The 72089-nt window shown below is 51.5% G+C and overlaps 2 protein-coding genes across 4 annotated transcripts; both read right to left on the bottom strand.

The window, feature by feature from the left end:
• Nucleotides 1-20070: 20070 nt before the first annotated feature.
• On the bottom strand, nt 20071-36133 carry LRRC32 (leucine rich repeat containing 32). 3 transcript variants are annotated; one of them, XM_061570294.1, is made up of 3 exons: nt 36001-36133; nt 29084-29362; nt 20071-25917 (listed from the first exon to the last, which is right to left on the bottom strand). In XM_061570294.1, exons 2-3 carry the CDS (start codon nt 29234-29236, stop codon nt 23689-23691), a joined length of 2382 nt encoding a protein of 793 aa, XP_061426278.1. In that variant the 5' UTR covers nt 29237-29362; nt 36001-36133; the 3' UTR covers nt 20071-23688. The 3 variants fall into 3 exon arrangements, with proteins under 3 accessions (XP_061426278.1, XP_061426279.1, XP_061426280.1); XM_061570295.1 differs by lacking the exon at nt 36001-36133 and adding an exon at nt 35850-35990; XM_061570296.1 differs by lacking the exon at nt 36001-36133 and adding an exon at nt 31483-31745.
• Nucleotides 36134-45698: 9565 nt separating this feature from the next.
• Nucleotides 45699-71874, bottom strand: LOC133353813 (retinal guanylyl cyclase 1-like; the record flags this gene model as incomplete). The annotated part of the gene is made up of 18 exons (XM_061570234.1): nt 45699-47055; nt 47806-47891; nt 49273-49367; nt 51343-51441; nt 51903-52077; nt 52641-52833; nt 53188-53351; nt 54176-54324; nt 54915-55064; nt 55646-55802; nt 57716-57892; nt 58403-58483; nt 60487-60624; nt 63861-63957; nt 65000-65084; nt 65910-66228; nt 67268-67575; nt 70524-71874. Coding segments are annotated over 18 exons (3885 nt in total), but the record flags the coding sequence as incomplete, so codon positions are not given.
• Nucleotides 71875-72089: the final 215 nt, after the last annotated feature.

The raw sequence follows: 72089 nt of genomic DNA, 5'->3' as shown, positions 1-72089 counted from the left end.
AAAAAAATGGCTCTGCTTGTCATTGGGTTGCCGACCCTTGACCATGGCAGTCCAGTTTACCATGGAAGTCCAGGTCACCATGGAAGTCCAGTTCACCATGGAAATCCAGTTGATCATGAAATTCCAGTTTACTATGGAAGTCCAGTTCACCATGAAAGTCCAGTTTACCACGGGAGTCCAGTTCACCATGGGGTCCAGTTTACCATGGGAGTCCAGTTCACCATGGGGGGTCGGCATGCGGCTCTTTAATGACTGCTCCGTGATGTTATTTATTGATAACCGTCTTGTATTTCGGCTTTTGAGGGCCTCTTCAAATCAGTTGCCATCCATCACGGAACACGAGATGGCTCAATCCAGCGCACTCCCTCTCAGAAGTGTCTCCCTCCTTTGACTGTCATTCTGTCTGTTGTATACACAACCCCCTGGGGAGCGACCCGAGTTCTATTCCCGCTCACGACCGACACCGCCAAGTGACGATTATCTGAACCGGTCATGGGGCCCTCCCGCGAGGCGACTCCGCTATGAATGAGTTAGAATCTTTATTGAGACTGCAGGAGGAATCCGATGAGCTATGAAGCTCTTCCCTCCCTCCTCCCCCACACAGATGTCCAATAGGGGCAGGTCAGCAAGTTACAACAATTCTAGATTTGAAGCTTTCGTGACTGCAAGGATTCATACTCTTAGTTCTTTCGGTAAAGTCACGTAGGTAGAAAATGAAATTATAATTAATAAAAAATTAAATAAAAACAATAAAATCACGACGTTTCGGAGGCAACACAAGCTTCTTGATACAGATATTTTGCTGTGACAGTTTCACCTGAAGACGGAAGCTTGTGTTGCCTCCGAAACGTCGTGATTTGATTGTTTTTATTTTATTTTTTATGAATTTTAATTTCATTTTTTACCTACGTGACTTTACCGAAAGAACTAAGAGTAAATTTCGATTTAAAGCTTTCGTGACTGCAGGGATTCATATTCTTGGTTCTTTCTTACCGAAAGAACCAAGAAGAACTAAGAGTAAGTTACAACAAACAATACAATTATTGACCTGTCCCTACTGAGCGTCTGTGATAAAAAAAAATAACTTTATAGCTCATCTGATTCCTCCAGTCTTTACATATTCTGATTCTGGGTATCTGGTGCGGTGCGTAAACATCGCCACTCGGGGAGACAAAGGCGGCCGGGCGTGGTGCTGGCCACCCGGACCCTCGTGTGCCATGACGGCCTTCATTGGTGCTCGTAATTAATGGTTTTGAGTTAGATCGCGTAAATATAAATGTGTCGTAACCCTCCACCACCCGACACGGCCAATCAGCAATTGATGTATCACGTAAAACAAAACGCCAAATAGTTTACTGCTTCAGAGTAAATCCACAACATTTACAATTCGAGTAGAGAGTAGTACGACGTTTCGCTGGCAATTACATCCAGCATCATCGGGCGATTTGCCAGAATAAGTGCTGCTCGCTAAAACAGCACTTGCCCCAACACTCTAGCGCGGCTATACGGAGACTCCTTGCCTTCGTACACACAGAGCGCTCGCTCGGCCGGCTGCCCGACCGGTAGCAATTGCATCGTCACCCTCCGATGCAGACAGCAAACTCCCCGTGGCTCCTCCGAGGCTCTGTCGGTCGTGTGATTCACTCGGAGTCCCGACTGAAGCACGTCCCACCCCCCCCCCCACCAGTGACTCACCAACCCCACCGTTCACTTTTGGGTGATCCATCCATCATCACTTTCGGGGCCTCTATGACTATCGCACCTCGAGCGTGCCACTGCGGTTGACGTGCAGTGAAAGTGGACTGTGAACGCACGTGCGTGCGTGTGTGTCTGTGTGTGTGTGTGTCTGTGTGTGTAGGGGGAGCGGTGGCGCGATGGTTAGCGCACTGCCGCGCTACGAATCCTGTGCGACTCGAGTTCCATGCCCGCTCACGGCCAACACCTGCTGACGATTATCTGAATCTGGTCCTGGGGCTCAAATGAGTACCTGGTGCGGTGTGCAAACGTCGCGGCCGGGCGTGGTTATGGTCACCCCATCCCCTCGTGTGCCGTGCCGGCCTTCATAGGTGCTCGCTAACAGCACTTGCCCCAACAATTTGTAAAGCCTATACGGGGAATTCTTGTCTCTTGTCTGTTTAATATCGCCACCAGGGAGACAAAGACGGCCGGGCGTGGTGTTGGCCACCCACCCCCTCGTGTGCCTTCGTAGGTGCTGCTCGTCAAACAGCAACTTGTCCCAACAGTCCGTCTATAAAGGCGACGTCACAGATGTGCTGACTCACTCGGCTGCCAGGAGATCTCGCTCAGCTCTGTGCGTCACTCCGCATTGGGGTGCAACTGACCTTGAAGAGAGAGAGTTCACCTGGCAAGGATGCGACACCAACGGGGAAGAGGGGAAATGCGTCGGCGAACAGCATCACGCATCACTTTATACTGGTAGGAACCTCCTGGTTACACCAGCTCACAGGGGATTATTGTGTCCGTCGTGCAGGGAGGGGCTGGGTTGGGAGGGAGGGGCTGGGTGGGGAGGGGAGGGTGGGGAGGGGCTGGGTGGGGAGGGTGGGGATGGGCTGGGTGGGAAGGGTGGGGCTGGGTGGGGGGTGGGAGGGGTGGGGCTGGGTGGGGAGGGGCTGGTCACCCCGTGGTGCCCTTATAAAACTCAACGTTTAACCTACTCACGCCGGCTTGTGCCGGCACTCACAGTCGGGCATATTTGCGGAATACACCACGCCGCCGTTGACCATGGCCATTGACCGAGCAACCCAACGTTCCCTCCCTCCACAGGAATGTGTTTTTTAAATGCAAATAAAGGCGCAGCCCTGCAATCGCCTACTCTCGCCACCGCCGGCGAATGTGCACACCGCCGGGTGGATGCAGGTGGAGGGGGAATCGAACCTGGTAACCTGTGGATTGCAAGTCGGGCGTGCTGACCATTACAAAATGGAAGAAAAAAAACTAAATAAACAGGAAGAGGAAATACGTTCTTTTAAACGCAATGACTCGAATTTATTTAACAAAATAAAAACACGTTTTGTTTTATTTATTTAATTGTATTTCCTTTTCTTAATTTTTTTTTACACTTTTTTTTGCCTGGACTTCGACCGCAGAGATGAACTCGGCTCGCGTGCTAGGCCCAGGTGGATTGTGGCATCAAAGCACCCGCGAGAGATGGCGACGGATAGGTGAGGCCTTCATCCAGCAGTGGATAGTTCATGGCTGATGATGATGACGACCGCCATTTCGTGCTCATTTCTCCAATCGTATTCCGATCGCAAGCTATCGGGCGTCAACTCACAGATGTTCTCAGAGTAAAGCAGAGCGCTACGCTGTGTTCATGAATGTCCAGCGGAAGATGACACCACAGAGCTACTACTGAATTCAATCACCCTGCACGGTATCCATGCCGCAGCCTGCGCCTCCCCCTGGAAAATGTCATAGAATGCTATTGCGGCAGATGTGTGTACGTACGTTGAACTTCTTTCGCACTGCACGTAGCCAGCCGTGCTCAGCGGAGACGAGGGGAGAGGACAACGAACTAAACAAAAGAATAAGTTCTAAAGAAATTAGTTTTCATTTTAGAATAGTGGTGTAGTGTATAGTAGTGTAAATCGTAGTGTGTGTAGTGTATAGCGTAGTGTGTGTAGTGTATAGCATTGTGTGTATAGTGTAGTGTATAGCGTAGTATATGTGGTAGCGTAGTGTGTGTAGTGTATAGTGTAGTGTGTATAGTGTAGTGTGTGTAGTGTATAGCGTAGTGTATAGCGTAGTATGTGTGTAGTGTATAGTGTAGTGTGTATAGTGTAGTGTGTGTAGTGTATAGCGTAGTGTATAGCGTAGTATGTGTGTAGTGTATAGTGTAGTGTGTATAGTGTAGTGTGTGTAGTGTATAGCGTAGTGTATAGCGTAGTATGTGTGTAGTGTATAGTGTAGTGTGTGTAGTGTATAGTGTAGTGTGTGTAGTGTATAGAATAGTGTGTGACGTGTATAGTGTAGTGTGTATAGTGTAGTGTGTGTAGTGTATAGTGTAGTAGAATGCTATTGCTGCAGATGTATGTATGTTGAAGTTACGCCATTGGAACCTCATTTGCCAGTAAAAAATATGATAATTGTTTTTTTTACCCTTCTATCTGGCAACAAAACTGACACCTTGTTTTACAAGGAGTCATGTTTGCATAGACCACAATACCTGCAGCCATAATGCAAACAAAAAACATAACTCTGATAATATATGCACTGTCCTTGAAGTTGATTGGTCCACACCCGAGACAGCTTTCCTTAGAGCCTAGTCTCACATGTACGTACGTTGAACTTCAACCCATGTGAGACTAGGCTCTAAGGAAAGCTGTCTCGGGTGTGGACCAATCAACTTCAAGGACAGTGCATACATTATCAGAGTTATGTTTTTTTGTCGGAGGAGCTCAAAAGGGCAATTGCTCTTCCGGAATATCACGTGGACATTCCGATCACAGACGGGCATCCAACTTCTCACTCAATTCAATACTCAAGTGAAAGCCACGGCCGCCTGCATCAAACAAAAATAGAGCGATTTTAAGCTTTCGTGACTGCAGGGATTCGTCGTGAGAATTATTTTATTATGTTTTTTATTTATTATTTTATTATTTCCATTCTACGTGACTTTACCGAAAGAACCAAGAAGAAAAATAGAGCGATTCTCTCTCTCTGTCCTCCTCCCTCCCCATCATCGCCACCCCCTTGTCCTCCTCACTCCACGCGTCTTCTCCAACCTCCCCCCCGTGCCACCCCACACATCCGGAACCATCTCGATGGCTCCGCTGCTTCTCGTCTCTTTCCCAATCCATCCTCCGCTCTCGAGTTTATTGCAGCTGGAAAGACAACGTCTGGGACGCATGGGTGCGCAAATCAAAGCCGCGTCTCAGCAATGAGTTCAACACGCAGTAGCAGTCGTAGGAGGAGGCTTTCGCGAACAACATTGTCCACAATGGAGGTTTTTGTTGGTTTAGCGTGAATATTAAATGTGTGTCGTGAAACCCGCCACCACCCGACGTAGCCAGTAAGGTTTGTCACGTAAAGAAAACGTAAACAAAACACGCACATTCGTTACTAGTGGAGAGTAACAAAAACAAAACATTGTGGCTGTCGCCTGATGATTCTCGTTGTAATTACTGGCGAAACGTCACGGTGCTTGAATTGTAAATATTTGTGGGTTTACTCTCCAACACACCGATGTTGCTGTGCCAGTAATGATTTGGCATGTTCTGTTTACGTGACAAACCGTATTAATTGGCTGTGTCGGGTGTTTAACGACGCACATTTATATTCAGGCGATCTCACCCAAAAAACCTCTGATGGGTCTCAGCAATGAGTGGAGCAGCAAGGAGCGTGGTTAGTGAGTGTCGAGGCCACGCTCCACTCTGCAGCATAGCCCCGCCCATTTTCTGGTTATACATCAAGGTGATAATTGTTTTTTTACCCTTCTATCTGGCAACAAAACTGACACTTTTTTTACAAGGAGTCATGTTTGCATAGACCACAATACCTGCAGCCATAATGCAAACAAAAAACATAACTTTGATAATATATGCACTGTCCTTGAAGTTGATTAGTCCACACCCGAGACAGCTTTCCTTAGAGCCTAGTCTCACATGGGTTGGACCAGATGACGCCAAAAGGTGCACAACTCAAAGACAATGAGGTTCCAATGGTATATATCAAGGGTTGTTAACAAGTGCTTTGAAGAAGGGCCATTGCCTGAAACGTCGCCTATTCTTTGGTTCTTTCGGTAAAGTCACGTAAATAGAAAAATTTAAGATAAAAAACTAAAACCACGACGTTTTGATCACAACACATGCGATCGTCTTCAGGAGGAAAGGGGCCGTCCATAAATGACGTCACGCGATTTTGGACGATTTTTGACCCCCCCCCCCTTCCCATCGTCACACGACGTCACAAAAAGTCAGACCCCCCCCCTCAAATATGACGTCACAAAGCTCTGCCCCCCCCCAAAATAAAACATGCTTCAAATCGCTTTAAACTATTGTCATTGTAGTGCGTATTTAATGTGGCGCTGCACTCTGATGTTGTAGGAGAAAACATTTATTAAAAAGTCTATTTAATTAAGTAGAACGCGTTGTCTATATTTATTTATAAAATTGCGCATTTTGATGTGACGTCACATTTATCACCCCCCCCCTCGTCACACATCGTCACAAATGTCTGACACCACCCCCCTCCAGGTGCATGACGTCATTTATGGACGGCCCCAAAGAGGTGGAAGGTCACCAAAGGCAACCTTTTATAAAGGTTTCAAAAATGGGCACAAGAGCTCAACGAAGTGGACGGGGCTCTAGGGTCAGAGAGCATCATCGTTCAGCGCCTATGACGTCATCTTTTTTAAATCCTTTATATTAAGTTTGCTTGCTTGCTTGCTTAGGACCGTGCAAATCTTTCGGTCGTTTTTTAACCCACAGACTCGTTGTGCGTGACAATGCATTTTCGTAAAAAAAAAATCCAAAATTTAACAGTTTAGGGAAAAGTAAATAAATATTTAATTACCAATTGCTTAATGCTGCCAGACAATCATCTGACCCATAGGTGGCAGCCATCTCAAGCCAGAGGACGAGAGGACTCTAGCCGCCACGCATATAAAGGATTTAGAGTGAAAAACTTTGTTTTTACGGGTTAAATTTTTTAGTTTTCTTTTTCACGTCCTACTCACGCCCACTCACTGCTCTTAGCATCTCCACCACCACCACCAACCACAAAACCAACGCCACGTGTATTTATACGCCTATATTATAGAGAAGTATGCGATCGGGTTATGAAAATACAAGCTATGAAATAAAGAGTGGATTTTGTTCCATGCCATTTATGTCACGTGTCCTATCACGGTGATATTTCCCATATTAGTAAAGGACTGGAGCTGTCCACATCTATATCTAAATTGAAAACTAATTTCTTTAGAACTGCTTTTTGTGTTTAGTCCCCCCACCCCGCACCTCCGATTGTTGGCTACATACGGTGCGAAATAAGTTCAATATATACACATACGTACGTACGTGGGAACGTAAACAACACGGTCACTAATATCGCCGCAGCCAAAGCTGACTAGATAACGATGCGTCTTGCCGGTGTGATATTTAATTCTATGGACAATTTCGCCGAAAAAGTAGGGCGCCCATGCGGTTTTGCAAACCACCACGTGCTGTGTTTCCTCGAGATAGAAATGTCTCAACACCCTCCCTTCTCTCTCGCTCTCTTGCCCTGGTGTAAGAAGAAGAAGCACATTGCACAGAAAGCACATGCTAATATGGGTTTTCCCCTTTTTTCTGGCAACAAAACTGACACCTTTTTCAAGGAATCATGCTTACATTAACCACAATACTTGCAGTCAAATGCAAACAATACTCTGATAATTTATGCATTGTCTTTGAAACTTTGAAACGGATTGGTCCACACAAGAGACAGCTTTCTTTGGAGCCTAGTCTCATATGGTGTTCGACCAGATGACGAACACCATATGAGACTAGGCTCCAAAGAAAGCTGTCTCTGGTGTGGACCAATCAGTTTCAAAGACAATGCATAAATTATCAGAGTATTGTTTTTTTTGCATTTGACTGCAAGTATTGTGGTTAATGTAAGCATGATTCCTTGCAAAAGGTGTCAGTTTTGTTGCCAGAAAAAAGGGTAAAAACCCCTATTAGTATATTTTGGTACTGGCAAAGGAGGTCCCATGATGAAGAAAGCACATGGTTTCTAGGGTGGTGCAGTGATAAGGCTCAGAAACAACCCTCCCGGGTTCGATTCCCGACTGCGGGCGGCTTTGTGGTGTGTACCCTTATTGTCGAGCGCTGTTCTGTACGCTGGTTTTCTTTTTTTCCTTCCACGTCCTTTAACTTTTACTCCCGTAGCTAAAAAGTGAAGGAAGAAAAACGCACGCACGCGCACACGCACACCTGTTTTGTTGCCAGTAAAAAGGGGAAAACCCTATTATCATATTTTGGTGCTGGCAAAGGAGGTCCCATGATGTAGAATGTAGATACTCACCCCGAGCTCTCATTACTCTGATAGTGCATTGTCTCTGGGCTGTGTACGCCTTTTAGCGTCCTCTGGTCTAACACCGTTTGAGATGAGGTTCAAATGGACCAATCAGTTTTAAAGACAATGCATATATTACACTGGTCAACACACTTTTTCTGGCATAAGGTATTCCAACGGTTTTAAGGTAATTTTGGGGGGCTGATTCCAATCCTGGCATCAGTTTTTGTCTATCACATCAGGTTTTTGAGATATCAAATATTGCATTTTCAATAAAAACTGCAGAAGAAAAATATTAAATAAATGTGGATATCTACATAAAATGATATTATAAACGCACTATCCTAAAAATACAGCACCATATTTTAACACTAAAGCAGTCACTGACTCGCAACAACTTGCAATCATAAGTGACAGAGTTAATTTCGGGTAAAATCAATGAAAATGGGGTATGCCGATAGCATAAAAATGAGATGTGATAGAGCAAATCTGAGATCAGATTTGGAATCAGCACCCTGAAATTAGTCTAGAACAGCTGCAAAAGTCCCGGCCAGAAAAAAATGTTTTTTTTCTGTTGACCAGTGTTATCAGAGGATGTTTTTGTTTGCATTCTGACCACAAGCATCGTGGTTAATGCAGACATGATTCCTTATAAAAAGGTTTCAGTTTGGTGTTTTAACATCTTAACACCTGTTTTGTTGCCAGAAAAAAGGTGAAAACCTATTATCAATGGTTAAGAGCTATTGGTCAAAAAGATCGGAATGCTAAAGATGTACGAGCAAATTAGTCACTAGGCATTGCACAGAACCATTGGCAGGACCCTCCCTGTAAACGAGTCTTGAGACTCGCTGAGGCTTTTCCGAGTGCACAAGTGGGAACCATGAAATTAGAATAATTATTATGACAATACACGTATCGATGTCTGGGCAAGCATCACGATGCCCTAGGGTCCTTGTCTTTACCCCAAACACTATGTTGGCATCGCGGTCATGGGAGCTCTGGGAAGGAGTTCACCCCCTCGTGCACGGCAGTGCATTACAGGACGACCTCTACCACCTTCTGTAGCCACACGGAGGTCATGAGTCTTGCCGTGCGTCTATGGCTGTAGGCGTGAGCATCAATGAGCATGCTGCCACATCTAAGTCATGGTTGGGAACAGTGGCGGCTCCTGCAAAATCTCTCAGGGGGGGCAAATGTCTGGATGATTGATAAGGATAAGGTCCACCCATGCAAAGGATAAATTAACAGCTTAAGCATGTAAAGGCAACTTCACTTCTTTAATATTAATGAAAAATAAAGTGACTCTTACAATACATCTTGTTTGTTTCTATACTCACTATTAATACAATCCACTCATGTTTCTTTTATTAAAGATTCCACTAGGTGGCGACAAATAATTTTGTTGGATGAAACGTGCTTACGTATGATGACGTAAGCACGTTAGTGCGAGCCCTCCCGGAAGCCATAGAGAATGCATTGCAGCGCCCCCCGTTCGAAAAAAAACATCTTTGAATGTAAGTCTATGGGACCACTCGGGGCGATTCTCAGCCGGAGGGAAATCGCCCAAAAAGAGGCGGTACTCCACAGAACGTAGCATGATGCTGATTGGACTATATCCAGAGGCACAGTGACGGCTAGCGTGACTCTGTGGTTGAATGACATTGGTGGTGCGTCGCCCAATCGCCCTAATGAAGAAACCGCCCCTGGTTGGGAATCGACAACCGGACACCGTCAGGAAGTGGTCGTTGATTCCAGTGGATATGTTGGTAGGACGAGGTGGTGAGCGCACCCACCACTTTACCCCACCCACTTTACCCCACCACTTTACCCCATCACTTTACCACACCACTTTACCACACCACTTTACCCCACCACTTTACCCCACCACTTTACCACACCACTTTACCACACCACTTTACCCCACCACTTTACCCCACCCACTTTACCCCACCCACTTTACCCCACCACTTTACCCCACCACTTTACCCCACCCACTTTACCCCACCACTTTACCCCACCACTTTACCACACCACTTTACCACACCACTTTACCCCACCACTTTACCCCACCCACTTTACCCCACCCACTTTACCCCACCACTTTACCCCACCACTTTACCCCACCCACTTTACCCCACCCACTTTACCCCACCACTTTACCCCACCACTTTACCCCACCCACTTTACCCCACCACTTTACCCCACCACTTTACCCCACCCACTTTACCCCACCCACTTTACCCCACCACTTTACCCCACCCACTTTACCCCACCCACTTTACCCCACCACTTTACCCCACCCACTTTACCCCACCCACTTTACCCCACCACTTTACCCCACCACTTTACCCCACCACTTTACCCCACCACTTTACCACACCACTTTACCCCACCCACTTTACCCCACCACTTTACCACACCACTTTACCCCACCACTTTACCCCACCACTTTACCCCACCACTTTACCCCATCACTTTACCCCACCACTTTACCACACCACTTTACCCCACCACTTTACCCACCACTACCACTTTTACCACACCACTTTACCCACCCACTTTACCCCACCCACTTTACCCCACCACTTTACCCCCACACTTTACCACACCACTTTACCACACCACTTACCCCACCACTTTACCCCACCACTTTACCCACACCACTTTACCCCACCACTTTACCCCACCACTTTACCACACCACTTTACCACACCACTTTACCCCACCCACTTTACCCCACCACTTTACCCCACCACTTTACCCCACCACTTTACCACACCACTTTACCACACCACTTTACCCCACCACTTTACCCCACCACTTACCACACCACTTTACCCCACCCACTTTACCCCACCCACTTTACCCCACCACTTTACCCCACCACTTTACCCCACCCACTTTACCCCACCACTTTACCCCACCACTTTACCCCACCACTTTACCACACCACTTTACCACACCACTTTACCCCACCCACTTTACCCCACCACTTTACCCCACCACTTTACCCCACCCACTTTACCCCACCACTTTACCCCACCACTTTACCACACCACTTTACCCCACCCACTTTACCCCACCCACTTTACCCCACCACTTTACCACACCACTTTACCCCACCCACTTTACCCCACCCACTTTACCCCACCACTTTACCCCATCACTTTACCCCACCACTTTACGTACCCTGTTGATTGACTTAAGTGTGGTGCAGCTATGCATGGTGCCGGGTGGACAGATGAGGGCAGGGTAGGGGTGGATGAGGTCGTGGGGAGGTGGGGGGGAAGGTGCGAGATTGAAGATAAACTTTCCCCAATAGTTTAAAGTGCCGTGCCGGGAGATCGTGTGACACCACACGAGTGAGTGCGTCTCTCGCGTGCTGCTGCTGCTTGCCGCTGCACGATTGCGACAACTACCTGTGTATTCGTCGCTCAGTAAAAAACAAAACAAGTCACGTTCAAAGCAACACGTTTATTTACGTGCAAAACACAAGGCGGCCGGGTTTTAAACAAAACCCTTCTTGCACGTGGAACTCAGACTGCCGGTCAACGTCTGAGATTTGTTTACCTGGCAGCCGGTTGTGTAGTAGCAGACTCAATAATTATTAGTAACTAGTTCATAAAGCCTGTCTTCGCTAGGCAAAGGTTTTCAATAAATATAATGATTAAGCTGATGTTATTTTTGTTGCAATATTTATCTACGATCAGACACTAACAACTATTTGGGTTAGATCGTGTAAATATGTAAATGTGCCGTTAAAACCCGACACAGCCAACTAGTAAGGGTTGTCACGTAAACAGAACGTGGCCATTTCGTCACTAGTACAGCACTAGTGTGTAGTGTATAGTAGTGTAGTATATAGTAGTGTAGTATATAGTGTAGTGTATTGTGTAGTGTATAGTGTAGTGTACTAGTACAGCACTAACCGGTGTATTGGAGAGCCAAGCCACAACATTTACAATCTGAGTACGACGTTTCGCCAGTAATTACAACCAGCTTCATCAGGCGACAGCCAGATTTGTGAAGAAGTCAACCTGTTTCGTTCCTTATATAGAGGCGTAGATGTGGTGACCACGCTTCTTGCACAAGGTGAGTGGGGGGGGATTATTGAGTCAACTTACATTCTGCATGTGCATTATGCGAGCCCTTTGAACTTGTCCTTCCTGTCTATTGTGAGTATTAAAATAGCCCTACCAACGGTAATCCCTATTGAAGTACGCTGCCCTTTGTAGGCATGCATTTAAATAATGTATTCTTTGATTATTCGCTTCCACGCAGCACTAGGGCGGTAGCTATCCGAACGGTTAAAATTATTTTTATTTCTTTCAATTTCGATAGATTCTCTAACTAGCGGGAAGTACCCGGTGTTGCCCGGGGGAAAAATATATATATATTAAAAAACTTCTCAAAACTTACATAACATATACAAATGAAAATAATACTTTGATTATTACCTCGTTAATAAAAATAAAACCCAACGCGCGGTGGAAATAAAAACTTACGCTCGCGCGCCAAGATTCGATTCTTTAAATCGCGCAAAGAAATAGAAGGTTGTAGATGTCTTAAGAATCGGACTATTCCCGTTTAATCGATACCACAAACGCTCACAAGATATCGATTCTCGACACCCCTGTATGCGGGTTGACGCCACACACGTCATTGTCATCCCCCCCCCCCCCCCCCCCAAAATGCAAAAGTCTATTTTTATACTTTCATCATTGTGTACAGTCTGGAAGCTACCCACATGCCAAATTTAAAGTGTGTTGCATGTCGGGAAGTATGTTAAACATTTCGAACAGACACACGTATTCACAAATGTATCTTTTATATATAGAGACTAGCTTTACTACCCGGCTTCGCCCGGGACTTGGATTCACCACGCCCGGCCGCCTTTGTCTCCCCAGTGGCGATGTTCACACACCACACCAGTTAATTGTTTGAGGCTGAGTCGACCTAGGGGAGGCCCAGGACCGGTTCAAATAATCTTCATTGGTGGTGGCCTTGAGCGGGAATCGAACTCGGGTCGCCGGGTTCGTAGCGCAGCGTAGCGCTACCTGCTACACTACAATGCGTTACGCTTCCACGTGCGCGGGTCACGTGGCAGATGTGACGTCACAGCTCACTTGCTGTGCAAAATAAATGCATTATTGAGCTCCCCCCCCCCCCCCCCCCCAAAAAAGTGTATTTTCATAATTTTTGCATGGTGTACAGTCTGGAAAGTACCCACATGGCAAATTTCAAGTTTGTTGCATGTCGGGAAGTACGCTAAACATTTTGAACAGACACACACAATCACAATTTTGCTTTTTATATAAATGGAGATAAGTCTTGGTCCAGTAGTAGCTAGTTTTGTATACAGAACTTCAACATTATCAAAATCAATTGAGTGTCCTTGTTGACACGCGTGTTCTGCTATATGCTCAGCATGAGACTAAAAGAACATCAGATAAATATTAAATTCTCCCAAATACAATTGTCAGCAGTAGCAAAACACGCGTGCCAACAAGGACACTCAAATGCAAAACTAGCGACTACTGGCCAAGCTCACACAAATAAAATCCAATCCCAAAACAAATGATTCAAGAAGCCGCACTCAAAGTCATGCATGTTCTGTAAAGTTTACACGGCTTAAGCATAGCGCCGTCTTGGACAACCCAGAGTCTCAGTGGTCCAACTAAAAACCCGGCATGGAACCCGTTGTCTCGGTGGTGCCGATTAAAACCCGGTGTCTCCCGGGTTCTCAGTGGTCCGACTAAAAACCCGGCATGGAACTCGGGGTTCTCAGCCGTGCCGGCTCAGCGCTCTTCGCTTTTTTGTTTCTTCCCACGGCTTCTAAAGTTCGTAAGCGGTGGACTTTTCGTAACAATGTGGAAGGAGGGCACGAGGAGGAAGCGACGCCGGGTGTGCAAGCGAGTTGGTTGCAGCTGCCTGCTTAGCCAGTGCGTAGGCCGGAAGGGACAAAGGGAACTCGAGGCTTGGATGGACAGCGCCACACACAAAGACAAAGATCCCCGGTGTAGCCTCCGCCGAACTGTTGGGGCAAGTGCTAATAGCGAGCGCCTATGATAGGCCGATATGGGACACCAGGGGGGTGGGTGGGTGGCCAGCACCACGCCCGACCGCCTTTGTTTTCTCCAGTACTCGGGTACAGATCTAAGGCTGAGTCGACCTAGGGGAGACTCATGACCGATTTAGATATTCGCCACTAGTTTTGACCGTGGCCGGGAATTTGTAGCGAGGTATGTGTTTCAAAGATACATTCATATGTAAACGCACGTGTACAGGCATGCATGCAAGGACACACTGTGTGACCCATTTGAGTCTGTTCCTGCGTGTTGCAGAAGTATGTTCAGCAGCTAAATGCCGATGCGGGGGGTCTGCTGGCCAGGACGAGAGGGCTTCATGAGAGAGTTCGTGTCGTTTTGCTGTTCCTCCTCCTCTTCCGTCGAAGGAGCGTAGACCGCAGCGGTTTACTTCAGAATCCATAGTTTTGGTTTGCATGGCCAGAGGGAAACACGTGCATGCAAACGCATGCAAACGCATGCACGTACGTGAGCACGATGCGTGGATGAGCTGGAATCCAGATGATAGAAAAACACACTCACGGATTCGGCAATAACAATGGTGGCCTCAAACGAAGCACATTGTGTATGTAAATAGGCAACGTTATCGAGCAATGGCCCTTCTTTACAGCACAGCAAATCCAGAGAGATAGTTAATAAAAACATATTTGCAAACTGAATTTTACACCCCGGTGCCTGAGGATGATTACAGCTTAAAAACATGTTTTCTGAACAGGTTTTTTTTTCGATTTAAAGCTTTCGTGACGGCAGGGATTCATCTTCTTGGTTCTTTCGGTAAAGTCACGTAGAAGGGAAATAATAAAATAATAAAAATAAAACATAATAAAATAATTCTCACGACGTTTCGGCCACAACGCAAGCAGCCGTCCTCAGGTAAAGAACAGGTCTGTCGGGGAGACATACCTGTCGGAAAGACAGACCTGTTCTTCACCTGAGGACGGATGCTTGCGTTGTGGCCGAAACGTCGTGAGAATTATTTTATTATGTTTTATTTTTATTATTTTATTATTTCCCTTCGACGTGACTTTACCGAAAGAACCAAGAAAAATGTTTTTTGTGTATTGCATATGAATAGTTACGCAAATATCAGCTGCTTGGCAAGTAAACCCTCGACAATACGGCCACACATCCGGCTCTGTGGTGCTGGTGTTCTCGACAAGGCTGAGAGCATTGTGCATGCAATGTGGTGGTCACATGACGTGCATGCAAGGCATGGTGGGAGCTGTGCCCGACTGCTGTTTGTGAACAGCGTTTCCAGTTTTATCGTCATTTACTGAACGTTTTGGATTTGAAGATTCGAAAACACTTGGTCGGCATGCCATGGAACTAGATATGGAAGTAACGTAGAGGTTCATGACCTCATGCTCTCGGCTTGCCTGGTACCGCTGATTTAGCGAAGCGGTAGTTACATTGTGTGGAGTGGTGGCGTCGTGGTTAGCGCACTGTGTTATGTGTGTGTGTTGAACTTCTTTCGCGCCGTACGTAGCCGACCGAGCGAATCGGAGGTGCGGGGGAAAAGACAGCAAGCTTAACACAAAAAGTCGTTCTAAATAAATTGGTTTTAATAGAAGAAATGGGTGTTCAATCGAGGTGAACATAACACTTCGCATATTACAAAAACACGCGTTTATAACTTAAAAGTGATTTAAATCAAGTTGCCACGCGGCCGACTTAGCAACACTTGAGCAGAACAACATTTGAGTTGTTGGACAGCGATCCACGCAGCACTTTAATTAATATTAATTGACGGTGATGGGCGGCCAAAAAAAATACAAAGATCCCCCGTATAGCTTTAACAGACTGTTGGTGCAAGTGCTGTTTACGAGCACCTATGAAGGCCGGCACGGCACACGAGGGGGTGGATGGCCAGCAATCACGCCCGGCTGCCTTTTAGACTCATACACATAGACTCGAGACAATGCATACCGCAGTCGGCCTTCCAAAATATGTTCTGCCAACTGTGTTATTGGTACTGGACTTTGCTGGGACAAGTACTGCACTTTGACGCGTGTGCTCAGATAACCACACACGGACTCGGACGGTGTGTGAGGGGGGGACCTCATCCAGCAGTGGAGTGACTTAAAAAAATGTTTTACCAGCGATTCTGTGCGGACCCTGCGTTTTTTATCAACTCAAAATAAAATGTCTTTGCATCTGAATGCCGCAACTAATTCAAGAGCCACAACTTGCTTTAAAAAATTTAAACAGTTGTATTTAGTATGTCATCGTTTAGAATTGTCTAATTTTACGTTGAGCATTCATGTGATGATGGCACTGAGTGACAGGTTTGTGCCAGAAAAGTTGCCTGTGTGTGTAATAAAAATAAATTTGAATTGAGTAGACTCGCTCACCCACTCGCTCACCCACTCACTCACTCACTCGCTCACCCACTCACTCGCTCACCCACTCACTAGCTCGCCCACCCACTCACCCACCCACCCGCTCACCCACTCACCCACCCACCCGCTCACCCACTCGCTCAAACACTCACTCGCTCACCGACTCACTCACCCACCCGCTCACCCACTCGCTGACCCACTTGCTCACCCACTCACTCACCCACCCACTCACTCACACTCACTCACCCACCCACCCACCCCCTCACCCACCCACTCACCCACTCACCCACCCACTCACTCACCCACTCTCACTCACCCAACCACTCACCCACTCACCCACCTACCCACCCACTCACCCACCCACCCACCCACTCACCCACCCACTCACCCACTCACTGAAGTATAGAATTGTCAATGTGTGTGGGTACTGTATGAAGGCGAGGAGCGGTGGTGTAGCGGTTAGCGCGCTGCCCTACGATTCCCAATCACGGCCAACACCGGTGACAATCATCAACATTGGTTTTGGGCCTCCCCTAGGTTAACTCAGCCTCAAATACGAGTACTTTGTGCGGTGTGTAAACTGCCCCACAGTCTGTTCAAGGCTCTATATACGGGGGATGTATGTATTTGTATGAATGCGTTGGCGCTTTTGAGTGGCAGATGTTGCGCCAGTGTCAAAACAAATACATTTGACTCGACTGTTACGTGAGGGCCATATTTGCGTGTGAAGAGCAACGCGCGCGCGTGCACCTAGCCTGGCACAAGCGCCGTGGTGACATCACCACCACTTCGTTGCGAATGGCTGTTGTTGTGTTAAAGTATCAGATATCGCGTGCACGCGTTGTGGTTTAATTGTAAATAAAAAAAACCAGCAAGAATGTGTGCTGTGGGTATTTACAGATATAAACTAAAACAATCAATAAATCCATGAACGCCTTTTGGCGTCCTCTGGTCTAACACCGTTTGAGACGAGGCTCAAAAGAAAGCTGTCTCTGGTGTGGAACACTCAGTTTCAAAGACAACGCATCATATATGATCAGAGTACGTTTTTGTTTGCATTCTGACCACACGCATTGTGGTTATTGCAGACATGATTCCTCGTAAAAAGGTTTCAGTTTGGTGTTTTAACATCTTAACACAGCTGTTTTGTTGCCAGAAAAAAAAGGGGAAAAACCTATGATCATAAATCCATAAACTTTTGCCCATTGCTGTTTGCCATCCACAGAAGGGCACACACCGCGTAAGACTGGGACAATTTTCACCGAGCGTATGTAAACAGATGGTGTTTGTAGTGCACGTAACTGTACACGCTCGGGTCATAATAACTTACGGCTAAAGTAAAAAGGTACAAATGCTCGAGACTCAAGAGATGCTCCCCCCACCCACCCTCCTCCTCCTAAGTTGTATTTGGCCTCCTCTTCCACGCTGGCCAGACCGTCTTGGAAGCCTTGCGAAGTACCCACGGTTTACCCCAACACACGCCACCTTGCGATAATAGAGGGCGCCACGGTGGTGAGATGTTGACTGCCTCGCTTGGTATACAGGAGGTCGTGGGTTCGATCCCGACCCTGACTGTGGTATATTTGGAGTTTGCGTCTCTCTCTCTCTCTCCCATGGTCGCATGGATGTGTATCCGGGCACTCCGGTTTTTCTCTCCACATTTAAAATCAGCATCACGCGTTTAGAATATTTGGCTGCACGCACGTGCCTACACACGTACGTGCACACGTGTGTACGCACACACACACGTGTGCACGTACACACGTGTGTGCGTGCGTGTGTGCTTGAGCCCTCGGGGATGGTTTAACAGGAGAAGAGGGGAAAGTCCTCTTAGAGTCCGTGGCGTTTGTTGTGACTCATGCGGGAGATGGTGTGCCGGTGGGAGATGTTGACTACCTCGCCTGGTATGCAGGAGCTCGTGGGTTCGATCCCGACCCTGACGGCCCGTATATTTGGTGTTTGCGCGTCTTTCTCTATCCCCGTGGTCGCGTGGATTTTTCTCCGGGATCCTCCGGTTTTTACTTTCACATTTAGAATCAACGTGCGTTTAAAGTATTTGGCTGATATATAAATGTCCACATGATGAGCCACTTCGTTGAGCCATCATTTGTGGCCAGGTCGCTTCTGAAAAAGAGCTGTATGGCTCAGTGGGCTTTAGCTGGTAAAATAAAAAATAGTTTATTTTAATAGCAGGGATGATGTCTAAGGCACTGTACGTGCCTTCAAGTGGCACTCATTGCCATTGGCCGCCCAGAGCCGCTGGTGGAAATTCCACATTCCCACGGCGAGAGCCATTCTTCCCTCGGCACAGCCGCTGATAGACTTCCCTCGAAAGTGGTGGTGCTCATTTTGTATCACCCACCATGGAGGGATGATGATGATGGACTGTGTAAACCTTTTGACCAGGATTTGAACTTGCGGAAAATTATCACCACCCTCCTTCTTACCCTCTACCCCTGATTTATTTATTAAGGCCCACATTGTGCGTTCTGTTTCGACAATGTGCGGCGATTTTCAGGGTTCAGATACAACTCTTAAATCGCGCGCAGCATGCTTCTCGTGTGCCCGCGGAATGTATTTGCTCATCAAACACCAACACCACACGTGCTTTCAAGATTGCGAGATGCTTCGGCGCATCCGTGGTTTAATACTGAACTGCTCAATTCGGAGTGTTCTATGAGGTCTGTAGTAGTGGTAACAAACAAAAACACACAACCATTGCAAACTCGCATACAAAGAAACCCCCGTCTTAGCCTGAACCAACTGTTGGGGCAAGTGCTGTTAGCGAGCACCTATGAAGGCCGGCACGGCACCACGAGGGCGTTGATGTTGCCAGTCCCACGCCCGGCCGCCTTTGTCTCCCCAGTGGCGATGTTTAACCACCACGCCAGGTAGGGACAAGCGCTGTCAGCAGCGAGCAGCAGCGCCTACATTGTGGCACACACAGAGTGGGGTGGGTTTGTCCGACACCGCACCCGGCCGCCTTTGTCTCCCTGGCGATGACGTTTACACACCGAACCAGGTACTCGTTTGAGGCTGCGTCGACCTCGGGGAGGCCCGGGACCGGTTCAGATATTCGCCACGGTTATCGACCGTGAGCGGGAATCGAACTCGGTTCGCCGGGTTGGGTCGCGCGGCGCGCTAACCAGTGCGCCACCGCTCCTCACATGAATACACACGCTCAGGGCACGGGTAGCACGTTCAAAGTGTCCCCGGTGTGAAGGACAATGCTGCTGCGGCATCGCAATGCCGTGTTACCGAAAACCCACCGAAACGAATCGGTTAACCACAGAGCGTCTAGATTCACCGCACAATTAACAAGCAACAACAACAACACGACCCGTCAACAACACTCGTCAATAACACTGTGGCCTTAAAAACAAGATATATAAGAGGTGACGTTTCGGGCAATAGACCTTTTTATGTGCTATGAAGGTATACTGCCTGAAATGGTGCCGATTATATAATTTCTTTTTCTTTTACGGCAGTGTTGTTGACGGGTGTGTGTTGAGTTGGTTGTTGTTGTTATTTGTGCTTGTGCATAATTGTCAGTGGGGCAACAGCAGCATCACCTAAATAGTTTCATAATTCACCCCCCTTCCCCCCTCCCCCCTCCCCCCCCCCGTAGCGTTTTTATGACAATAACTTGATGCATTTAAATTACACAATAAAACAATGACAATGATTGCGTCCTTCATCATAACGATACAATAATCATATTGCGGTTACGCAAAATTTAGCATCTCTACGTTTAAAAATGTATATCTGCGAGGAAAAATGTAACCTTTGCAAAAACAAAATCGACTTGGGCAACGTTGCAGCTATACGTTTGTACGACTTCTAAAAACAAAACGGTGCACGTGTCATGTTAAAGCTGTTGGAAACAAACAGTTTTGTTTTTTCGGTAAAGTCACGTCGGTAGAAATAAAATAAAGTAAAACAAATCACGACGTTTCGATCGCAACACAAACAATCTTCATCGGGTGGGACACCCACGGCGAGACAATGCTGATGAAGATTGCTTGTGTTGCGATCGAAACGGCGTCGATTTGTTTTACTTAATTTCTACCTACGTGACTTTACCGAAAGATCCAAAGAATATGGATTTCTGTTGGAGCACCTTGACCTCGCTTGCGTATGCTACATATCGCTAGTTGAAATCGGTGGAAAGCTCTCCCTGGGAGATGATCTCCGGCCGGACACACGTATACATTACAAACACGCAAAGAGGTGCGTTAGCTTCTTCTAACCGAAGACATTCACGAGTTCCTTCAACCTGCGCGCCGTCGTCGCTAACACTATTGTAAACTGTTTAGTTAAAGCTCCAACACCGCCGCCTTCACCTCGCTTGGGGCTCGCTGCGCGAACTTCGCGATGGCGCTTTGCCGGAGAAAGGAGGAAATTGCCACGTGGATTCGGGTGGAAGCCAAAAAACAAATGAATGTTTACACCATTGGTACCTCATTTGCCAGTAAAAAATATGATAATTGGTGTTTTACCTTCTTATCTGGCAACAAGACTAGGCTCTAAGGAAAGCTGTCTCGGGTGTGGACCAATCAACTTCAAGGACAGTGCATACATTATCAGAGTTATGTTTTTAGTTTGCATTATGACTGCAGGTATTGTGGTCTATGCAACCATGACTCCTCGTAAAAAAAGGTGTCAGTTTTGTTGCCAGATAAGAGGGTAAAAAACCAATTATCACAAATTAATGTCTCAATAGAGCTGTTCTTCCTGGGTCAGATCTCGCGAATATGAATGCGTGCCGTCGAACACGCCAATTAGTGAGGTTTGTCACGTAAAATCAAAACGTGCTCCATCGCCTCCTTCCTCTGTCACGACATCTCATTCCTTTTCCAACCCCGATTACTGACGGCCGTACTTACCCCACCCATCCTTCACTTATTTTTGCCATTTTTTTCTACCGTGGTTGGCAAGCGTTGTCAAGCGCCTTGACGAAAGGCGCCTTATGAATCCAAAATGGAATAGAATCCCAATTTGTTACTGCTTCAGCACACCGGTGTGTTGGAGAGTAAACCCACGACATCACAATTGCGGGTTTACTCCCCAACACACAGCCGACGTGCTCTACTAGTAAGGGATTGGCACGTTTTGCTTATGCGACAAACCTTACTCCATCACAGGATTTCGCGACCAATATCACCCATAATAGCGGTGTTCTTTCGGGTTATAGCGCGTAAATTGACCGTGTCGGGTGGTGGCGGGTTTAACGACACATTTATATTTACGCGATCTCACCCAAAAAACCTCTACGATGGACAATATTGATCGCGAAAGCCTCCTCGTGCTACTACTACTACTGCCTGTTAAACAAATCAAAGCCTTCGTTATGCTGACTGCCTCGGACGGCCAGAGTATGCTCGGGGTCCAGGGGACGTCGCGGCTACAAAACAAACAAGCGATGGGAGGCGGATGGATGGATGAGTCTCGTGAAGGGATCTGCAGTGGAACCCCTCTGAACGACGCTACTTGGTTCCACGAAACTGGTCCTTAAGTGATTTGGTCGTTAAGCGAGTATCGGACAGAGACGTCGTCGGCTTGATTCGTTCCGACAGCATCGAACATTACCCTTTTTCACCCAAAAAAAGGTACTTTATAATATTTAAACAATGGATATTAATACATAAAGACACTAACAACATTATAAACACATACTATTAAATAAACATGGTTAACCAATGCATGAATTAATATGCACTGTACCTAAAACTGCCTGTCGTTAACAGGGGAATGGTCGATAAGTGAACACATTGGGTTCGATCTTGATTTGAAGCTTTTGTAACTGCAGGAATCCATACTCTTTGGTTCTTTCGGTAAAGTCACGTGGGTAGAAAATAAAACATAATATATTTTTTCCGCCCGAGGACGACCATCTTGTGTTGCGATCGTAACGTTGTGATTTATTTTATTTTATACCCACGTGACTTTACCGAAAGAGCCAAAGAGTATACATTGGGGTCTATGGAGGCCCGTCGTGAAGTGATTCGTCGTTAGTAGGGCTGGTCGTCAAGAGGGGTTCGACTGTAGAGCAAAGCAGCGAAGAGGGATGGGACGTGCGTTCCCGCCACGGAGATGGAGTGACGAGATGCCCGAATTTTTTTGCGGGAGCGAGATGGGCAGTAGTGTCACGGGTCGACGGCGAGCCAGCAGTGGATAGACACTGGTTGATGGTAGTGATGACGATGACGATGGCCGTCAGTTGGCTTAGGTGAGTGATTGAACACACGACAGCCGCGCGTGCACGCAGGCAGTTAATGCAACAACACAATGTCGGAACTGTGAAGTTAACAGCTTCCTCTGTGATACAACAAAAACAAATGCATGAGTAGACATTTGTGGCCAGAATTAAGGAGTAAATTATTATAATAAATACATTTCAGCAATTACCGATCGCTAACCCTAACCATTAATTGCCCATCTTTTTCTCTTAATACTGTATACGTATTGGGGAGGCATGGTGGAGCAAGTGCGTGGTAGCTAACGAACCTGAAGCCACCCACCAGAGTTCCCAGCCCATGGCAAGCTAACTGTCCTTTGGGAATTCCTGCTCCTGTGCGTCACGAAGGTGAAGTATGGTCAAACAACCTCCACCACAGCTTGAGGGGGAGGATCTAATCCAACAGTAGGGTTGCCAACGGGCGTCACATTATTACAAAGCATTCTTAAATTACATGCACATGTGGAAATATTTTATAAAAAGCTTACATGAATTAATTAGTGTCATTGGAGTTATTTCTCCATGCCCTCGTAGTCTTGAGCTTTGGCCTACAGAGGCGAGCGCGCACACCGTATGTACAAATATTAAATACACACGCGTGGTTCATGGCTTTGAAGCCACAACTTGGTCGGTCAACAGCGGGTGTCCAACGAATGAGACTGGCCTCTGCCATGGGAATGTGGAATTTCCCACCAGGGCTACCAACAGAGATGGGTGCCCACGCTACGGTGGTGTGAAATCTCATTGCAGAATAGTTCTCGTTTCACTGGACGACGACGATTGTGCCATTTAAAGTCTCCACCACTTCTTGTATTGGCAGCTGTTCGGCGCTGTCGTGTCGCCATCACCGGATGGGCGGCCCTGCCGATGGTGCCTTCACCAACCGGGCTGAAAATCCGCGGCCCGACGTCTTAGGGACAGCGGCACGCTCCCCAACGTGCGAGTGTGGAATCCCCCACGGCCGGCCCGGCTGGATCGCGCGGCGAGATGGCAGCCTCGCCGACCGACGCTACAAGAAAGGCATCAAGTTGGGCTTGACCAGCAGCAGCACTCCGAAGCCCAGCACCGTGACGACGATCGTCGACACGATCACCAGCGTGGCCACGGGGCTCCGGCCGGCTTCCTCCACCTCCACCACGCTCCACGGGGGGCACCCCTGGGCGGTGGCGTTGAGGAGGGGGACGATGGACGGTGCCGCCGCCGCCGCCGCCGCGCCGTCGATCCGTGAGTCCATCGGCGGGGGCCTAGCGACGCACGTGGCGTCGCCGCGGTCCGCAACGTCGACGCGCGACGCGTCCAGCGCCCCGAGCCAGCCGTCGACGGCGCAGCAGTCGAACGGGTTGCCGCTCACGTGCAGCGCGAGCAGGGTGGCCGACAGAGCGGCCAGCCCGTCCACCGGCAGGAGCGCCAGCGCGTTGTCCCGCACGTCGAGCCTCTGGCAGGCCGTGGCGAAGACGCCGGGCGGCACGGCGCTCAGGTTGTTGGCGGGCGCGTCGAGCCGCCGCAGCTTGCGCAGCGACGGGAAGTCGACGGCGTGCCACCAGCGCCACAGCGCGGAGCCGCCCAGGTCCAGCACCTCTAGCGTGTGCTCCAGGCCCCGCAGGAGCGTCCCCGGCAGGCCGGCGCCCGACGGCGCGTCCGGGGCTCCCATGTCCGGGTTCGATGACAGGTTGAGGTGCGTCAGCACCGTGCCTTGGAACGCGCCGGCTCCGATCGCTCGGAGCCGGCACTCGCTGAGATCCAAGTGCCGCAAAGAGGCGGCGCCCGTGAATCGGACGCAATCCTCGCTTCTCCTGCCGTGGCCGAATCTACCGCCACCGCCGCTGCTACCACCACTGCCACCACCGCCGCCGGTGTGCCGCTTCCTGCGACCGCTCCGGCTCCCGCCGCTCCGGCTCCTGCCGCCCCCCCCGGAGCGATTGCCGGCCGGCCCGGCCCCGCACACGGCCGTCACGGCGTTCTGGCTCAGGTCGAGCTCCTCGACCGCCCGCAGCTCCTGGAAGAAGGAGGGCGGCAGGCGGGTGAGCTCGTTGTCCCGCAGGCTGAGCCGCCGCAGCGAGGGCCCCATGCTCGCCCACAGGGGCCACGGGGAGGCCCTCCTCGCCGCGTTGGTGTCGGACCGCCGCCCGCCCAGCGACTCCAGAGAGTTGTGGCTCAGGTCGAGCGTCTCCAGGCGGCGCAGCGTGCAGTTGAAGACCTCGTCGAGGTCCCGCAGGCAGTTGTTGCTCAGGCCGAGAGCGGTCAGGGCGGGCGTGGAGGCCAGCAGGCGGTGGGGCAGGCGCGCCACGGCGTTGTGGCTGAGGTCGAGCGTCCGCAGGCTGGCGAGGCTGACGAACGTCGAGCCGGACAGGTCGTCGTCGGACACGTCGAGGAAACGCCCGGCCAGAATGTCGCGGGGCGGGTCGCCGCCGCCATCGCCGTCGACCTCCAAGCGGAACTCAAGAGCCTCGGCGGGTGAGTGGAACGCGATGCGGTTGTGCGAGGCGTCGAGGTGCAGCAACACGTTGTCCCTGGGCAGGCGCGGGAAGGTGAGCAGCCTGTTGTGGCTCAGGTCGAGCGACTCGAGGCGGTAGGGGCCCAGCGAGTCGTCGCTGTCGAAGTGCTCGATGGCGTTGCTGCTCAGGTTGAGGCGGCGCAGGCCGGGCAGGCCGAAGGCCGAGATGCACACCAGCGAGTTGTAGGCGAGCGAGAGGCTCTCAAGGCGCGAGAGGCCCGAGCCGAACGCCCCGGGTGCGACGCTGTGGATGGCGTTGAACTCCAGGTCGAGGTGCGCCAGCGAGGGCAGCGACGCGAAGGCGCGCGGCGCCAGCGACCGCAGCGAGTTCCCTGCGAGCGACAGCGACGCCAGCGACGAGCTGTTGAGCTCGGCCAGGAGGCCCTCGAGGGCCGCGTCCCGCAGGCCGTTGCGCGACAGGTCGAGGTGCAGCAGGCCGGGCGGCCACGACAGCGCCCGCGCCAGCGACCGAGCGGCGACGCCGCCGTCCGCCCGCGCGCCCAGCCGGTTCTCCGACAGGTCCAGCCGCTCCAAGTCCCGGAGGCCTGAGAAGGAGTCGTCGGCCACGGCGTCGAGGCCGTTCCTCCGTGCCGTGAGCACGACCAGAGAGGCGTAGCGGCCCAGCGGGCCGGCGGAGAGCGACGCGATGGTGTTGTCGGACACGTCCAGCTGGAGCGTGTCGCCGGGCAGCGAGGAGGGCACGGCGGAGAGGCCCTGGTGCCGGCAGGAGGCGTGACGCGCCGTCTGCGGACGCGGAACGAGAGCGGGCAAGCGAACGGATCGGTCGTCAGTCGTCGGCCAAGGGAGCCGTCCCCCTTCTCGTCGTCGTCATTGTCCCGCGGCCGCCACCGTGAGGCGTCGCAAACCAAAATGGCCACCAGCTGTAGGACCGCACGAGGAGCAGAATTCCTTGTGGCTTCGTCTTCCCTGTGGACGCCCCTATCGGACGCGTTGCACTAATCGGCTGTCGCTCTGCCGTTGTTCTTGATCGGAGGCCGTCGATCGGCTGATCGACTGACTGTATCGCTAAAGGTGTCTCGCAGCGCACGGCAGATAATGGAATGTACCCTAAAAGCGATGTACACTTGGGCAAAATAGTACTCAACTCAACCCAATTAGTCTCTATGGTCAAGGACATGGTACTATCTCCTGATGATATCCTCGTCAGTTTTGATGTAGTATCTCTGTTTACAAAAGTCCCAGTACCTGACACCCTAACAATAATTGAGGACTTGGTCCAACATGGATTGAATTTGGATGTACCTGCGCTGGTTAGGCATTGCCTCACCAACACTTATTTTACCTGGAATGGCACCTTCTACAAACAGAATGAGGGTACCCCAATGGGCTCCCCCTTGTCACCAGTGATAGCCAACATGTTCATGGAAAAGTTTGAATCAGACGTCATCCAGACATCCACCCTGCGTCCTTCCCTGTGGAAGAGGTATGTGGATGACACTTTCGTCATTTGGCCACATGGCCTCCCAGCATTGAACCACTTCTTGGACCACATCAATTCCAGACACCCATCCATCAGATTCACCATGGAAGTGGAGAAAGATGGTAAACTACCATTCTTAGATATTCTGTTTGAGAGGAGACCTGACGGATCCTTGGGACATTCTGTCTAAAGGAAAGCCACCCACACAGATTCCTACTTGAAACCTGATTCCCACCACCACCCATCTCAAAATAATGATCTCATCAAAACGCTATACCACAGAGCTCATGGCATTTCTCACCAACACCACCTGGCCAGTGAATTAAGACATGTACATCGGGCCTTCAGGATGAACAGATACTCTGACCACACCATCCGCCAAGCTGTTTCTCCCACCATACAGAAACAGCCACTCCGATCAAAACTATCACGTTACCATACATAGCAGGCGTGACTAAAAAGATCTCCAAAATTCTAAACAAACATAAGATCCAAGTCCGATTCAGTACAGTACATAAAATCCGTGATCTAATTCCATCTGTGAAAGATGTCATTCCTGACTTACAATACCCTGGAGTCTACAAACTGAGTTGCAGTTGTGGTGATTGCTACATTGGAGAAACGAAACGTCATATCTCTGATCGTGTCCATGAGCACAAGTCAGATCTGAAACACGGCAAAACTGATTCTTCCGCCGTTGCCAATCATTGCTACAACGCTGTGGGCTCTCATGAAATTGTCTTTTCTGAGACCAAGGTGCTCTGCAAACCTCCTGGCTACCATCAAAGGTTTGTACACGAAGCCATCCAAATATACAAACATGGACATAATTTCAACCGTGATGATGGGTACAAACTTAGTAATCATTGGAAAGAAGTTATTAACCATGCAAAAAAGATTTAACTACTCATATTTGGACCATCTTATTTGACAGGCACTATTCTTCAGTTACCGTATAGTTTCTTCTTATTTTTTCACACACTGGTTTTACCTACTTTAAGTTTTACCACACATATTTGGCAAATCTATAATTAATCCCAGCAACGTAGCAAAGTGCTGTTTCATCTACATAACAAAGGCTCAGTCCCATTCACAGCAGCCGCACCTTTACATCAGCCGCAACTTAACAACTCTTGGAACCTCCCAGTTCAACCAGTCTGCACAACAAAGACTCATTCCTGGCAGCGGTTTCAGCCGCACCACCTCTACATAACAAAAGGCTCAGTCACAATTACACGCACCTTTACATCAGCCGCACCTTAACAACTCTTGGAACCTCCGAGTTCAACCAGTCTACACAACAAAGGCTCATTCCTAGCAGCGTGCTTCAGCTGCACCGAACCTCACAATAATAATATCCAGGGCCTACCTTGACTCCTCCCACCCTCAACCAGTATATATACAAGGACTGTTTTCTTGGAATTTCTCTTACTTGATACAGCTATCGTGCTGTGACGGTTCCACCTGAAGACGGAAGCTTGTGTTGCCTCCGAAACGTCGTGATTTTTATTTTATTTTAATTTTACTTTTATTAATTTTAATTTTTTACCTACGTGACTTTACCGAGAAAACCTAAGAATATGAATCATTGCAGTCACGAAAGCTTCAAATCTAGAATCAAAGGAATAACACGATAAGCGCAGATATCCAGCCAACCGCTTCACCTGTGTTCGTGTTATTATATTGTTAGAGACGAACGACAAGAGGTGGGTCTTTCAACAAGCGTTAATAAATGTTTAAATGTAAAAAAACCTACAGTCTTCATCCTCATCGGAAGCTCTCTGGATCGGCTTTGCACTGGGCGTTTGAACGCGTGTGTGGTGCAAGGATTAGAATTAACGCGCAGGGATGAGTTTCATCGAAAGTGAGATTCTAATCTCGTGACCTCTCCGGGACCCACACTCCGTGACTTCGGCCAGCACGTGGATGGATGCCATCCTCAATGTAATCATCATCAACATCATAATCGTCATCACCCTCATCATCAAAATCAACGTCATCAACATAATCATTAACATCAAAATCCATATCAACATTAACATCTACATCATCATCATCGGCATCAGCATCATCATCATCACCTACATCGTCATCATCAATATATACGTGATCATGAAGATTAGCATGGCTGGCTATGTACGGTGCGAAAGAAGTTCAGCATACTATGGGAACCTCATTTGCCAGTAAAAATATGATAATTGGTTTTTTACCCTTCTATCTGGCAACGAAACTGACACTTTTTTACAAGGAGTCATGTTTGCATAGACCGCAATACCTGCAGTCATAATACAAACAAAAGACATAACTCTGATAATGTGCACTGTCCTTGAAGTTGATTGGTCCACACCCGAGACAGCTTTCCTTAGAGCCTAGTCTCACATGGGTTGGACCAGATGACGCCAAAAGGCGCCTTTTGGCGTCATCTGGTCCAACCCATCATCAACATCATCGTCGTCGTCATCAACTTACAATCAAGCAGCCGGAGGAGTCCAGTGCAGGCACGGTGACGAAGCTGTCTTCTCGGGGCCTAAACGTGGCCCCATGGCCTCGTAGTGTCACCAGGAGATACAACAAGATGCTGACCAACCACATGGTTCCTCCTCCTCCTTCTCTCCTCCTCATCGTCTTCCTTCCTACACCTCTCCTCCTCCTCCAGCAAAGAGCGTCTCTTGTATGTCCGTTCTTCTCGAGTGCCTCGATCTTAGGAGCGGTGCTGCAATTCCCACTTCAGATTGCCTTTCCATGAACCTGCAAGTCAACAGGGTCGGTCGGTCGGTCAGTCGGCATCCTTTGTTCAAACAAGACATTAATCAGTTGCCTGCACCATTGGGTGATGAACGTTTTATATATGTAAACCGCAACCTCCTATTAGCACGGTTGGCTACGTACGGTGCGAAAGATGTAACATGCACAGTGGCGAGATGTTAACTGCCTCGCCTGGTACGCAGGAGGTCGTGGGCTCGATCCTGACCCTGACGCCTGCTGTTGTATATTTGTAGTTGGTGTGTGTCTCTCTCTCTCAGGGTCCTCCGGTTTTCCCCTCCACATTGAGAATCAACATCACGCGTTCAGAGTATTTGGCTGCTAGAAGTTTTCGCACGATCAGCCACTTCGTTTGGCTATCATTTGTAATGGCTTCTGAAAGAGCGCTACATTCTCAGTGAGCTTTGCCTGGCAAAATACAACTAGCAGCAGCAGCAGCTATATGCGTGTGAAGATCGATATTGATTTACAACCCACGGTCAAATCCACTGCTGGATGAAGGCCACCCCATGCAATGCCGGTCACGGATGCGGGTGGTGCGTTGGCGGTGTTTTTACCATACTTCCCCACTCTGTTCAGTGGTGGGTTGTTGAGGGGGTCGTGGGCCCAGGGACCGGTTTAATGGAGATCTCCGGGCCCACGACCCTGTCAACAACCCCCCACCGACGTTAGCCGTGGCCGGGAATCGAACTGGGGCCAAAGCAGGCGGCTTGAGAGAGCGCGCGGTGCGCTGAACCGCTGCACTGCCGCCTGTCCACGTGGCTGGGCAGGCCACGTGGCCGGGCAGGCCACGTGCGCGGCCACAGTCACCGTCACGCGCCTCTCTCTGCTTGTGGCGCAGGGAGGGTACTTTACCTGCCTTAACAAATACAACTAACGAGTGAAGCTGCGATGACTCACGATATCGAGATTAATTTAAAAACAACAACAACACTATGAGACATCTCCTTCACCAGTGGCAAAATATAGTAGTAGGTTTTTACCCTTTAAACTGGTACAAAACTGACATCTTTATACAAGGCATCATGTTTGCAATAACCGCAACACAAGCAGTCAAAATGCAAACAAAAAGAAACAACTCTGATAATGGTAATGATATGCAATCAACTTCAAGGACAGTGCATATCATTACCATTATCAGAGTTGTTTCTTTTTGTTTGCATTTTGACTGCTTGTGTTGCGGTTATTGCAAACATGATGCCTTGTATAAAGGTGTCAGTTTTGTACCAGTTTAAAGGGTAAAAACCTACTACAACAACAACAACACTCGACGCATTCGCCAAAAACAACACTGCCGTTTAATAAAGGAAGATGATAACAAAGATATATAACGGGCGACGTTTCGGGCAATAACCCTTTTTCATCATACACGCAAATCAAGGTCAAGTTGTCACCATGGCCCCATGCTGCTCATGGCACCACCACCACCACCACCGCACCTCATTCAACCCCTGCGCCAGAAACCCACCGTTGTTGGTACAAAGACAAAGATCCCCCGTGTAGCCTTAACAGACTGTTGGGGCAAGTGCTGCCAGCGAGCACTTAAGCAGGCCGGTACGGTACACGAGGGTGAGCGGCCAACACCACGCCCGGCCGCCTTTGTCTCCCTAGTGGCGATGTTTACACACCGCACCAGGTACTCATTTGAGGCTGAGTCGACCTACGGGAGACCCAGGACCGGTTCAGATAATCGTCACTGACGTTGGCCGTGAGCGGGAATCGAACTCGGCTCGCCGGCGTTCGTAGCCCTGTGCGCTAACCACTACACCACCGCTCTCCAAAGCAGCACGGAACACACGCACAACACATCCCCTGTTGCACTTATAAGTGAATATTTACTCTATACCGCTGATCCTCGCTCAGATACATGCCATAGATAGTCGCGGGAGCGTAGAAGTACAGTACAACAATGCACGGCGCTGCAATGCCCCATGCTGCCCACCGAGGTAACCCCGCAGCAACTGATACCAATCATCATATGACAACCATCCTATAACAAGCAAGCATCATATAACACCCGTTCTGTAGCAACTATCATTTAACAGCCACCCTTAAAGAACAGCCTGCCACAAGCTCACTCCGTCTCGAAGCGTGCGTCAATTTACCTGTGGTCAGCATCGTGAGAAAAAAAGGGCATGCCCAAGTAATTGGCAGCTGAAATAAAATTAACGTTTGAGCGGCTTCCCATTCGCTGCTGGTGCGTCGCTCCGTCTCGCTCACCGTGAACCGTCGTGCCGAGGCTGCTCCGCGCGCCTCGCTTTATAGAGGCGAGCAGAGATGTAACCAACAACTCCAGGGCTTCCCTGAAGCTCAACACTTAGAAACGTTTGATGCGATCACATGGGGGGTGCGGGTGGGTGGGTGGGGGGGTGGTGGTCAAGGTGAGTCAGCAGCGTCCAGTGACCCAACGCCGCCAAGCCAACAACCCCAGTTCGATTATCATCAAGCCCAAGGGTTCTAATAAATAATCATCCGTGCGCCACGTGGCATATGAACTGCTCCTTGGAAGCCAAATCCACCGTCGACCGAGCAGCGTGCTGAAGGATGTTCAGACAAGCACCGTAGCCGACACGGAAGGCAGAGGACCTTCATCCAGCGGTGGATTGACAAGGGGATCAATACTCCGTTGTTATTATTGAACGGCGTGCAATATCGATGGCTCCTACTGATAACGTGTGCTTATTATTATTACTACTCGTGCAACTGTAGCTACTGCTGCTGCTGGTAATGATAATGGTGACTATGGTGATGGTAATGATGATGGTAATGATGATGATGATAATGATGATAATGATGACTATGGTGATGGTAATGATGATGGTAATGATGATGATGGTAATGATGATGATGATGATAATGATGATGATGGTGCCGTGGCTGCTGCTGCTCATTATTTTAATAATCCAGCCTTTCCCTAAATTTCCAAGGGAGCTTCCCAGGGGATCGGTTCGCATTTCCCCTTTTGCTTTCCGTCGTAAACAAAGTGACGCTGGACTCAACGCACGCGCTAAATCCTATCGACACGCCGCTGATGTGATCCTCACGCAACAACCCAGGTGGAGGCGCCTGTGCCAGGCTGGGTGCACCCACGTGGCCACGCGAAGCGTCGAAAACTCGCCCGACACGGGAGTTTTAACTGGACAAATTTCGCGTGGCGCCATGGGGTTTGACTCACCGAGACGATTGGCAGATGCACCAACAACAACAACATCAACCGCCGTTCGCTACTGAGTTGCGGTGACGCTTGTGCCAGGCTAGGTGCACGTTGAGGCCACGTGAAGTGTCGAACGCCCGCTGGCAGCAGGAGGTCACGGGGCAGACCCAGCAGGTGCCACGGGTCGACTGACTGAGATGAGTGGCCGATGCACCACCCGTGCCATGCAGCCTCTTGCTGCGCCAATTCAAGTGGATGGGCCAGGGGCAGAGGTCGCAAACGGGTTTTGATTCCTTACCCGTACCCGTACCCGGCCGCACCAGGGTCGCAAACGGGTACCCGTACCCGGCTGGGTACGGGTACCCGTACGCTACCCGTACTCTACCCGAAATGAGTGACAAACGGTTACTCACCGGTGACTCACGGCCTACCCGTACCCGTACCCGGCCGCACCAGGGTCGCAATCGGGTACCCGTGTATCGGGTACCCGGTTGTGACCTCTGGCCAGGGGTCACGCTCATATGTGCACCGGTAATTCTCGAGCTCCGTTCTCATCTATTGCGCTGGTGCCACCTTTAGGCAGCTATCCACGTGCTTTGTTCTGTCAGTTGTCCTCCGTCTCTCCCTCTCGCGTTCGATACGATCCGTCTTATTCACATGTGCGCCTTAGGCAATGGACAATTCGCGTGGCATCGATAATTATGTAAGCCCCCGTCGCAGGAGGTTTTCAATCGTTCTGGCGTTTGAGCTCCCCTCGTGTCTCAACGCGATGAAACGTGCGCAGTGGTGATTTGTTAAGCGTCGTCAATAAGTGTTTATGATTATTATGACGATGTAAATGATATATTTCAATGGCAAACATTGTGTGTGGCCACGCGCCGCTTGAGTGCGAGCTGAATGTGCCCGGTGTTAATTGCGTGTGAAATGACATCAATAAAAAGGGCTCGATTATTATTAGATGACGCTGGCAGTACAATCGGCTCCCTATGTTGAGCGTTGCGTTGTCGGGGTAAGAAGACCGCTGATGCGGTGCAGTTCGGGCAGTGAGGGACACGCCAGGGACTGGGAACCGCGGCTCTCTCGACCAAGACCCGGTTAGTCCAACGGGCTTTGTGCCATTTAAGTCTAACACGTAGTCGGGCTTTCGCGACCAATGTCATCAATAATATAGGTTTTTTTTGGAGGGGGGGGGGTTAGATTGCGTAAATATATGAATGTGTCGTTAAACCCGCCACCACCCGACACAGCCAATTAGTAAGGTCTGTCACGTGAACAAAACGTGGCCATCTTCTTGGTTCTTTCGGTATTTATTGGTCTTCGTCAGCCATGGTCAATCCACTGCTGGATGAAGGCCTCCCTAACTAGCAACTGCGAGCACCTGCACAAGTATTTTAGTGTCAAACAAAAACAACTGCCCATAGAGAGGACTGCAGACCTTGGGCAATTGTCGGTAACGCCGGTGGCTCACCCTCCTCCTGGAGTCTCTCTGCCTCTCCCTCTCTCGCTCTCTCCTTGAGAGCGAGAGAGGGAGAGAGGGAGACGTCGTGAGAATTATTTTATTATGTTAGATTTTTTATTATTTTATTATTTCCCTTCTACGTGACTTTACCGAAAGAACCAAGAAGATGAATCCCTGCAGTCACGAAAGCTTTCGAACGTGGCCAATTCGTTACTGGCACAGCACCACCGGTTGTGTGTTGGAGAGCAAATCCACAACATTTACAATCTGAGTGTACGAGTTGCCATTTCACTTTGTCGGAGGCAATCGCGTCCATTGCGATTTCAGGGATCCCGGCTCCACACCGCACCACAGAGCCGCGTGCCGAGCATGCACAGAGGGTGCCACCGGCCCTACGAACACTCGGACCGTTCGTCCACGTTGCTTTCAAGCGGTGTTCTCTCATTACAAAGCCCCCCCCCCCCGGTAGGCCACTGGCGGCCCGTGATGGCCCTTAAGTACGGCCCGGCCCCCCCCCTGACAATACACAACGAGTGAAAACACCACCCCATCATCATCATCGTTATCGTGCTGCTGTTACAAACCCCCAACAATGGTTTCAAAATGTTCTGGCGGCACCCTCACACACTGCTGATGTTTTATCGGTGGAAGTGGGGGGCTCCCCCCCCCCTCTCCTCCTCCTCTGAAAGTGAGTGAAGACCCCCAATTTAGAGAAACCATTGAAACAACGCTGCTGGAAAAAGTCACTCCAGCAAGGCGTTGTGGGGTTGATGGGATGCGTACACAAAAAATAAAAGTTTTATTTGAAGTATATCTGCAGCGGTAATGACATCGCGGTGATCAAAAGAGTGATGAGAAAATTATAATATATTCTATTTACCCTTTCTGGCAATAAAACAGGTGGGTGTTAAGATGTCCAAACACCAAACAGATACATTTTTTGAGGAATCAAGTGACTGCATTAACCACACACACACAGAGAGCACTTGCGGTGAACGTGCAAGCAAGCAAGCAAACACGAGGCTCTGATCGTGTATGGTGGCATCGTCTTTGAAACTGATCGGCCTCCACCGGTGTCAGAGCAGATAACGACAAAAGACGAGCAGTATAAGGGCAATGCCATTATCAAAGCATTCCTAGCTCGTGGTTGAGCAGCTACATCATGGGACCCTTCTTGCCATCTTTACATCTCCCGTTGTATTCGCCAGAAATGGTAAAAGCTATCCTCACGTTCCATACGTCGACACTGGCAAAAAAGGGTCCCGTGACTAGGAGCGCGATGTTCAACTCTGCGTTGATCCACTGCTGGATAAACCCCTCGCCGGAGGCCGGCAGCGCAGTGTGCGAACCGCAGCGCCACCGCTCGGAGCCCGTGTGGGCTGAGAATAGAGCGCGTGGGCTGAGAGAGTGAAGGGCACAGAGGCGGATGGGTAGCGAACATTCGTGACAGAGCAACACGTTAGTCCACACACGTGTCCTGCGCGTGTGTCTGCGGTGGAGCGGTGTGGCGCAGTTATCCGCACGCGGCACTGCGAACCCCGGCCACGTGAGTTCGAGTGAGGTCTTAGCCAGACAGCCCGCAACCACTGACCACTTCACCCACAAAAGCCGTGGTTGCCGCATGGCCAAAGAACTCCCTGGCTGTGTCAATCCAGCAGCTGGATTGACACAGGGCCGAAACATCATGATTACGATAAGCACGCGCGTGTGTGTGTGTGTGTGAGAGAGACAGAGCTGTAAGTAGTACAGGATCCACCCGAGTTCGATTCACCGCTCACGGCCACCAACACCAGTGACGATTATCTGAGCCGGTGCTGGGCCTCCCCTAGGTCGACTCAGCCTCAAAACTGAACCGTTACCTGGGCGCGGTGTGTAGACATTCCGCCTTGGCCAGCGTTCGGCGCTGACGGCTCTGGTCGAGGCGATGCGAGCAGGAGGAGGAGGAGGATGATGATGAAGGGGGGTGGTGAAGGGGATTCTTTGTCTCGCGTGCGCGCACTCGCCACTTACTTGCCCAACTTTCAGACTTCACGATGACAGCGAAGCTCCCAGGAAGGTCTCCTGCCTGCTGCTACTCGCCTGACCCCCCCCCCTCCCCAACGAAGAGTAAAACACCCTCTCACTGCCCGGGGGGGGGGCTAGGGTAGAGTTGTGGGGGGGGGGGGGGTCTTGCGTAACTCCTCCTGCCGACTATAGCCCTCCTCGCGAGTCGGGGGTGGTGTGGATGTCGTTCTCTCCCCCCCCACTTCTCTCGTCCAGACGAGGGATGATCGCGACGGCGTTGGCACCACCAGCGGAGTTGGCATCACCAGCGGAGTTGGAGCGGCGACCGACGCTTTTTTCTATCCCCTGCCGAGATGATGGCGTTCGCTGGGGGTGCCGCTCTCTGAAGTTCGCGAGGCGCGGCGAGGGAGGGAGGGAGTCGGCATCCCCGAGCTTGTGGGGGAGGACTGTCCACGTCTCTCTCTCTCGCTCTTTCCTCTTCCTCGCTCGCTCTGTCTCGCTCCCATCCGCTCTGTCTGTCTCTCGCTGTGTCTCTCTCTGTCTCTCGCTCTCATCCGCTCCGTCTGTCTCTCGCTGTCTCTCTGTGTCTGTCTCTCGCTGTGTCTCGCTCTGTCTCGCTCTCATCCGCTCCGTCTGTCTCTCACTGTCTCTCTGTGTTTGTCTCTCGCTGTGTCTCGCTCTGTCTCTCGCTCTCATCCGCTCCGTCTGTCTCTCACTGTCTCTCTGTGTTTGTCTCTCGCTGTGTCTCGCTCTGTCTCTCGCTCTCATCCGCTCCGTCTGTCTCTCGCTGTCTCTCTGTGTCTGTCTCTCGCTGTGTCTCGCTCTGTCTCGCTCTCATCCGCTCCGTCTGTCTCTCACTGTCTCTCTGTGTTTGTCTCTCTCTGTCTCGCTCTCATCCGCTCTGTCTGTCTCTCTGTGTCTGTCTCTCGCTCTGTCTCTCTCTGTCTCGCTGTCTCTCTCTCTCATCCACTCCGTCTGTCTCTCGCTGTGTCTCTCTCTGTCTCTCTCTCATCCGCTCTGTCTGTCTCTCGCTGTCTCTCTCTCATCCGCTCCATCTGTCTCTCGCTGTGTTTCTCTCTGTCTCTGTCTGTCTGTCCGTCCCTCTGTCTCTCTGTCTGTCTCTATCTACGTGCCATTGTCTATTCAGTGTCTCTCCTTGTTTGTCCCTGTGTCTCCGTGTCTCTGTGTCCCTATTTCTGTGTATCTCTAGGTATGTGTCTGTATCCGTGTCTCTCTCCGTGTCTCTGTGGCTGTCTCCATGTCTCTGTCTGTCTCCGTGTCTCTGCGTGTGTCTATCTGTGTCTGTCTCTCTGTGTCTGTCTCCATGTCTCCGTGTCTGTCTCTCTGTGTCTGTATCTGTGTCTCTGCGTCTGTCTCCGTGTCGCTCTGTGTCTCTGTGTTTGTTTCCGTGTCTCTGTGTCTGTCTCCGTGTCTCTGTGTCTGTCTCCATGTCTCTGTCTGTCTCCGTGTCTCTGCGTGTGTCTCTGTGTGTCTGTATGCGTGTCTCTGTGTCTCTGTGTGTGTCTCTGTGTGTGTCTCTGTGTGTCTGTATGCGTGTCTCCGTGTCTCTGTCTGTCTCCGTGTCTCTGCGTGTGTCTCTGTGTGTCTGTATGTGTGTCTCTGTGTCTTTGTGTGTGTTTATGTGTGTCTCTGTGTGTCTCTGTGTCTGTTTCTCTGTGTCTGTCTCCGTGTCTCTGTGTCTCTGTGTGTGTCTCTGTGTGTGTCTCTGTGCGTGTCTCTGTCTCTCTGTGTCTGTCTCTCTGTGTTTGTCTCCGTGTCTCCGTGTCTGTCCCCGTGTCTCCGTGTGTGTCTCTGTGTCTGTCTCTCTGTCTCTCTCTCGGTGTCTCTCTCTGCGTGTCTCACAGGGCAAGCGTGCTTGGCGCGTGGACCCGCCGTCTCCACCGACTTAGCCAATTCGGGTAATGCACAACGAACTAACGAAACACCAAAAACCCCAACCTCAACATTACCAAGAATCAGTAACGCAACGCGTGGAGCGTCACGGAGACCCCCCCCCCCCACTCCCCCGGGACCCTTCAAGAGACACCGCGGCTCCCCGAGCCCCACGTGGACACACGTGGAGCACCCCCCCCCCCTCCCGTGGGGGTGCTGAAGGGAGGGGGGTCGTGGCACCTCCACGACCCCTCCGATTGGTGCGGTTCGCTCAGTGCCGGAATATCGTAGTAACACAAGTAGATACTACACATGTAGTAGCTACACATGTAGTAGTAGCTAGTAGCTACTACACATGTAGTAGTAGCTACTACACATGTAGTAGTAGCAACACATGTAGTAGTAGCTACTACACATGTAGTAGTAGCTACTACATGTGTAGCTACTACTACATGTGTAGTAGAAGCTACATGTGTAGTAGCTACACATGCAGTAGCTACGGGCCCCGCACTTTCAAGGGCCCCGCGTTAAATGCTTTCAAGATATCAATTCCGGTTCAGTGATTCTGCACTTGCTCTATTACTATAGTACTAGACTGCCTTCAACTTTTACGAACGACTGGGTGTTTAAGGCTAGCGATGTGTCGTATTATCTGGCTGTATAACAAATGAAAAAAATATAATAACTTTACTATGCAAGTTAAACATTTTGTGTTAAAATATTTACGTGTTTTTTCTTGTTTAGGACCCCTTTATAACATCATGCTACAGGCTCCACACTAGCTTCGTCCGGCACTGGGTTTCTTGCGTACGGTGCAAAGGAAGTTCAACGTAACAAATACATGGTGGTGGTGGTGATGGTGGCGATGCGGCCGTCTGAAACGCTCTATTCCTTCTGATATTAGAGCGATGCACTTTTCGATTATCTCGATTGACAACATCGTTTCTTTAGGACTGCTTTGTGTGTGTTAAGTTTGTTGTCCATCCAGCGCATCTCCGATCAGCGTGGTTGCCTATGTACGGTGCGAAAGAAGTTTGGATTACGTACAATTCAAACTCTTATAAACATAATAAAGGTTTTTGGGTCAGATCGTGTTATTTATAAATGTGGCGTAACCCTCCACCACCCGACACGGCCAATCAGTAAAAAAAAAGTGTCACGTTGACAAAAGACAAATAGTTCACTACTTTAGCCCACCGGTGTGTTGAAGAGTGAATCCACAACATTTACAAAATAAATTTGAGTACGACGTTTTGCTGGTAATTGCATCCAGCATCATCGGGCAATTCGCCTTTGGAAGCTAACCCACCTTTTCCTGAAGACGACCGCTTGTGTTGCGATCGAAACGTCGTAGTTTTTGTTTTTTGTTATTTTCTTTGAACCTATCTACGTGACTTTACCGAAAGACCCTTTTCCATCTCATTTCCTGTAGTTGACGCCCGCTAGAGACGTTCCAACCACTTTGTCGTCAGTCAAATCAAACACATTCCTGCGGAGGGAGCTGGTAGGAACGTTGGGTTGCTCGGTCAATGGCCAGGGTCAACGGCGGCGTGGTGTATTCCGCAAATATGGTCGACTGTGAGGGCGGGCACAAGCCGGCATGAGTAGGTTAAACGTTGAGTTTTATAAGGGCACCACGGGGTGACCAGCCCCTCCCCACCCAGCCCCACCCCACCACCCACCTGGCCCCACCACTCCCCACTCAGCCCCTCCCCACCCAGCCCCACCCCTCCCATTTTTGGATGCACGACGGACGGACACAATAATCCCTTGTGGGCTGGTGTAACCAGGAGGTTCCTCCCAGTAAGAGGGCTCTCAATTCCTTTAACGGCACTCATATTCGTGCCTACGTTTCTCTTTTATAGGGCAACCCGTTTTGCAAAGTTGCTGCGGGTAAGGGGCCGTCCATAAATGACGTCACGCGATTTTGGACGATTTTTGACCCCCCCCCCCTCAAATATGACGTCACAAAGCTCTACCGCATTCTGGGTGTCGAGAGAGACGGGGACAACGGGCGTGGAGAGGAGTCGAACCCAGGTCAGGTGCATACCCTCTGCCAGACCTTAGGGGTCGTCCATAAATGACGTCACGCACCTGGTGGGGGGGGGGGGGGTCAGACATTTGTGACGATGTGTGACGAGGGAGGGGGAGGGTTGAGAAATGTGACGTCACATCAAATGCGCAACTTTAACTAAATATAAACACGTTCTACTTAATGAAATAGTCGTTTTATTAAATGTTTTCTCCTACAACATCAGAGTGCAGCGCCACATTAAATACGCACTACAATGACAATAGTTTAAAGCGATTTGAATCATGTTTTATTTGGGGGGGGCAGAGCTTTGTGACGTCATATTTGAGGGGGGGGGGTCTGACTTTTTGTGACGCCGTGTGACGAGGGGGGGGGGGGGGTCAGAAATCGTCCAAAATCGCGTGACGTCATTTATGGACGGCCCCATACCAGGCGAGGTAGTCAACATCTCCTAGCCCAGGGGTCGGCAACCTACGGCTCCGGAGCCGCATGCGGCTCTTTACGGGCTGCTTCTTGACGATATGTATGTATATACAGTATATACTCAGATGCATTGCGGCTCTTGAAATACTAAATTTTGTACCGAATTGGAAAGAAATGGCTCTTCTTGTTATTTTGGTTGCCGACCCCTGTCCTAGCCCCTTTGTGTGGGTCTTCCCTGTCGCGTTTCTCGTATCACGCGGTGCTTGAGACATTGTCACGGAATGCCACTAATGACGCAGTGTCGTCCCCCTCTGCACTTGAAGTAGCCCTCGGCAAGGTAAGATAAAAGTTAAACGGTAAAAAAAACAAGACTACCTTTACCCTAATTCTAGATTTGAAGCTTTCGTGACTGCAATGATTCATATTCTTAGGTTTTTTCGGTAAAGTCACGTAGGTAAAAAAATTTAAAATTAATAAAAATAAAATAAAAATCACCACGTTTCGGAGGCAACACAAGCTTCCGTCTTCAGGTGTGACGGTTCCACCTGAATACCTAAGAATACATTTACCCTACCTTTTACCATAGCACAATACAATACAATCGCTCTACCCTACCTTTCACCCTTAGCAGGTAAGGCAACAGGTAAAAAGCAACGAGCCTACCTTTACCCTACCTTTACCCTTATCCCATACACATTACCCGATTACAGAGAAATTACTGGGGTACAACACATGAAAAAGGTTAATAACGGTAAATTCTTGGTAGAGCGCTTTGTTTTATTTACCTTAGCTCTTGGCATGTCGAAACCTTTACCCTTTTACCCGGTAAAAAAATTAACCCGTAAAAAAAAGTTTTTCACTATAAATCCTTTATATACGTGGCATCTGGGCGGCTAGAGTCCTCTCGTCCTCTGGCTTGAGATGGCTGCCACCTATGGGTCAAATGATTGTGTGCCAGCATTAACCAATTGGTAGGTAAATATAAAAAAAAATTTCCTAAACGGTGTAAAATTTTGGATAAAAAATTTCACGAAAATGTCAGCTCGATTGGATCACGGGAAGTGGGTTAAAAAACGACCGAAAGATTTGCACGGTCCTAAGCAAGCAAGCAAGCGAACTTTATATAAAGGATTTAAAAAGGTAATTTACCTTACCTTGCCGAGGCCTAACTTCAAGGGCTCTACCAGACCCGCATACAACGCTGACAACGCCGTACCCCCAGCATCACAACAGCAGCACTGGATCTCTGCCGATCAACTCTGCCCTCTGCTGTCTCTGTTGAACATGACAGCAGTCGTAGCTTCATCGACACAGCTCAACTCCGCCATCTGCTGTCTCTGATCATAAACAGCAGCCGCAGCATCATTGATTTAAATTTCGATTTAAAGCTTTCGTGACTGCAGGGATTCCATCTTCTTGGTTCTTTCGGTAAAGTCACGTAGAAGGGAAATAATAAAATAATAAAAAATCTAACATAATAAAATAATTCTCACGACGTTTCCCTCTCTCCCTCTCTCGCTCTCAAGGAGAGAGCGAGAGAGGGAGAGGCAGAGAGACTCCAGGAGGAGGGTGAGCCACCGGCGTTACCGACAATTGCCCAAGGTCTGCGGTCCTCTCTATGGGCAGTTGTTTTTGTTTGACACTAAAATACTTGTGCAGGTGCTCGCAGTTGCTAGTTAGGGAGGCCTTCATCCAGCAGTGGATTGACCATGGCTGACGAAGACCAATAAATATGGAATCGGTGCAGTTGATTAATTGTGCTAACAACTCAGACCACAACACCACGTCTCTCTGTACACACACACACACACACTGTTTAATGTTTATATATATATATAACAATCAGCGGTACATTTGAAAATATTATCTCGACGTTTAAAAAGTTTCGGCCACTTTGGTTGTACATCGTAACTTAAAGTCGACTCGGCAAGCCGTTCAAGTTTCTCTCTGAACCATCGCCGCCTCTCGCAAGAGACCCGCGTGCAATTCCGCTCCACGGCGCGTCAGCCTACGCCAAACTTCTTTCGCACCGCACGTAGCCAGCCGTGCCGCATTCGAAGGCGCGCACGTCGGAAAACCACTGGCCCTGTCTGCGTGGGGTGGCGCGCAGATTGCTGCCGCATCTTCCGCAACGGCAAAGCATTCCCTGACGGCGTTCTCTGGAAGAGGAAAGCGAGTCTGTGTGTCTGTCTGTCTGTCTGTGTGTGTGTCTGTCTGTCTGTGTGTGTGTCTGTGCGCGTGTGTGTGTGTCTGTAGGGGAGCGGTAGTGTAGCGGTTAGCGCGCTGCGAATCTGGCGACCCGGGTTCGATTCCCGCTCACGGCAAACACCAGCGACGATTATCTGAACCGGTCCTGGGCCTCCCCTAGGTCGACTCAGCCTCGAATTAGTACTTGGTGCGGTGCGTAAACATCGCCGCTAGGGAGACAAAGGCGGCCGGGCGTGGTGTTGGCCACCCACCCCCTCGTGTGCCGTACGGCCTTTATAGGTGCTCGCTAACAGCACTTGCCCTACAGTCTGTTAAGGCTACACGGGGGATATGTCTTTGTTGTATGTAGGGGCCACAAGTGGTGCATCAGCCACTCATCTCAGTCAGTCGACCCGTGACACCTGCTGGGTCTGCCCCGTGACCTCCTGCCAGCGCGCGTTCGACACTTCACGTGGCCTCAAGGTGCACATAGCCTGGCACAAGCGTCGTGGTGACGTCACCGCCACTTAGTGGCGAATGGCGTTTGTTGTTGTGCCTTCATAGGTGCTCGCTAACAGCACTTGCCCCAACAGTCTGTTAAGGCTATACCGGGGATCGTTGTGTGTCTGTGTGTCTGTGTGTCTCTGTGTGTATGTGTCTGTGTGGCTGTGTGTGAGTCTGTGTGGCTGTGTGTGTGTCTGTGTGTGTCTGTGAGTCTGTGTTTGTGAGTCTGTGTGTGTCTGTGTGTGTCTGTGTGTGTGTCTGTGTGAGTATGTGTGTGTCTGTGAGTCTGTGTCTGTGTGTCTGTGTGTGGCTGTGTCTGTGTGTCTGTGTGTGTGTCTGTGTGCGTGCGCGCGTCGTGGCAATAGCGCGCACTCCCGTGGGAGCGACGGCACGGTGGTTCGCGTGCTGACGACGTGAACACCGCAACCGCATTCCGCTCACGGCCACCAACACCGCTGGCGATTTCATCTGAACCTCTCCTGGAACTCGCCGAGCTCGACTCGGCCTCAAATGAGCGCCTGGTGCGGTTTTGTAAAAGTCGCCACGAGGGAGACAAAGGCGGCCAAGGGCGTGGTGCTGGCCACCCATCTCCTCGTGTGCCGTGCCGGCCTTCATAGGTGCTAATCGCGAACAGCACTTGCCCGAAAACGTCTCTTGAGACTATATGGGGGAGCTTTGTCTTGGTCGTGGTCAGAACGCTGGACTTGCAATCCAGAAGCCGCTGGGTTAATCTCCCTACGTCTACCAGCAGTAGCATGAGCTAGCAATTGCACGCCTGCACCTTTAACCTCTTCCCTCGGGCCTGAGAGGTGGTCTCTAAAAATCCGTGACTGAATTGCCACCCTGGTGGAAAACGTCTTCTCGAAAATGCATTTAGGGGCGCCGCGGTGGCTGGGAAATGTTAACTACCTCGCCTGGTGTACAGGAGGTCGTGGGTTCGATCCAGATCCCGACCCAGTCGCCTGCTGTATATTTGGAGTTTGCAGTGTCTCTCTCTCCCCAAAGTCGTGTGGATTTTTCTCCGGGTCCTCCGGCTTTTCCCCTCCACGTTTAGAAACATTCCCTTAAAATATATTTGGCTGCTATGAATGTCCACGCGATAAGCCACTTTGTTGAGCTATCATTTGTGGCCAAGTCGCTTCTGCAAAAAGAGCTACACAGTTCAGCGAGCCTTACCTGGCAAAATAAAAAAATAAATAGTCGAATAATTTAGTTTTAAATAGTTTATTTCACACCTCTATCGAATTGCTTAAATGGAAGTTGAGCATTTCATGGGGCACTCCCAAAAACATAACGCCTCCTGTTATTTCTCCGGGCAGTTGTGTGTGTGTTTTATTATTATTATTGCTTACTGGTAAAATATTTCACACAATTAATCTTTGAGACCAGCGGCACGCCGGAAACACGCACCCTCGGATTTACACCGAGGGACAGAAAAGGAGCCAAGTGCGTTAGAGGACATCTGCAAGCGAGAGACGCGATACGGAATTGACTGTGACAGAAACACTGGCGGTGGCCAAGGATGAGCAGTGGAGTGGCGGGCGATTCATCGGAACGCGCCCGGGCAGGAGACGGAGCGATTTAAAATCGCGGATTTATGCATCCCCCACGAGAGGAAAAACGACGACAGCCACGATATTTCACATTTCACATCTCCGTCACCTTTTTTTCAGCGTCTCTCTCGTCCACTCGAGCTCGCTTGTGCGCGAGCGAACTGCGCGGGGGACCTCCTCGTGACCTTCCCGGCAGACTGGGACATTTACTTCGCGAGAAACTTCACCACACAGCCGCACAACCGCCACCAACACACAACCACCGCTGCCACCACCACCACCGCTGCCACCAAACCACCACCGCCACCACCATCACACAACCACCGCTACCACCACCACCGCTGCCACACAACCACCACCGCCACCACTGCCACCACCACACAACCACCGCTGCCGCCACCACCATCGCCACCACCGCCGCTGCCACCACGTGCCACGCGACGCAACTGTTTGCGTGCCGCCTTAGAAAAAAACAAACCACCCAGACGACTTTGCGCCACGGCGATGTCGCTGTGCCGGATGTCGCCACCACGACTCCGCAAGTTACCCAGGAGGCCCTTCTGCCCGCTTCCCTGATGATTATATCGACCGTATAGATGCCTTCATCCTGCAGCGGATTCACCGCGTTCCCGAGAGAGCAAATGCCACAATCATCCGGCCGCGGAACCAGCCGTGATTCGGCCGCCCGACAAACAGCTGGGAAGTCGCGAGTTGACCTCGCGACTTGGGGTCAACTCACCCCCATCGCCTCTCCTGGCTCCGTTCAAGTAACTGCCGCTTGATGCGACGAGTCACCCGTGGGTCATCCTGTGGATAGACCCACTAACTCCCCCCCCCCCCCCCCCCATCGTGGGAGTGTGTAATTTTCCTCCACTGGCTCATTTTTTGGTAAAATTTAGACCACGACAGCAGCCCACGCACAGCCGACATCGCAGGCATCTTTAGCGTCCAAGGTGAACATGAAGGGGCGCGTTGTCTCACACTGTCTCACGCTATCTCGCGGTGTCTCACGCTATCTCGCGGTGTCTCACGCTATCTCGCGGTGTCTCACGCTATCTCGCGGTGTCTCACGTCGTCGTCACAGTCAATACGGTCACCAAAATCGTGCGCGCGCGTTCACGCGTGCTTCTGCGGCCGTCTGGAACGCTCTTTCCTTTGTGATATTAGGAGGCCGCTGGGAGCTGAGATGCACTTTTAAACCACCTCGATCAGAGCCCGGGCAGTCAAAATGACAAGAAGAGCCATTTTTGTTTTTGAATTCATTAACAAACTCAATAGTTTTAAGAGCCGCAATGCGATGTGAATACGATACGGTTGGTCGTTAATAAATAACTTGTCACGAAGCGGCCCTTAGAAGAGCCGCAGCTAGCCGACCCCCGACTGGACATCGATGATAAAGAGCTTCAGTGCTCATCGGATTCCTCCAGTATAAATAGATATTCTGAGATTGAAAACTAATTTCTTGAGAACTGCCTGCTTGTGTCGTTGTCCTTCCGCCCGCACCGCCGATTGGCTACGTACGGCGCGAAAGAAGTTCAACGCAACGTAGACATTGTCAGGACAGGAGACATCCTTGCAAGGGCATGGGGGCGAGATGGGTACGGCACACACGTGGTGCTGGCCACCCACCCCCTCGTGTGCCACGCCGGCCTTCATAGGTGCTGCTCGCTAACAGCACTTGCCCCAACAGTCTGTTAAGGCTACACGGGGGGTCTTTGTCTTTGTATGCACCATAACTGCATGGCAATCGCTGTGACGCGGCTTGCTCGATGGTGATTGGTTGGAAAGTTTGAAAGAAAGAGAGAGAGAAGGCGGGGAGATTTGAAAGAGGCAAGGGGGGGGGGGTCCTGTCGAGGCGGCTAGAAGGGAGCAGAGGGGTTGGTGGGAAGGAAGGGGATGGGTGGAGATGAGAGAGGGGGGAGGAGAGGGGGGAGGGGAGAGAGAAGACAAGGGACTGGTGTTGGCTGGTGGTGGGTACTGGAAGTTGTTGTTGAGTCGAGGACAATAAAAAAACTTTATCCAAGAAGTGTCGCACTTGGAGTCTTTCATCGCACGTGCGGTCACGCACCGCCGCGGTATTAACCAGGGCGGGCTGCCGGTTTCGAACCGCGAACGCCCCCCCCCCCCCTCACCACTGGGCCGTGGCGTCACAGCCGACGATGGAGGTGGAGGAGGTGGTGGTGGTGGGCCCTGAGTTTTTAAACGACGCGCATCATCGACAAACGTAAACCGGTGCCCTGTTGATTTAGACACCGCTCGAGTGAAGCGCACGTTGGAGGGAGGGAGGGGAGGGAGGGAGGGAGGGGAGGGAGGAAAGGAGGGGAAGGGGAGGGAGGGGGAGAGGGATTTGATGGAACCGGCAGAACGAGGCATTTGTGTCCACCTCCACGTCCGTCCCGCCGGTCATTTCATTTCTTTTTCTGCCGGTACTTGAGTATTTCCTCGACGTTAATGCCATGCGCTGAATCCCTGCGCGCACACGCACACAGCAAAGATAAAGAGCCCCCGCATAGCCTTAACACATTTTCGGGGCAAAGTGCTGTTAGCGATGGAGCAGCTATGAAGGCCGGCACGGCACACGAGGGGTTGGTTTGGCCAGCACCACGCCCGGTCGCCTTTGTCTCCCCAGTGGCGATGTTTACGCACCGCCGCAGGTACATATTTGAGGCTGAGTCGACCTCGGCGAGGCGCCCAGGACCGGTTCAGAATAATCTTCACTCGGCGTTGGCCGCGAGTGGGAATCGAACTCGGGTCGCCGGGCTCGTAGCGTGGCGCGCCGAACGACGACCCCACCGCTCCCCACGCACACGCACCATATAGGACTGCAGAGCTTGGGGGCCGTCCATAAATGACGTCACGCGATTTTGGACGATTTTTGACCCCCCCTTCCCCTTCGTCCCACGGCGTCAAAAAAAGTCAGACCCCCCTCAAATATAACGTCACAAAGCTCTGCCCTCACCAAAAAAAAAACATGCTTCAAATCGCTTTAAACTATTGTCATTGTAGTGCGTATTTAATGTGGCGCTGCACTCTGATGTTGTAGGGGAAAACATTTATTAAAACGTCTATTTAATTAAGTAGAACGTGTTGTCTATATTTATTCAAAGTTGCGCATTTCAAGATGTGACATCACATTTCTCACCCCCCCCCCAGGTGCGTGACGTCATTTATGGACTGCGATCGTGAGCAAAGCGTTAGGGGGGGGGGGTAACACCTTACCCTGGCTTCATCTCGGGGGGTACGGGTAGAGGCTTGTTGAGGCCCTGTCGCCCCACCAGCCAGTACGTTTCCTCCACGCCCTTGCCCTGCGATCACACGCGCAGACAGACGCATGCGCCTACAGCCACGCGTCTCCGCAGCGGTCACGTGGTGGCAGCTCGTCTTGAGAGCTCAAGGTGTCGTGGGGTCAAATCCTGACCCCGGGGCGGGCGGGGTGCCGGTCTTAACATATAATTAATAATAATAATTTTAATTTATAAAGCCACCTTAAGCAGTTGTTCTCAGGGCGCTAGCGAAGTCCACACCACCCTCCCCCCCGCCTTAAATCGACGACTTGTACGTTCTGTTTCGATTGAAAGCTTTCATGACTGCAGGGATTCATCTTGTTGGTTCTTTCGGTAAAGTCACGTAGAAGGGAAATAATAAAATAATAAAAATAAAACATAATTATTATTATAAATAAAACAATATTATTATTATATTATGTCTTATTTTCACGTAGAAGGGAAATAATAAAATAAATTGACGTAGAAGGGAAATAATAAAATAATAAAAATACAACATAATATTTTTATTATAATATTATGTTTTATTTTCACGTATAAGGGAAATAATAAAATAAGAAAATTAAAACATAATCTTATTATATCATGTTTTTTTATTATTATTTTATTATTAAAATAAAACATAATATTATTATAATATTATGTTTTATTTTTATTTTTTTATTATTTCCCTTCTACGTGAAAATAAAACGTAATATTATGTTTTATTTTTATTATTTTATCATTTCCCTTCTACGTGTTTTTACCGAAAGAACCAAGAAGTTGTACGTTCTGCTTGATGGAAAGTCGATTGGATGTCCTGCCGTGGGAATGTGGAATGTCCAGCGAGAGAGAGAGAGACGAGCGCTGTTTCCCTCGGCAACGACCCCGGCGCGGAGCAGCGGGCAAGACGGCGCGTGCCGGAGCCGCACCCCGCGATCATCCCCAACCACCACCACCAACAACAACCAAAGACCCCCCGTATAGCCTGTAGCAGACTGTTGGGGCAAGTGCTGTTAGCGAGAACCTATAAAGGCCGGCACGGCGCACGAGGGGGTGTGTGGACAGCACCACGCCCGGCCGCCTTTGTCTCCCCAGTGGCGATGTTTTTACGCACCGCACCAGGTATTCATTTGAGGCCGAGTCGACCTAGGGGAGGCCCAGGACCGGTTTAGATAATCGTCACTGGCGTTTGCCGTGAGCGTGAATCGAACTCGGGTCGCCGGGTTCGTAGCGCAGCGTAGCGCTCACCGCTACACCACCGCCACCACCTCCAACAACAACAACAACCAGTGACGATTATCCGAACCGGTTCTGGGTGGGGGTGGGGGATGACGCCTTCTCTCCCCCCCCCCCCCCCCCCAGGATCGACTCAGCCTGAACACGAGTAAACCTGCGAGTGGAGTGTTGCCGCCGCCGTCACCTTGAGCTCGGTGTTGCCCCGCAGCTCGTACTTGTAGCCCTTGTCGAGCGAGTCGAGGATCGTGACGGTCGAGCGGTTGATGTGGATGCGGCACGCTGAGGTCGGGCGGCGAGGACAGGGGGCGAGATGAGAGACAGAGAGAGAGAGACACAGAGAGAGACACAGAGACAGAGAGAGACAGAGAGACACAGACAGAGAGACAGAGAGAGACAGAGAGAGACAGAGAGACAGAGAGAGACAGAGAAGAGAGACAGAGAGACAGAGAGACAGAGAGACAGAGAGAGACAGAGAGAGACAGAGAGAGACAGAGAGACAGAGAGAGACAGAGAGAGACAGAGAGACAGAGAGAGACAGAGAGACAGAGAGACAGAGAGACACAGAGACAGAGAGACACAGAGACAGAGAGACACAGAGACAGAGAGACACAGAGACAGAGAGACAGAGAGAGGGAGACAGAGAGAGACAGAGAGAGACACAGAGACAGAGAGACACAGAGAGACAGAGAGACACAGAGAGACAGAGAGACACAGAAAGACAGAGACAGAGAGACACAGAGAGACAGACAGAGACAGACAAAGAGACAGACAGAGAGACAGAGACACACAGAGAGACAGAGACACACAGAGAGACAGACAGAGACAGACAGAGAGACAGAGAGAGAGACTTTGACTTTTAAACAACTTTTATTTCCGCCAGCAGCAAAAGCACTGGAGGCGATTTCAATATGAAATACACAAAGTCACCAGCAAATAAATGAAAATAAATGCTACAAATCGACGCGCTGTGGCGCTAGAAGCACCGCACACAACACGAAAGAAAAGCCACGTGGTTGTGGTGTCATCGCGCACGCCACGGTGACGAGCGAGCGCTTCAGAAGGTGAACACGAGGATGCCGTCCACGCTGGTACAAAGGGCTTTTCAGAGAGTCAGAAAGAGACACAGAGAGACAGAGAGAGACAGAGAGAGACAGAGAGAGACAGAGAGAGACAGAGAGACAGAGAGAGACAGAGAGACACAGAGAGAGACAGAGAGACAGAGAGAGACAGAGAGAGACGGAGAGAGAGACATCTCTCACGCACACGCGTGCGGGGAACAGCGCTGCTGCTGCTGCTGATGGTGTCGGTGGTGAGCGGAGCGCCGGGCGGCTAAAACACAGCAAGTTGGCACAGGTGGTGCATCCACACCGTGCCAACCCACGCGGTTTACCCCGCGTTCTTGCACAGGGCAATTGAGTTGTCGCGTCCATACGGCGTACAGCCGTTTTAATACGGACAACAACAACAATTGTGTCTATTTGTTTGTGTTTCTCGCTTGCGATGGGACTTTGTAGGATGAACGTTGAGATGTATAAGGGGCACGGGCGACCAATGAGGTCTGAGAGTTGGTCTGTAGTAAGGTAGGGCACTGATAAGGGGTGGACAGGGTTGTCCATTGGCCAGACATCTCGGTCAGTCGACCCATGGCACCACCTGGGTCTGTCCCGCGACCTCCGGCCAGCGGGCGCTCGACACTTCACGTGGCCTTGAAGTGCACTTAGCCTGGCACAAGCGCCGTGGTGACGTCACCTAGTGGCGAATGGCGGTTGCTGGTTATACCGCTGATAAGAATAACGTGGTGGTAATGATGGTGGTGATGATGATAATGGTGCTGATGATGATGGTGGTGGTGGTGATGATGATTATGATGGTGGTGATGATGATGATGGTGGTGATGATGATGGTGGCGATGATGATGTTCGTGGTGGTGATGATGATGATGATGGTGGTGATGATGATGATGGTAATGGTGGTGATGATGATGATGATAATGGTGGTGATGATGGTGTTCGTGGTGATGCTGCTGCTGATGATGATGTGATGGTGGTGGGTGATGTGATGGCGATGATGATGCTGTTCATGTTGATGATGATGCTGATGATAATTCTTTGCGGTGGTGTTGTGATGTTAATGATGATGTTCATGGTGATGAATATGACGCTGACGACGATGCTGGTGGTGCTGACGATGTCTATCGTAGATATTCCCGTGATGATAACGACGCTGACGGTGACGGCGGCAGTGACGGACTCACGCATGCCGGTGGACTCCATGCGCGACGCCGTGTTGACCGTGTCCCCGAACAAACAGTAGCGTGGCATCGTGAGCCCCACCACTCCGGCCACGCAGGGACCTGCACCCCCGCATGCACGCAGTCACCCACACAGTCACGCACGCTACCCATCGTGTACTCACGCTACCCATGGTGTACCCACACTACCCATCGTCTACCCACGCAACCCATCCTGTACCCACCATCGTGTACTCACGCTACCCATCGTGTACCCACACTACCCATCGTGTACCCACCATCGTGTACCCATCGTGGCCGCGTACCCACGCTACCCATCGTGTACCCACCATCGTGTACCCACGCTGCCCATCGTGTACCCACCATCGTGTACCCATCGTGTACCCACCATCGTGTACCCATCGTGTACCCACGCTACCCATCGTGTACCCATCGTGTACCCACCATCGTCTACCCATCGTGTACCCACCATCGTGTACCCATCGTGTACCCACCATCGTGTACCCATCGTGTACCCACCACCGTGTACCCATCGTGTACCCACCACCGTGTACCCATCGTACCCGTGTGCAGGCCGATGCGAATGCGCACGGGCACGTCGGGCAGGTGGCGCATCCTGAAGGAGCCGACGCTGCTCAGGATGTCGAGCGACATGTCCGAGATCTCGCCCGCGTGCCTCTTGCCGTTGCGCTTGGGCAGCCCCGAGGCCACCATGTAGGCGTCTCCGATGGTCTCCACCTGCGCACAGCCACCGAGGGGATCTCGGCCGTGAGCGGTGACGCCCGGGTCAAGGTGCCACCCGGGTCAAGGTGCCACCCGGGTCAAGGTGCCGCCCGGGTCAAGGTGCCACCCGGGTCAAGGTGCTGCCTGGGTCAAGGTGCCACCCGGGTCAAGGTGCTGCCTGGGTCAAGGTGCTGCCTGGGTCAAGGTGCTCGGGGCGCCACCGAATCGGCTCAAAGCGGGACCCGCCGATTCGCCGAAACGGATTGGAAATTTGGCGGAGGGCAACTCGACGCCAAGCGAATACGAATATCGGCAAGGGGCCATGGAGATGAAACCAGAGGTCACGGCGAGGGGTGGATGTGAACCCGGAGGTCACGGCGAGCGGTGGAGGTGACCCCGGAGGTCACGGCAAGGGGTGGAGATGAAACCAGAGGTCACGGCGAGGGGTGGAGATGAAACCAGAGGTCACGGCGAGGGGTGGAGGTGAACATGGAGGTCACGCCGAGTGGTGGAGGTGACCCCGGAGGTCACGGCGAGCGATGGAGGTGAACCCGGAGGTCATGGCGAGAGCTTCCCACCTTGTAGACGTCGTAGACCCCGATGATGGCGTCGAAGAGGGTGTAGAGGTCGTTGAGCAGGTCCACGACCTCGATGGGCTCGCTCATCGCCGAGATGGTGGTGAAGCCGACGATGTCGCTGAAGTAGATGGTCACCTCGTCGAAGAATTCGGGCCGCACGGCCGCGCCCGTCTTCAAGGCCTCGGCCACCGACCTAGCGCGGGGGTTCGACAGGGGGGGCGGGGGGGGGGCGGGGGGGGTCAGCGCTGGAGGCCTGAGGAGCACATCGGCTGCCTCTTGGGCGGATTTCACGGTCGGGCGACGTGTTCATTTCGAGCGTTCGCTACGCGCTGCTGCTACAGCGGCTGCTGCTGCCGCTGCTACGGCGAAGATTGTGGTGAAGAAGCGTGGCAGCTGCAGCAGCAGCAGTGCCCGACCCCACCAGGACCACGAGCCTCTTGGGAGGGCCACAGACACAGCGAGGCTGGGTCTGATTTGTGTCGTGCGCAGTTGCCCCGCCTGACTGTCGCCCCACGTGGCCTCTCTCCCACGCGCGTGCGTCTCTCACGGGGGCAGCATCTGCGTGAGCAGCTTGTCCGTCTTCTGCTTCTCCACCTCGAGCTCCTCGGTGCGCTCGCGGATGAGGTCCTCCAGGTTGCTCGAGTACTGCTCCAGCATCCGCAGCATCGAGTCGATGATGTTGGTCTTCTTGCCCTTGTTGATGCTCTTGAACTGCGGCCGCCGAGGGGAAAACAGCGCGAGCGAGCGGGGTTTGTTCCCGTCGCTGGGGGTCACGCGCCACGGGGTGCGTCGACATCGCTGTACGAATTCGGAGGCTCCTGCTCAATACGGAACTGTTGGGGCCGACCACCGGTTACGTTGTCAGTTGTTATCTCTGTGTGTGTTCGGGCGAGCGAGTGAATGTACAAGTGAGCGAGTGAGTGGATGCGTGATGGACAGAGTGGGTGAGTGAGTGGGTGGGTGGGTTCGTGTGTGGGTGAGCGAGTGGGCGAGTATGTGGACGAGTGAATGGGCGGGTAAGCGAGCGAATAAGTGAGCGGGCGACTGAATGAGTGAGCGGGCGGGCGAGTGAGCGGGCGGGACGGGGGGGGCGAGTGAATGGGGGGTGGGCGAGTGAGCGGGGAGGGGGGTGAGTGAGTGGGGGGGGGCGAGTGAGTGGGGGGGGGGCGAGTGAGCGGGGGGGGGGCGAGTGAGGGGGGGGGGCGAGTGAGCGGGGGGGGGCGAGTGAGGGGGGGGGGGCGAGTGAGGGGGGGGGGGGCGAGTGAGCGGGGAGGGGGGTGAGTGAGTGGGGGGGGGCGAGTGAGTGGGGGGGGAGCGAGTGAGCGGGGGGGGGGCGAGTGAGGGGGGGGGCGAGTGAGCGGGGGGGGGGGGGGCGAGTGGGGGGGGGGGGCGAGTGAGGGGGGGGGGCGAGTGAGTGGGGGGGGGGCGAGTGAGAGGGGGGGGGGCGAGTGAGTGGGGGGGGCGAGTGAGTGGGGGGGGGCGAGTTAGTGGGGGGACGAACGAGCGGGGTGGGGAGGGTGGACGAGTGGGTGGACCTGGTCGAAGATGCTGTCGAAGCTGGGCCTGCGCTCGGGCAGCTCGTTCCAGCAGAGCTTCATCAGCTGGATGCACTCGACGGGCGCCTGGTCCATGGACACGGATGGGCGGCACAGCGGCGGCGGCTTGCGCACCTTGCGCACGATCTCTGCACCAGACGCGTCCACACAGGCAAAGGTTCACCCCCTCCCCCCGGCGTAGCCTCAACACACTGTTAGTGGCAAGTGCTGTGAGAGAGCGGCACCCGCGGAGGCTGGCACGGCACACACGAGGGGGTGGTGGGTGGCCAGCACCACGTGCGTGTGTGTCATGGGCCGTTGTCGTCGTGGTGGTGATCGCAGTGGTAGTGGTCATCGTGGTGGTGATAGTGGTCATCGTGGTTGGTGGTCCTCGATCTGATTGTGGGGGTGATCACGGTGGTGGTCGTCATTGTGGCTGTGGTCATGGTGGTGATCATGGTGGTGGTCGTGGTCATGGTGGTGGTCATGGTGGTGGTGGTCGTGGTAGTGGTTGTGGTGGTGGTTGTGGTGGTGATCACGGTGGTGGTGGTCGTGGTCATGGTGGTGGTCGTGGTGGTGGTGGTCGTGGTGGTTGTGGTGGTGGTCGTGGTGGTGGTGGTGGTCGTGGTGGTCGTGGTGGTGGTCATCGTGGTGGTGGTCGTGGTGGTCGTTGTCATGGTCATGGTGATCATCGTGATGGTCATGGTGATCGTGTCCGTTCGGAGCGCCAAGCGGGTACCCTCGGCGCTGAGGTCCACCATGCAGAAGGGCGCCCCGCGCACGATCAGCTCCTGCAGCACGATGGCGAAGCTGTAGGTGTCTCCGCGCGCCGTGCCGCGTCTCGCCACCTCCGCGTCTCGCAGCAGCTCAGGCGCAGACCACAGCAGCTCTGCAGCCACGACGAGCAGCGGTGGGTGGGGTGAGCGTGGGGTGAGCGTGGGGTGTGAGCGTGGGGTGAGCGTGGGGTGAGCAGAAGAGGGTGAGCGCGTGGGAGTGAGCGAGCGAGCGAGTCGCGTGGGGAGCGCTGCGCTGCGCTATGGACTCGACCGCCCGGGTTCGATCGCCGCTGACGGCCACCACCGTTCATTGTTGCGTTCAGTTTGTTGTTGTGTTTAGTTTGTTGTCCTTCCTCCACGGGTTGGCGACGTACGGTGCGAAAGAAGTTCAACGTGTACACACGTACACGCGTGACACGGCAAGCCACTATGAGGGCCCCAGGCTTGCCCCAGGCATGCTCCAGGCTTGCCAGAGGCGTGCTCCAGGCATGCCCCAGGCATGCTCCAAGCATGCCTGGGGCATGCTCGAGGCGTGCTCCAGGCATGCTCCAGGCATGCATCTGGCATGCTTCTGGCATGCTCCAGGCTTGCCCCAGGCATGCCTGGAGCATGCTCCAAACATGCTCCAGGCGTGCTCTAGCCTTGCCCCAGGTGTGCTCCAGGCGTGCTCTAGGCATGTTCCAGGCGTGCTCACCACGTGCCGAGGGCTCGTCGCGAACGATCCTCTGCGACTCGAGCAGCTCGTTGAAGCCGTGGTCGGCCACCTTGAGCACGAAGCGGCCGTCCACCACGCAGTTGCGAGACTTAAGGCGCCCGTGCACCACCTCGCGGTGGTGCAGGTAGCGCATGCCCTGCCCGGCAAACAAGGAGACAACAACAACAACTACTACAACTACAACAACTACAACAACAAACATAACAACAACAACAATGACAACAACAACTACAACAACTACAACAACCACAGCAACAACAAACACAGCAACCACAATAACTACAACAACAACTACAACTCCTACAACAACAAACACAGCAACAACAACTGCAATGACAACAACAACTGCAATGACAACAACAACTACAACAACTACAACAACTACAGCAACAACAAACACAGCAACTGCAACAACCACAATAACTGCAATGACAACAACAACTACAACAACAACTACAACAACCACAACAACCACAATAACTACAACAACTACAACTCCTACAACAACAAACACAGCAACAACAACTGCAATGACAACAACAACTACAACAACCACAATAACTACTACAACTACAACAACAACTACAACAACCACAATTACAACTACAATAACAACTACAACAAAACTACAACAACTACAACGACTACAACAACAACCACAACAACCACATTAACTACTACAACAACTACTACAATAACAACTACTACAATAACAACTACAACAACTACAATAACTACTACAACAAACACAACAACCACATTAACTACTACAACAACTATAACAACTAAAACAACTACAACAACGGCGACGGCGGGAGCACGAGATTTGTTTGTGTCACGGTGGCTAGGTGATATTGACTAACTCGCCGGGTGTGCAGGAGGTCGTGAGTTCGATCCCGACCCTGACGCCTGAAGGATATCTCGAGTTTGCGGTGTCTCTCTCTCATAATCATCACCACGGTGGCGAGGAGATGTTGAGTACCTCGTCTGGTATGCAGGAGGTCGTGGGTTAGATCCCGACGATGATGCCTGATGGATATCACGAGTTTGCGGTGTCTCTCTCTCCCCGTGGTCGTGTGAATTTTTCTCCAGGTCCTCCGGTTTTCCCCCCTCCACATTTAGAATCAACATCACGCGTTCCGAGCATTTGGCTGCTATAAATATGGATATGACCATAAGCCACTGCCGTTGGGCTATCATTTGTGTTCGCCAGGTCGCTTTTGAAAACGAGTTAGTGGGCCTTAGCTGGTAAAATAAACTCAAAAGTGCACAGTTTAGTTCATAGACCCGCGCAGGCTGCGGCGCGGACACCGTGCAGGAGAAAAACGCAGAATGCACGTCGGCACGGCGTCGATGGAACACACCGAAACGCGACGGGACCTCTCCCTCTCTGCTAATAGGGTTTTTCCCCTTTTTTCTGCCGACAAAACTGACACCTTTTGCAAGGAATCATGCTTACATTAACCACAATACTTGCAGTCAAATGCAAACAAAAAACACGACTCTGATAATGTATGCATTGTCTTTGAAACTGATTGGTCCACACCAGAGACAGCTTTCTTTAGAGCCTAGTCTCATATGGTGTTCGACCAGATGACGCCAAAAGACGCACAGTTCAAAGATAACGCACTACCAGAGTAATGAGAGCTCGGGGTGAGCAGCTACATCATGGGACCTCCTTTGCCAGTACCAAAATATACTAATAGGGGTTTTTCCCTTTTTTCCGCCAACAAAACTGACACCTTTTGCAAGGAATCATGCTTACATTAACCACAATGCTTGCAGTCAAATGCAAACAAAAAACAATACTCTGATAATGTATGAATTGTCTTTGAAACTGATTGGTCCACACCAGAGACAGCTTTCTTTAGAGCCTAGTCTCTCCCTCTCTGTCCATATTGTGGCCGTAGCACCCTAGGGTCGTGGGGAGATGAATCCCCTGTGCCCCCCGAAGTTGTCAAGGCCTCCGACGGGCAGCTCGCTCCGACGTCGACGCTTCGACCGACCCGCGCACCCCGCACACGATCCTCGCGCCGGGCACCGCCGCACCTTGATGAGGTCGAAGAGGAGCGACGACTTGAACATCCAGTCCAGCTTCATGTCCGAGTTGCGGATGAGGTCTTCGAGGCTCCCGCGGAGGCAGTACTCAGACACCACGGCTGCCACCCCCAGGTCGCTGAAGATGCCGAGCAGCGGGTTCACGTTCTCGTGACGCATGTCCCGTAGCTATTGCTCGGGATTGGGGTGGTGGGGGAGGGGGGTGACGAGCTGGGGGTTAGCGGCGCACGGAGGTGAGTGGGTGCGCGTGTCCGTGGTTTCTTGGGAAGTTTTCATCGTCGGCGGCCGTTTCGTCGGGTCTCGGCTCGCCATCTCGATTCAAGTCGATGGTCCCGAGCGACAAAATTTTGCCGCACGTCCAGTTCTGACGAGCTGGAGCTTAATTTGGAGCTTTCGTGACTGCAGGAATTACTCTGTGGTTCTTTCGGTAAAGTCACGTATAAAGATGAAGTAATAAATTAAATGCTAGCATACGACGTTTCGATTGCAACACAAGCAATCGTCATCAGGTATAAATGAAATAGAAACACAGATCTAGTATGCTTAGAAATGTAATGTAATACAACAGAGTCGGATAACATAACAGTCAACACGCTACCTGGTTGATTAGCATTCTCAGGAAGAACGCCTTAGCTGGTCAATTAAAATCAAGATGAATTGTTTCGTTTAGAATGTTACCTTTCGGAAAACGCTCGTGGTGGCTTGCCGGATCTCACCGAACTTGCCTTTGGGGAACTTCTTCAACCAAACCCAGTCACCCTGCGTGGAGACGAATCGTCCAGTGATGAGTCAACCCCCCTCCCCTCCTCCACGCACCCGGAGGGACGGATAACGTCACCCAGAATCGCCCGTTCGGCACCGCTAAACGACTCCCGATCCTGAGATGAAAGTTGCCGAATCCGGGTTTTCGGTCTGTCCGTCACGAAAGCGCGTTATCAAGTGCAGCGGGCCAATTGCTTGGCCGCGTGAAAGTGCACAACACCCGGGCTCGTGGACTCGCAGGACATCGGAGTGGAGCGTGTTACGATTCACGGTTAAAATTTGACTTAAAGCTTTCGTGACTGCAGGAATCCATATTCTTTGGGTCTTTCGGTAAAGTCACGTAGGTAGGTTCAAAGAAATTTTTTTTTACATAAAGAGAAAATATTTTTTTAGGTAAAAAGATAATATTTTCTTTCAACCTTATCTACGTGACTTTACCGAAAGACCCAAACAATATGTATTCACGGTTAAATTACCAGATGCTCGGCGTATTAGCGGAAAATAGGGAGAGTGTAATACATTGGAGATTTAGTTGAAGATTTAGTTAATAGTTTAAATAGTCTCATACGCGGCTTATAATCTTCATGATGAGCAGGTAATTGATGTGAGAGATGATATATTTGCTATCGTAATGAATGTATATTTAGAGAGAGAGTTTGCAATTGCGTTTCACGTGTAAGTAGGAAGCCAGCTTAATGTCGATAATAATCAATGAGACCCGAGACTCAGTGAGGCTTCCGTGGGCAAACCATCAGAATCATGATAAAATAATAACGCACATAACCTTGTTCTGCCCATATTCAATATCTACAAATGAGATAATCGCGATCTTTCTGTGATTGAGAAGAAACATCGCCCGAAATTTCACCCATTGTGATTTTCCCTTTCAGGGCCCCAGTGTTGCTGACGATTGCATTGAGTTTGTGTTATTTGTGCTTGGGCCACCACTGTCAACAACAACAACAGCAGCAGCAGCAGCAGCACTGTCAACACAACAGAACGTGTCTGTAGAGTGGGCAGGTAGGTATAGTAAAGGGTTTTTAATGTTAATCAAGCGGGGCCTAGCCCCTGTAGTTCCATACTGGAGGGCTGGAAGTCACTGTCCATGGTGCTGATTCACCCCCTGCCTCAAGGCTCCAGTGGACTCAGACTGAGAATGTTTATTTCTGCTGGAGGAGGAAGACGATGGGCTATGAAGCGCTTTTTTTCACAAATGTTCAAAAGGGTTCAGAACGTTCCGACAACAAGCAATAGCAAACACACAGTCGGTGTGCAAAGTATAAGAAAGGTAAACAAATCACTAGAAATAAATATATTGTAATAAAACTAAAGTACTTTTTCATTTTACCAGGTAAGGCCCACTGAGCTATTAGCTTCTATTTTAGTCGCGACCTGGCCAAAAATGATAGCTCAACCAAGTGGCTGGTGTGGCAATTTACAGCAGATTCTAAATGTGGAGAAAAATCCACGCTACCACGTGGATAACATACCAACTCCAAATATACTGCAGCAGGCGTTAGGGTCGGGATCAAGCCCACGCCCTCCTGTACACCAGGCGAGGTAGTTAACATCTCATAGCCACCGTGGTGATGATGAGAGAGAGAGAGACACACGCAAACTCCAAATATACAGCAGCAGGCGTCAGGGTCGGGATCGAGCCCACGCCCTCCTGTATACCAGGCGAGGTAGTTAACATATCATAGCCACCGTGATGGTGATGAGAAAGAGACACGCAAACTACAAATATACAGCAGCAGTAGGCATCGTCAGGGTCGGGATCGAGCCCACGCCCTCCCGTACACCAGGCGAGGTAGTTAACATCTCATAGCCACTGTGGCGTCTCTCTCCCCCTAGGTCTCTCCCCCGCCCCCAGGTCTCTCTCCCAGCTCCCTCTCCCCCCATGTCCCTCTCCCCCCGAGGCAACTCTCCCCCACACCCCCCTCCACCCCCCCAAGGTCCTGCCGATGACTCTCGCGGCCGCCACCCACCCCGACACGGACCTCGTACACGGCCACGCTGCTGCTCTCCGGAGCGGGCGTCACGCTCTTGCCCGACACGGAGCCACGGGAAGGCCTCGCGGTGCCCTTCAGGTCGGTGACGCTGCGCCCCGCCACGCTCGTTCGGCCGTCGTCCGTGAGCTTCTCGTGCCGGGAGTTCGTGGGGCGAGGCACGCGTGGGGGGGGGGGTTGGTGGTGAGAGAGGAGACGAGGACGAGAGAGCATTGGGTGGCGGCGGTGGTGATGGAGGATTTGGGTGGCATTGAGGTAGGTGGAGGAGGGGTGAGAGGGAGGAGTATGTGGGGGGGAGTGAGGAGCAGTGGTGAGGGGTGAGGAGGAGAGGGTGATGAGTGGAGAGGGATGAGTGAGGGAGAGCAACGGAGTGAGGAGTGAGGAGCAGTGGTGAGGGGTGATGAGGAGAGGGTGATGAGTGGAGAGGGATGAGTGAGGGAGAGCAACGGAGTGGGGAGTGAGGAGCAGTGGTGAGGGGTGAGGAGGAGAGGGTGATGAGTGGAGAGGGATGAGTGAGGGAGAGCAACGGAGTGAGGAGTGAGGAGCAGTGGTGAGGGGTGAGGAGGAGAGGGTGATGAGTGGAGAGGGATGAGTGAGGGAGAGCAACGGAGTGGGGAGTGAGGAGCAGTGGTGAGGGGTGAGGAGGAGTGAGAGCGAGTGGGAGATGAGTGGAGAGGGGGACGGTGTTAGGAGGAGTGGGAAGGGGAGGAGAGGGGGTGAGGAGGAGTGAAGAGGAGTGGGGGGAGGGTGTTCGTGGTGATGGGAGAGACACGCGCCGCTCTGTAGCCCGATTACGCAGCAAGGACGTTACATTTAATCAACATCGTTTGGCACTCTCCGAGTATTTAAATAATCGATGCTTCTACCGATTATCATTTTGGTTACTCGACCGATCGGATAGCACGAGCAGGGTCGTGGGGGAGGAACACAAATCATCTCACCACCGTGTCCACGTGCGCAAGCCTATCAATGCCTTGGCTTTCCAAAAAAATAAAAATTAACCCGTAAAAACAAAGTTTTTCACTATAAATCTTTTATATGCGTGGCATCGGGGCGGCTAGAGTCCTCTCGTCCTCCGGCTTGAGATGGCTGCCACCTATGGGTCAGATGATTGTCTGGCAGCATTAAACAATAGGTAATTAACGAGTCTGTGTGCAAAATGTCAGCTCGATTGGATCACGGGAAGTGGGTTAAAAAACGACCGAAAGATTTGCACGGTCCTAAGAAAGCAAGCGAACTTAATATAAAAATCGTAGGGCAGACCACATCATCATCACCGTCAGACATCGTCTATCGCAGGGGTGGGCAACACGAGGCTCCGTCTCCTGTCGGACCGCATCCTGACGCTATTCATCGAGGGCCATCACCACCACAGGTGCATCATTTGCGGCTCTTTAAATTTCGAGTTAGTTTTAGCGCATTCGCGAACAAAATTGTCTTTTCTCGTTCTTTTGGTTGCCGACCCCTGGTCTATCCACTGCTGGATGAAAGCGTGCCCGTGCCCTTGGCCACCTGCCACGGTCCCGCACCACCAGCGATTGATCGTACCGCCTCGTGACCTGCACTGCCCCAGCCCCAGAGTGAAAATCGCGCTCCACGTGGAGTGGAGATTGCGATCCACGCGCAGAGGAGATCGCGATCTACGTGCAGAGGAGATCGTGATCTACGTGGAGTGTGGATCACGATCCACGTGCAGAGGAGATCGTGATCTACGTGGAGTGTGGATCACGATCCACGTGCAGAGGAGATCGTGATCTACGTGGAGTGTGGATCACGATCCACGTGCAGAGGAGATCGTGATCTACGTGGAGTGTGGATCACGATCCACGTGCAGAGGAGATCGTGATCTACGTGGAGTGTGGATCACGATCCACGTGCAGAGGAGATCGTGATCTACGTGGAGTGTGGATCACGATCCACGTGCAGAGGAGATCGTGATCTATGTGGAGTGTGGATCACGATCCACGTGCAGAGGAGATCGTGATCTACGTGGAGTGTGGATCACGATCCACGTGCAGAGAAGATCGTGCTCTACGTGGAGTGGGGATCACGATCCACGTGCAGAGGAGATCGTGATCTACGTGGAGTGGAGATCGCGATCCACGTGGAGTGGGGATCACGATCCACGTGGAGTGGAGGTCGCTACGGAGTTTGCTGCGGGACTCAGGACAAAGCGGAACAACCGCTGACATCAATAAGCGCGCAGAAATTGTTTTCGTTACAGCTGACGGCAAATAAAAATCCCCCGACTAAGAATTCTAACCATCGAACAAAGGCGGTGACCGCATTATCGTGCGGCGCTTTCAGACTGTGGCCGTCTGGAACGCTCTTCCTTCCGATATGAGGACGCCACTAGAGCCATGCACTTTTAAACCAGCATCTAGATTGAAGACTCATTTCTGTAGAACTGCTCTTTTGTGTTTAGTTCGTTGTCCTTCCCCCGCGCACCTCCGATTAGCGTGGTTGGCTACGTACGGCGCGAGTTCAACGTACACACGCACGTTTAAAACAACTTCTCTAGATTTTAGCAGCTCTTAAGCCTACTTCAGCAATTGTTTCTTGCTGTGGTTGTCCCGAAACGTCGTGATTTATTTATTTTTATACGTTACACCTACGTGACTTTACCGAAAGAACCAAAGAGTATAAAACAATATTTCTCCATCGACGGCGCTGGTAATTGGCAAGTCTGTCGTCCCGAACGGGAAATATTATCCGGGTTAAATCTACCCGGGCAATCGTTTGTCACGATTGGGGCTTCTGGTGGTGAAACGCGCAGCCTGCTGATGTCCACTAGAACAGATCCACGGTGCTAGGCAAGCACTGGCCACCGCTAAGATGCGTGGACGTCTTTGGGATTCAGGAATAGAAAAGACTCATATTCTTAGGTTTTTTCGGTAAAGTCACATAGGTAAAAAATGAAAATTAATAAAAGTAAAATAAAAAAATATTTTATTTTTATTTTACTTTTATTAATTTTTATTTCGGTAAAGTCACATAGTCACATAGGTAAAAAATTTAAATTAATAAAAGTAAAAGAAAAATATAATAAATATTAAATTTTCTTTACATTTTTTTATTTTGATTTAACTTTTATTAATTTACATTTTTTATTTTAATAAAAAAAAATTTTTTTAACAAAAATAAAATATTTCCTTTATTTTTATTTTACTTTTATTAATTAAAATTTTTTACCTACGTGACTTTACCGAAAAGACCTAAGAATATGAATCCTTGCAGTCACGAAAGCTTCAAATCTAGAATAGAAAAGACGTTCAACCGGGAGATGGCCCTCCGCGCGGAGGCTCCGGCACTCGGTGAGAGCGAATCTGCGGGTGGCAGAGTTCGTCTGAGTTGGTAGCGCGTACTTTGCGGCTCTGCTGTGGGTTGATGAAGGTCAGGTCATCCAGGGTCATCAGGATCTTGTTGGGACCTTTCACCATCTGGAGCTGATGGATTCTTCTCCTGCCCACGGGGAGAGTTGGGGGGGGGGGCAGACAGAATCCGATGGTTAACGCAGACATGATTCCTTGTAAAAGGTTTCAGTTTGGTGTTTTAACAACTTAACACAACTGTTTTGTTGCCAGATAAAAGAGGAAGAAACCTATTCTCATATTGTGGAACTGGCAAAGGAGGTCCCATGATGTAGATGCTCACCCCGAGCTCTCATTACTCTGATAGTGGCATTATCTTTGTGCTGTACGCCTTTTGGCATCCTCTGGTCTAAAACCGTTTGAGACGAGGCTCAAAAGAAAGCTGTCTTTGGTGTGGACGGTGGCTATAAGATGTTGACCACCTCCCCTGGTATGCAGGAGGTCGTGCGTTCGATTCCGACCCAAACGCCTGCTCTAACATTTGGAGTTTGCGTGTCTATCTCTCTCCGCCTGTGGAGTGGGGGGACCCATCTCGTGTTCGCTTTAAGAAGCGGCGCTGTGGAATTCCAACAACGAGCGGTCGTGAGCCACTCGCGCAGCCGGTGAAATTCGAACAAAAGGGACCATAAATAATTCTAGATTTGAAGCTTTCGTGACTGCAAGGATTCATATTCTTCAGTTTTTTCGGTAAAGTCACGTAGGTAAAAAAATTAAAATTAATAAAAGTAAAATTAAAATAAAATAAAAATCACGACGTTTCGGAGGCAACACAAGCTTCCGTCTTCAGGTGACACAGCCATCGTGCTGTGACAGTTCCTCCTGAAGACGGAAGCTTGTGTTGCCTCCGAAACGTCGTGATTTTTATTTTATTTTTATTTTACTTTTATTAATTAAATTTTTTTACCTACGTGACTTTACCGAAAAAACCTAAGAATATGGACCACAAATAAATGAAAAACTCCATCCAGCTGACGAAAAGTTAACAAAACAACTCCGACGGCACGGCTGAAACCCCGCGCGCCGGAGGGTAGAAGTGGGGGGTGGAGAGGGTAGAGAGAGAGGCGGGGGGGGGTCACTCTCAATCCATCCAGCAGTGGATCGAGTTGACAGCGAGTGGGGGTTCCGCACGGCACCTCAGGAAGAAGGTGAGTGCCACTCCTCCCAGCACGAAGCAGAGCGCCACCACCATCACGAGCAGGATGAGGCTGGGCTCCACTCCTGGCGAACGCAGCGACGCGGGTCGACAACCAGGATGAGAAGGAGAATCGGATTGTTGTTTCGAAATCGGTCAAAAAAAAAAACGCGACAACAACAACCCCCACCTCAATATTTCAAGAGCCGCAATGAACTGCTGGCGGTGAATACGAGACGGTGGTGGTCCCTTAAGTGAGTAAGAGAGAGTGAGTGAGAGTGAGTGAGAGAGAGAGTGAGTGAGAGAGAAAGTGAGAGGGTGAGAGAGTGAGAGTGAGTGAGTGAGAGTGAGTGAGTGAGAGTGAGTGAGAGAGAGTGAGCGAGCGAAAGCGTGAGAGAATGAGAGTGGATTAGGGAGAGTGAGTGAGAGGGAGAGTGAGAGAGAGTGAGAGAGAGAGAGTGAGACAGAGAGAATGAGAGAGAGTGAGTGAGACAGTGTGAGTGAGAGTGAGAGAGGGTGAGTGAGTGAGAGTCAGAGAGAGTGAGAGTGAGAGAGAGTGAGAGAGAATGAGTGAGCGAGACAGTGTGAGTGAGAGAAAGTGAGACAGAGAGAATGAGAGACAGAGAGAGTGAGTGAGACAGTGTGAGAGAGTGAGAGAGAGAGTGAGTGAGAGGGAGAGAGAGTGAGACAGAGAGAGTGAGTGAGACAGTGTGAGTGATTGAGAGTGAGTGAGTGAGAGTGAGTGAGCGAGCGAGAGAGAGTGAGTGAGGCAGTGTGAGAGAGCGAGAGAGTGAGTGAGGGGGAGACAGAGTGAGCGAGACAGTGTGAGTGAGACAGAGAGAATGAGAGACAGCGAGAGTGAGCGAGACAGCGTGAGCGAGCACGCTTGCTTCGTGTCGAGTCCCCTTTACCCGCCACGCAGGGACGCGTGGGATCAAACCAGCACTCGGGATCGGCCGCTGGGGGTGCCCCAGTCCCGGGGAAGTGGAGGCGCGACCCGGGCACGGGCTCCACCTCGCCGATCTCGCTGTCCAGGGTCAGCACCGCGTTCAGGGTGTCCCCGTCTCCGTCCGTGTCCAGCACGGCGTAGCGAGCCACGGGGCGACCCGCGGCATCGGTGCGAAGCACGCGGCTGAGGCCGTCGGCTCGGAGGTCGGACAAGCGGCCGAGTTGGAGGGCGCTGGCGAGCAGCGAGACGGCGTCGTAGACGGAGCCGAAGAGGGGGGAGATCTTTGGGGGGAGGGGGGGGTTGGTGCTGATGATTATTGGCATCGGTGGCAACGACGTCTGCAATCTTGGACGTCGTCGTCGTCGTCGTCGTTTTGAACGGCGTCCGTTTATGTGCACGTGGTGGAAAGCGGAGGACCCGGAGAAAGCGTATGCATGCGAGGGGGTAACACTCTATCCCATCGAGATGGAACATTTTACTGGAACGCCTTCTCGTGGCGAGCATGGGTATTGAACCCTCTCCTCAACACCCCCGGGAAGAAAGGAGTTGCGCACAGCATCTGTGCAGTGACCCACCAAGCTATACAACTATTTAAACTATTATATCACTGGGTAAGGCCCAACTTTTTTTTAGAAGCGACCTGATCACACATGATAGTTCAACCAAGTGAGCTTATCGTGTGCTAATGTATATCAGCCAAATAGTCTAAACGCGTTGATGTTGATTCAAAATGTTGAGGGGGAAATCCAAGAAGACCCGGAGAAAAGTCCACGCGACCACGAGGAAAGAGAGAGACACCACAAACTCCAAATATACAGCAGCAGGCGTCAGGGTCTGGAATGAACCAACAACCTCTTGTGTGCCAGGCGAGGTAGTTAACATCTCCTCGCCACCGTGATGATGATGAGAGAGAGACACGGCAAACTCCAAATATACAGCAGCAGGCGTCAGGGTCGGGATCGAACCCACAACCTCCTTCATATCAGGCTATGTAGTTAACATCTCTTAGCCACCGTGATGATGATGAGAGAGAGAGACCGCAAACTCCAAATATACAGCAGCATGCGTCAGGGTCGGGATGGAACCCACAACCTCCTGTACACCAGGCGAGGTAGTTAACATCTCCTAGCCACCGTGATGATGATGAGAGAGAGAGAGAGACACCACAAACTCCAAATATACAGCAGCAGGCGTCAGGGTCGGGATCGAACCCACAACCTCCTGTAGACCAGGCGAGGTAGTTAACATCTCTTAGCCAGCGTATTACATGCCACGTGGAGCATAACCACCACCACCACCGCCCGACACGAGCGAACTTACCTCCCTGGCCTCAACACCCTGGGGCATCTCCCCGCGGCTCCGCGCGTCCCGCACGGCGTCTCGGAACGAGGCGTTGGGCGACGAGAGGAGGCTGAGTGTCAAGGTGGCGTCGTACGCCTGCCGCAGGGCCGGGTCGTCGGCCAGCTGTGGGTACGTCTCGAGAGGGCCGTGGCCGAGGCTGCAGAGCATCGGCTCGAGCGGCACGAACACGTGGCTGCCCCGCGTGAGCCCGAGGCGCGCCGCCGTCTGGAGGAGCACGCTCTCTTCGGCGCCTCCGAGCAGCGACGAGCTCATGCACATGATGACCACTGCGGGGGTGGCAGGGGTGGTGGCAGGGGTGGTGGTAGGGGTGGTGGCAGGGGTGGTGGTAGGGTGGTGGCAGGGGTGGTGGTAGGGGTGGTGGGGGTGGTGGCAGGGGTGGTGGCAGGGGTTGTGGCAGGAGTGGTGGCAGGGGTGGTGGCAGGGGTGGTGGCAAGGGTGGTGACAGGGGTGGTGACAGGGGTGGTGGCAGGGGTGGTGACAGGGGTTGTGGCAGGAGTGGTGGCAGGGGTGGTGGGGGTGGCAGTGGTGGTGGGGGTGGCAGGGGTGGTGGCAGGGGTGGTGGGGGTGGCAGGGGTGGCGGGGGTGGCAGGGGTGGTGGCAGGGGTGGTAGGGGTGGCAGGGGTGGTGGCAGGGGTTGTGGCAGGGGTGGTGACAGGGGTGGCAGGGGTGGTTGCAGAGGTGGTGGGGGTGACAGGGGTGGCAGGGGTGGTGACAGGGGTGGTGGGGGTGGCAGGGGTGGTAGCAGGGGTGGTGATAGGGGTGGTGGGTTAATGCGGCGCGCGCGACGTTTGTAGGGACTGCAGGCCACACAGAATCGGAATATTTCTACCGGTGGAATCCGATGAGCTAGAAAGCTTTTTTTTCCACTGATGTCAGAATCAGAATCTGTTTTTCTAACGGAGGAATCCGATGATATTTAAGGCAATTTTTTTCACAGATGTCAGAATCAGACTCTGTATTTATACTGGAGGAATCCGATGAGCTATAAAACTCTTTTGTTTCACAGATGTCAGGCAGGGGCGGGTCAGACCCTGACAACGACAAACGATACAAAGGCAAGTATGGAAAAGGTAAAAAAAAAATCTAAATATATAAAGATGAAAGTAAACTTATTGTATCTTACCAGGCAAAGCCCACTGAGCGATTCGCTTCTCTTTCAGAAGCGACACTGGCCACAAATGACATATCAACGAAGTGGCTGATCACGTAGACATTAATAGCAGCTACATGTACTCTGAACGCGCCAAACGGAGAAAAATCCACGCGGAGAGAGAGAGAGACACGCAAACTCCAAATATACAGCAGCAGGCGTCAGGGTCGGGATCCAAAACCACGACCTGTGTACCAGGCGAGGTAGTTAACGTATCGTAGCCAACGTGACGATGAGAGAGAGATACACGCAAACTCCAAATATACAGCAGCAGGCGTCAGTGTCGGGATCGAACCTACGAGGTCCTGTGTACCTGGCGAGGTAGTTAACATCTCCTAGCCACGGTCGCCTTTGTCTCCAGTGCTGATGTTAGCACGCAGCCGCATGTATTAATTTGAGGCTGAGTCAAACTAGGGGAGGCTCTGGACCGGTTCAAATAATCGTCACTGGTGTTGGCCGTGAGCAGTAATCGAACTCGAGTCGCCGGGATTCGTAACACAGCGCGCTAACCACTATGCCACCGCTCCCCAGTAGACTTACACACGGAAGACAAAGATCGCCCGTATAACCTGAACAGACTGTTGGGGCAAGTGCTGTTAGCGAGCAACTATGAAGGCCGGCACGGCACACGAGGGGGTGGGTAAGCCAGCACCACGCCCGACCGCCTTTGTCTCCCCAGTGGCGATGTTTACACACCGCACCAGCTACTCATTTCAGGCTGAGTCGACCTAGGGGAGGCCCAGGGCCGGTTAAAATAATCGTCACTGGTGTTGGCCGTGAGCGGGAATCGAACCCGTGTCGCCGGGCTCATAGCGCCACGCGCTAACCGCTACACCACCGCTCCCTACACACACGCACAGACACTCGCACTCACTCACGAACCCTCACGTACTCACTCACTCACGCACACTCACTCACACACTCACACACGCACTCACACACTCACTCACACACTCACTCACACACTCACACGCGCACTCACGCACTCACATACACTCACTCACACACACGCACTCACTCACACACTCACTCACTCACACACTCACTCACACACACACTCACACACGCACTCACTCACACACACACTCACACATTCACACACTCACTCACACACACTCACGCACTCGCTCACGCACTCACTCACGCACTCACTCACTCACACACACTCGCACACACACTCACGCGCTCACTCACACACTCATACACTCACACACCCACTCACACACTCACACACGCACTCACACACACACGCACTCACTCACTCTACCACTCACACACTTACTCACTCACTCACACACTCACTCACTCACGCACTCACTCACTCACACACTCACTCACACACTCACTCACTCACACACTCACACACACTCACACACTCACTCACACTCACTCACACACACACACTCTACCACTCACACACTCACACACACACTCACTCACGCAGTCACTCATTCACTCACTCACACACACTCACACACTCACACTCACTCACACACGCGCACTCACACACGCACTCACTCACTCTACCACTCACACACTCACACACACACTCACTCACTCACTCACTCACGCACTCACTCACACACTTACTCACTCTACCACTCACCCACACACTCCCTCACACACTCACACACTCACTCACACACTCACTCACTCACACACTCACTCACACACTCACCCACACACTCACCCACACACTCACACACACACTCACTCACCCACACACTCACACACTACACTCACACACACACACTCACACACACCCACCCACTCACACACACGCACACACTCACTCACCCACACACTCACTCACACACTCACCCACACACTCACACACACACTCACACACACACTCACCCACACACTCACTCACACACTCACACACACACTCACACAAACACTCACACACACACTCACCACTCTACCACTCACCCACACACTCACTCACACACTCACTCACCCACACACTCACACACTCACTCACGCACACACTCACTCACACACACACTCACACACACACTCACCCACCCACTCACCCACTCACCCACACACGCACACACTCACGCTTGATCTTCTGCGCCCTCTGTATGAGCGACAGAGCCTGACGCGCGCTCTCCTCCCTCGCCCCCGCCCGCGCCACGACCCCGACCGGCACCCCCAACCTCCTGAGCGCTGCTGCCAACTGCGCCGCCACCGCTCTCCACGGCGCCGTATCGGCGGCCACCACAGCCGTGTGGGCCCACCCGAAGTGGCGCAGAAGCAGCAGCAGAACCTCGGCCGACGGAGGAGTCGCTGACACCACGAGGGACAACGGCGGCGACGTAGAAGCCCGTGGCGCAGAGTCGTTGCCTCCACTTGCAGGGATCGAACCCGTCTCGCTCAACGTCAAAGTCCAAGGATCGGGCTGGCAATTCAGCGGAGCGATGGGGACGCCGTGCAGCGTGGCGAGCGCCACCGCCGCCTCGCAGTGTCCGGGATGAGTTGGTCCCACGATGCTGGAGTTCCTCGGGTCCGCCGAGACGAGAGTCGCGCAGAGATCCTCTAACGCTTGGGCAGCGTCGCAGCTTTCCGGTACGACGGTGACCTCCAGTCTCGGCCCCGTGTAGCCGGGATCCCTGTTGAGACGCGACGTGGCCAGTCGCACCGCTTGCTCGGGGAAGACGTCGAGGGTTGATGATGACGACGACGACTCGCAGCTCGCGCTCGGGGTCAGAACCAGGAGACGGTGGCGACCCGGCTCCGGTGTTGAGCACGAGGACAAGGAGGCGCAGGTCAGGGCAAAGGCGAAGAAGGTTGCCAGCGGACGTGGCCGCGTCGCTCCGGCGAGGTTGACGCTGTCCCAGACGGCGGCGAGGCTCGTGGTCGCGGCAGTGACGATCGTGTCGACCGAGGGGGTGATGCGAATGAGTTTGCCGACGCCGCTGTCGACAATGATCCCGACGGCGTCCGAGCCGATGATGCCGCCTGAGCCTTTGAGTCCACTCGGAACGACACCGCTGATGATGCTGGTGATGATGGTGGCGATGATCCTGGTGATGATCGCTTCGTTTCTCACGACGCTCCTGTGGCCTGAGGCAGTTCTGATATCCCCGTGTCTCACGTGTCTCTTCCTGCTGCTGCAGCAGCTGCCACTCTCAGCATTGCCACAGCTGCTGGTGTTGCTGCTGATGCAGCTCCTTCTGATGCTGTTCCCATCAGCATTGCTACAGCTCCTTCTGATCCTGTTCCCATCAGCATTGCTACAGCTGCTGCTGATGCAGCTGCTACTCTCAGCATTGCTACAGCTGCTGCTGCTGATGCAGCTCCTTCTGATGCTGTTCCCATCAGCATTGCTACAGCTGCTGCTGATGCAACTGCTTCTACGGCTGTCGCTATCAGCATTGCTCCAGCTGCTGCTGCTGATGCAGCTCCCTCTGCTGATGTTCCCATCAGCATTGTAACAGCTGCTGCTAATGCAGCTGCTTCTGCTGCTGTTCCCATCAGCATTGCTCCAGCTGCTGCTGCTGCTGCAGCTACTGCTGTCGCCTTTGCTCCAGCTGCTGCTGCTGCAGCTACTGCTGTCGCCTTTGCTCCAGCTGCTGCTGCTGCAGCTATTGCTGTCGCCTTTGCTACAGCTGCTGCTGCTGCTGC

This window comes from Lethenteron reissneri, chromosome 45, assembly GCF_015708825.2.
Source record: "Lethenteron reissneri isolate LAM-NWPU_2019-01 chromosome 45, ASM1570882v1, whole genome shotgun sequence".
In the NCBI taxonomy this organism is placed as follows: domain Eukaryota; kingdom Metazoa; phylum Chordata; class Hyperoartia; order Petromyzontiformes; family Petromyzontidae; genus Lethenteron; species Lethenteron reissneri.
The sequence above is the reverse complement of the archived record's forward strand: the minus strand, read 5'-3'. Positions and strand labels throughout refer to the sequence as shown.

Excerpts from the sequence above, each read along its gene's own strand:
- LRRC32 (XM_061570294.1), bottom strand. The coding sequence starts at position 29,236 with ATGAGGAGGAGAGAAGGAGGAGGAGGAACCATGTGGTTGGTCAGCATC. Across the intron at positions 25,918-29,083 it reads ACTCCTCCGGCTGCTTGATT|ACGGCGCGTCACGCCTCCTG; the intron begins GTAAGTTGATGA and ends CCGCGTCCGCAG.